This window comes from Trichomycterus rosablanca, chromosome 4 (genome assembly GCF_030014385.1).
Source record: "Trichomycterus rosablanca isolate fTriRos1 chromosome 4, fTriRos1.hap1, whole genome shotgun sequence".
In the NCBI taxonomy this organism is placed as follows: domain Eukaryota; kingdom Metazoa; phylum Chordata; class Actinopteri; order Siluriformes; family Trichomycteridae; genus Trichomycterus; species Trichomycterus rosablanca.
The window spans coordinates 44671267-44743355 of record NC_085991.1 but is presented as its reverse complement, the minus strand read 5'-3'; the positions used below and the strand labels follow the sequence as shown (position 1 = coordinate 44743355).

The 72089-nt window shown below is 39.8% G+C and overlaps 1 protein-coding gene and 1 long non-coding RNA gene across 2 annotated transcripts; one reads left to right on the top strand and one right to left on the bottom strand.

Annotated features, from left to right (window-relative positions):
- Positions 1-34260: 34260 nt before the first annotated feature.
- Positions 34261-68936, top strand: LOC134311953 (Fc receptor-like protein 5). Its single transcript, XM_062993605.1, has 12 exons — positions 34261-34274; positions 35007-35026; positions 35626-35895; positions 51569-51829; positions 59303-59572; positions 60630-60902; positions 64070-64330; positions 64588-64860; positions 65058-65333; positions 65429-65743; positions 68102-68380; positions 68674-68936. The coding sequence occupies exons 1-12, from the start codon at positions 34261-34263 to the stop codon at positions 68934-68936; spliced, it is 2775 nt and encodes a 924-aa protein (XP_062849675.1).
- Positions 47017-47659, bottom strand: LOC134312437 (uncharacterized). Its single transcript, XR_010011549.1, has 3 exons — positions 47618-47659; positions 47279-47322; positions 47017-47105 (listed from the first exon to the last, which is right to left on the bottom strand). It is a non-coding gene; the product is annotated as an uncharacterized LOC134312437 (long non-coding RNA).
- Positions 68937-72089: the final 3153 nt, after the last annotated feature.

Here is a 72089-nt window from a genome sequence, read left to right as displayed (position 1 = left end):
CCTCTTCGCTTAACCCAATGGCGGAAACCCCCCCACCCCCCGCCCGCCCGCCCGCCCGCCCGCCCGCCAGCCACACGATGATGAAATCTGGGTGCAAGCTGTACATCACACTGCACTTAGAGGATGCATGCTAATGCATGCCATGTGATTAGCATCAACTTTCCATCAAGTTTTAAGATGCCAGTTTTGATTAAAGGTTTTTGTTTTGCACACCAGCCACTATGTGTACAGCAATGTAGAACTTGCTTGACTGTGAACAGTGTTAACATATTTGTTACATTATGAAGCACAAAAAAAAAACATGGTGAGATTAAATTTGTCTTCTGCTTGCACCTTTTATTTTTGCACCAAATTGATAAGAACAGAAGAATAAACAAATCTCTCTTTCTCTGTCACTTGTTTTCTTTCACATGCTATGAGAAGAGGAAATGTTGGAGCTTTATTGCACACCATTGCTTTGTCATTCAGTCAGTGATCAGTGGGGCAGGATGGAGATCAGTCCACTCTCTCTGATGTTCTGTGAGTACATGTTCTCTCTGGATCTTTATTAGAGTGATTAGTGGGTATAAAGTTCTGCTTCTAGTCTGAATGAATAAGTGATGAAGTTTTTATGAAATTACAACATTGTACCTCAGAAGCACTGATCAGTGTATCGCTGTATCTGATCTCTTATGTGCAAGGGTATGTTTGTTGTGCAAAATATGCCTTTATTACTTTAAAGTGTGTGTGTGTTCAGAAAGCTTTTGGTATTCAGAAAGCTTTTAAACACGTGTTTTAATTACATGATTTTCAGGTTTAACCAGTGTTTTTGTGCAATGTTTACAACACTATCTAAAAGCAGTTTCAACAAGTAAATGTAAAATATTTACCCTAAGTGGGCAATGTATCCTGGGAGATACAAACTTTAAATAATAATAAATAATCACATATTGAAAAAAAGAATTGTGTTATTTAAACCCTAAAGTATTAAAATAGCAACAAATTAATTGCTGTATTGCACATGTTCAGTACAAAGTACATACTACAGTTTGTGTTTTCGAAACTTTTTCATTTACTTATTTCAAATGCTGTGTTGTTTTTTCTACCTAAACGCTGGGTTGAGGCAATTGGATTAGCTTGCTTGGTTATTTCTCACTCAGATAACCCAACTGTTGGGTTATTTTCTCACCCAAGCACTTGGGTTAGTTACCATGTACTGTTGCCAATGGCTAAAAACCCTTAAGAATTTAAATGTCCATTTGTAACAGTCTGTGTTGCCAGATTGGGCGGATTTTATTTGAAACTGGGGAATTGGCAGGTCACTAATGTTGGACTTTTAATCATGACTTGAAGAGGCAAACTTAATTTTTTAAAGAATTAAACTAAACATAGGGTTTGTAGTATTTTAAACATCTATTTTATTAGCGTTTAAATTATTAAAATAAACTGGAAACACTTACCCCAAATATGCTGCTGCAGCAAATCTCTAAACTGCCGTTTCTGTGCAGTTACAAGGGTTGCCAGATTGCTAGTGTCAAGACGTAATTCAAAATCCTCCAAAATGCAAGGAAACCGCCCAAACATACTCATAAAACATTATACTAACAAACTGCTGATATCTCACAGATCAGTATCCCCCCAGTTTCAAATAAAATCCCAATCTGGCAACACAGACCATTACAAACGTACATTTATATTCTTAAGGGCATTTAGCCATTGGCAACAGGGCATGGTAACTAATCAAAGTGCTGGGTTGAGAAAATAACCCAACAATTGGGTAATTTGAGTGAGAAATAACCCAGCAAGGTTACCCAACTGCCTCAACCCAGCGTTTAGGTAGAAAAAACAACCCAGCAGTTTTTAGAGTGTGATGCTACTGTTCAGTCTGGAGACATGATAATGAAAGCATGGTTACCGTACATGGTTATCACTGACAGCTTGTTCTTTTTAAAGCCATTATTCAGTTTTTACATACAACTAAACAGTAGTACATGTTCTGTTCTGAAGTGCTGTGACATTGCCACATAAAAAGTGTTGTTTTTAAAAAAATAAATAAATAAATAAATAAAAAGGTCTATTTTAGCACATTAAAACTAGGAAAAGATTAAAAAGATAACTCCTTGCAAGGGTAAACTTTTCTGTGTGCATTCATTTAAAGTATAGGAGTTTTGCCATTTGGTCAAGCAAGAAAAAACAAAAAAACAAAAGGGCCATAATGAATTCTTGTGAACCATTATCACTGTTCCTTTAAGAAGGCTGGGGGCGGAGCTACTGAGGAGGACTACATAAGGAGAGAAAAAGGCGGGAAAAAAAGGGGGGACAAAGGAAAGTTTGGTGTGTTTTGGGTTATTCTGGGGATAAATGCCCAAAAGCCTCCAACTGTTATTTTGGGACACCACCATGGCACAAGGAACAAGCAGAGTGGAGAGGATTTAAAGCCTGGAGCTTGGAGCACTTTGTGGAATACGCCGGTGAGATCCAGCTGGTTTTTTGTGTATTTTTTGTATTTTTGGCAATGCATTGTTAAGGACTGTTTTTCCAGAATTTTTTACTTTTGGGACAAGATATATATATATTTTTTTGGACAATTGTTGTATTGGTGAACACTTTGGCTTGTTGGGATTTTGGAGGAGCTGGGGAGGGGGAAATACATGTGTTGTTTAAAGTAGAAATTATATATAGATAATTATATTGTAAGAATGAGGTAATTTTGTCAAACTGCAGTGTATATTTCGAACAAATAAATGTAACACCTAGAATTGAAAAAATATCAAGTTAATTGTTACAGAGTGGTGGCCCGTACGGGGATGTACATTGCAGTAGACTAAGACTAAGAGTAAGCTACATATTATATTTATTGGGGAACAGGCAAACAATGGCTGACAGTATGGATTCTCAGACAGAGGAGGGCCAGGCTGAAAACCCCAGAACCCCTCTAGAATTCAGTTCTAGACCTTTTGTAACATTCAGAGAACCTGTGTCTGAAATATCTTCCCTTTTAAGTGAGATGTATTTAAATGAACAGGAAGACTTTGATAATGTAGGAGAAATAAATATCACAGGTCCAGGTATTATGGATAGTAATGGGGTACAAGATTTTAGGGACTCTATTAAGGGATTACAAGATAAAGTAGACTCCTTAGAGGGAGACTTTAGAGCTTCTCTGGAAAGTGCTGTGAACCGAGAACAAAGTCTTAGAGAATACGTAGATCAGAAGTTTGCTGATGTTGAGCTGTTCCTAAAAAGATCCCTAAAACAATTGGAGCAGGGGGTGGTTGAATGTTTGTTGCATAGAGATGACCAGTGAAAAAAAGAACTTAGCAAATTAAAACGCACCAGCACCCCTACCAGTCATTCCTCCTTTTTATATCCTCCCTCAAATGTTAGTGATATCATGGCTCAAACTGCTGGAAATGTGTCTGGCACCCCTTCTCTCTATGCTAAGCCTCCTGTTCGCCTATAATTCCCAACTTTTGGTGAATCATGGGATACTACTGATGTACTTAATTTTGTTGAGCACTGTGAGAACTTTTTATCACTAAGGCCCATGACTGATGGTGAACTAATAGCCACTTTGTCAACAGTGTTGAGAGGTCCTGCTAGAAGTTGGTGGATGGCGGAAAAGTCAAGAGTTTACAATTGGACTGAATTTAAGAATGCCTTTTTGACAGCTTTTTTACCCACCGACTACCTGACTGAAGTGGAAGAACAGTTGCGGGTAAAAGTCCAGGCCCCGGACCAATGTCTAAGAGACTTTGTTTATGACTATAGGGCATTGTGTCTGAAATGGAAGCCAGAAATGCATGAAAGTGAACTGGTCAGACGTATAATGAATAATTGCAATCCAGCTCTAGTTAGCAGCTTAAGGGGGACAGTACACTCTGTGGAACAACTGGTTAAAGTTGGGTCCATGGTGGAGCGAGACTGGGCGGCCAAAAAAGATTACTGGGCCAGAGTGAACAGCCAAGCCTCCCAGGAAAAAGCCAAAAAGAAACCAGCCAGCAAAAGCTCCTGTAGTTACAGTCTTGAAAACAAGGGAAATTAACATGTGGTTTTAGCGAGAGCAGAGACTCCATCCCTGTTGGTGGTTCCAATCGAAACCCGGGGACTCCAAGGAGAAGCTGTACTGGATACAGGCTGCACCTTCCCACTGATGCAAAAGAGTCTGTGGCAGAAGATAGTCAAGGTTGGAGAAAAACTGAGTACTGGGGATCCCTTGAACTTTGTTTTAGCTGATGGAAAAGCACACAAGGCTGAAGGAAAAGCCCAACTGGCTTACACATGGCATGAAGCTGTATGGAGTTTGGACACCTACATCATGGCAGATGATAACCTAGCTTTTCCACTTATTTTGGGGCTAGATTTTTTAATTAAAACCCGAGTGCAAATCAACTTAGGGGAGCGTCTTTATGGTGTGCAAATTCATGGAAGATGGACCTTCTTTCCCTTTCTAAATCGCACCCCAGGCAACCTGACCTGGTCACCATCAGAAGAACAGAGGAAGAATGTGAATTTGTATGTAGCTATGACTCCTTCTTTACTTCCCTTCTATTCTGATGTAGCTGGTACATCTGAGGCACATGAAGCTCTCCTGAGAACCCATTCTCCAGAGATGCATGAACTGTTCCAAAAATGGCCTAAGGTGTGTTCACCAAAAATAGGAAGGACCTCCATAATCCAGCATTACATACATACACAGGATCAAATTCCAGTTCGATCAAAGGCTTATCGGGTGTCCCCACTGAAAAGGAATATTATTGAGACTCAGATAAAACAGATGCTTGAAGACGATGTCATAGAGCCGTCTCAGTCTGCCTGGGCCTCTCCTGTGGTGTTAGTGAGAAAACCTGATGGATCCTATCGTTTCTGTATTGATTACAGAAGGTTGAACGCTAAGACTCCTCAGGATGCATACCCAATGCCAATAATTCATGATATCCTTGAGTCACTACATAGGGCAGTGTGTTTTAGTACATTGGATCTTCAGTCTGGTTATTGGCAGGTGGCAATGGACCCAGATAGCAAGGCCAAGACTGCAGTCATCACACCCATGGGACTTTATCAATTCAAGGCCATGCCTTTTGGGTTAAAAAACGCAGCAGCAACATTCCAACGCTTGATGGAAAGGGTTTTGGCAGAATTACGAGGCCGCATTTGTTTTGTCTACATTGATGACATCATTGTCTACTCCACCAGTCATGAGCAACACTTAAAAGATCTCAATGCAGTGTTCTCCAAGCTGCATGCAGCGAACCTAACTTTGAACCTGAGAAAATGCTGCTTTTTCAGGAAACAGATCAAATTTCTGGGACACATCGTCTCAGAAAAAGGGGTGGAACTGGACCCCGAAAAGACCATAGCAGTATCTAACTATCCCACCCCCAAATATATCAAGTCATTGCAAAGGTTCTTGGGCCTTGTGGGGTGGTATCACAAATTCATACCTCACTTTGCAGACCTTGCTGCTCCTTTAAACAACCTAAAGCGAAAAGGGGTCAAGTGGGAGTGGACTGACGAATGCCAAAAGAGTTGTGATCAGCTGAAACAGGCTCTGAAAACCCCTCCTGTCCTGGCTCAGCCCGATTTAAAGTTGCCATTTCAGGTGCATACTGATGCCAGTGATGTAGGGTTAGGAGCGGTTCTAACACAACAAACTTCAGAGGGCGAGAATGTAATATCATATGCCTCCAGAGTGCTGCGAGGAGCAGAACACAATTACTCCACCTCAGAAAAGGAGTGCCTGGCTGTAGTTTGGGCTGTGGAAAAATGGCACCATTACCTGGAAGGGTGCAAATTTGAGGTCTATACGGACCATAGTGCTTTATCGTGGGCATTTAATTGCCCCAAAACTGACCCGCTGGACCCTGAGGCTGCAGCAGTTTAACTTTGAGGTACATTACCGAAAAGGATGCATGAACATTGTTCCAGATGCACGGTCTCGCGCAGTGGAGATGGAACAAATTCAAGTGATGGCCTCTTATGTGTCCTCTCATTCAAACTTATGCACCCTAGACCTGCCAACAACTCTGGATGAGATAGCACAGGCACAAACTCAAGACCTGGACGTCAAAGAGATCCGAGCCAAGGAAGCTACAACTAGCAGAGAGATGGGTCGAATTGGATGGGAGGTACTCCAGGATGTCCTTTATAGGACTGTACCCATAAAAGGGGTGGGGTTGAAATATCAACTGGTAGTGCCCAGGGAGTTGACCAATGTTTTCCTGCACTACTTTCACAACAATCCCCTAGGGGCTCACTTGGGCAGACTCAAGACACTGTTGCGGATTTTAGAGGTTGCATGGTGGCCTACGGTTCGGAAAGATGTGTGGCAACATGTCCAACAGTGTACGATTTGTCAACAGTACAAATATGACAATCAGAAACCTGCAGGGTTTTTACAGGCAACTGAAGTGGATGAAGCGGCATATATGCTGGGGTTGGACTTTATGGGTCCATTTCCCAGGAGCAAGAGAGGAAACATTTACCTATTGGTAGTGGTGGATTACTACATCAAGTGGGTGGAGTTATTCCCTCTCCGGGACAGTAAAACCCCTCGCCTTTGCCAGTTGCTACGGGATGAGATCTTTACCAGATGGGGGGTTCCTAAATACCTGGTCTCAGACCGAGGCGCTCAGTTCACCAGTCAGCTCCTCACAGACCTCTGCAAGAAATGGGGAGTCATACAGAAGATGACTACTAGCTATCATCCCCAGACCAATCTCACAGAACGAGTCAACCGAACCCTGAAGACCATGATAGCCGCCTTTGTGGGAGAACATCATGAGGATTGGGATAAGTGGTTGTCGGAATTCCGGTTTGCAATTAACAGCTCCCGCCATGAAACCACTGGGCAGACTCCGGCAGAACTGGCCCTTGGAAGACAATTGAAAGGCCCATTGGAGAGGCTTATTCATCAAGCTCCAGTTCTAGATCCACAACAACCCCAATATTCCTTACTGGAACGACAACATCAGATGGCACAGGAGGTAAGGCAGAGAGTAGGAGTGGCCAAACACAGACAAGCCAGATATTACAATGCCCATAGGAGGCCTGCGCAATTTCTTGTGGGAGATCTGGTCTGGGTAAGGGCACACCCTCAGTCCAAAGCCTCTGACAAATTTTCATCAAAGCTAGCACCTAAGTGGATAGGTCTGGCTAGGGTGATGAAAATACTTGGCCCTGTTAATTATAAAGTTAAATGGCAAGATAACTCAGATAAGGAAGACACTGTAAATGTGGGTAATCTAAAACCTTATTTTGGGGCTTAAGCCGCTCTTGCCTCCAGTATGTTAAAAAAATAATAATAATAAATAAAAAGGTCTATTTTAGCACATTAAAACTAGGAAAAGATTAAAAAAATTACTCCTTGCAAGGGTAAACTTTTCAGTGTGCATTCATTTAAAGTATAGGAGTTTTGCCATTTGGTCAAGCAAGAAAAAACAAAAAAACAAAAGGGCCATAATGAATTCTTGTGAACCATTATCACTGTTCCTTTAAGAAGGCTGGGGGCGGAGCTACTGAGGAGGACTACATAAGGAGGGAAAAAGGCAGGAAAAAAAGGGGGGACAAAGGAAAGTTTGGTGTGTTTTGGGTTATTCTGGGGATAAATGCCCAAAAGCCTCCAACTGTTATTTTGGGACACCACCATGGCACAAGGAACAAGCAGAGTGGAGAGGATTTAAAGCCTGGAGCTTGGAGCACTTTGTGGAATACGCCGGTGAGATCCAGCTGGTTTTTTGTGTATTTTTTGTATTTTTGGCAATGCATTGTTAAGGACTGTTTTTCCAGAATTTTTTACTTTTGGGACAAGATATTATTATTTTTTTTTGGACAATTGTTGTATTGGTGAACACTTTGGCTTGTTGGGATTTTGGAGGAGCTGGGGAGGGGGAAATACATGTGTTGTTTAAAGTAGAAATTATATATAGATAATTATATTGTAAGAATGAGGTAATTTTGTCAAACTGCAGTGTATATTTCGAACAAATAAATGTAACACCTAGAATTAAAAAAATATCAAGTTAATTGTTACAGTGCATGGGGTTCTGCTTGCACACACACACAAATCCTTGTAAATGTCATGAGATGTCTTTTGACCAATTTTATATTCTCTGCATCTTTTTGACATCGCTGGAACTAAAACAAAAAGAATGTACAACATACCCATAAAACAAAGCAGAATGTAATAGAAAGTGTGTTAATGCACAGTGCAACTAGGCTTTAGCAAAATATCAGTGCTTGAGCATTCAATCTGATTTATTTACTTTAGTGTCTCTGTTAACTTAAAAGATAATACCTGCAAGACATTCTCAGCATCAGGGCTCCTGCACACAATTTATATAGCAATAAACTTAAGATAGAAATGTAAAACTAATCTGGTTAAATACTTATTTCTGTTTGATGAAGGTAATTCAGTTACTGTTACTATACATATAACATGTAACAACTTATAACAGCCAGTCTATTATCAACCAAAACATCTGTATGATTAGATAGACCCTGCACATGTATGCGGAGACAAGTTGGCCTGCTGTGGTTTAGCTTCTACTGGCATCTGCAGTAAAAATGATGACAAGGTGCAAATGTGAGATTGAGATTGATTGACCACTGCTACTTATTCCTAAAACTCATTATACTGAGCCAAAAGCAAACATGTTCACACATCAGTTTGTGCTTAATTCTACATGTAATGCATACGTGAGTCTTGATAGTTTTGATACTGAAAATTCAGCAGTTGATGATTTACTGTCATTTCTGCTGATTTTTTATCACATACACATCACCAGCCCACACTGCTTTAGACCGTGATTACTTGTGATTGTTATCAGCAAGACATTAACAAACAAGACTCATGCTTTGTTTCTCAGTGTGCACCGAGACAGCGGTAGAACCTGAAAACATTCAGGTCTGTTTTTTAACATTATTACTGGCCATAAATTGCCCCCATCCTATTTTTGGAATGAGTTGTAGACCTGAAATGCAGAACTGGATGTAGTATAACAAATGAAATAAAGTTGATCTGACAAAAGATATATTGCGTTCATACAGTCTAGTCTAGAGTAATTTACACTAACAATGAAGCTTTTTGTGTTATTATATTTTTTACATACATACTTGTTTGCATTCATCTATTAATCACATTCTTGACTTTAGTTTCATGTTGGTGAATTGATTTATTATGTATTTGTTAGTAAATTTGTGTGCTTAATAATTATTTAATATGATATATGAAGTATTAAAATACAATTTAACTATTCAGATATTGTTGCGGTTTTAATAGATCTATGGACGTTTAGCATTAAATGAGAACACAAATCTATAGTAAATGGCCACAGCTTTCTGTGCATGTTTTATGTACTCAAACCTTACACTTCTGAGCACATTTTACTCTAAAATCCTCTATAATTATAATCTTCTAGATTTAATTGTTTCTGTAACACGTTTAACTCTGCTTCCAGTCCCAGAGGCAGCAAAGCAGCCCCACAACATTATGGTTCTTCCAACATAATTTACTGTAGGTAGCGTTCATGTTTCTTTCTAGTCTTAATTTTACTGTCTATAAACATAACGTTGGTATGCATTACCAAAGAGCATTTTCACGGAAAAGGATTGTGGTTTGTTCAAGCAACTTCAGGCAAAGTTAAGTCCCTCTGTTCTTAATATTCAGGGATGCCAGTAATGTTGACTACAACTGTACAAATTAGATACAAGGTAGCACAAATTGTCAAAATGGTCTCAGGTAGGTAGCTAGGTAGGTTGGTAGGTAGATTAGATTAGGTTGTATAGGACCAACACACAGCCATTAATGTCTAAATAGCTGGCAACATGTGGGGTGTACTCACTTATGTTGCCAGCCATTTAGACATTAATGGCTGTGTGTTGAGTTATTTTCAGAAGACAGTAAATCTACACTGCTATACAAGTTGTACACTGACTACTCTAAGTTATATCCAAGTTTTAGTTCTATAGTGTTGTCCCATTAAAAGATATAATAAAATATTTGCAGAAATGTGAGGGGTGTACTCACTTTTGTGATACACTGTATGTTTGTTGACTAAAGTGATTACCTGCTGTTTCTCAGGCAGAGACGTGGTATATTTTTTAGTGAGTGTTACTGTGTCAAGAGTACAAACAGTGTTAATAATTTTTTTTTCTCAGGTAACATGTCTGTTAAATTAGAAATTTAAATTTTAAATAATAAAATTTCATAACTGTATTTAATTACTGGCAGTAAAAAAGAAGTGTATCTTTGTCTTAACCTCATCTGTCAAGCAACATTTACACAATTACAGCAGTGTCTCTGTATCTTCATCTGTCTTTGTTTATACCGAGACTTTTTTGTGTTTGTTTGTGGTTTGAACATTTTAAAAGGATCTTTATCATTTAGGTGGTGTGATGTAGGTCCTTTCTGCTGACTTGTCAACTTTACTAAATCAAATGTCATCTCCACTCAAAACCTTAAACTTGTTATGGTCAGTGTATCTGAAATCTACTGTAATATTTTTATTGTAGAAATGAATGATTTACATCATCTTCTTTGTTTTCTCTTTTAGTGCTGATTTTACTTGTCCAAGTGGAAAAATCTGAAGGTAATTTTAAAAAATTTACTTTTTATGTTGTGTACATCATTAATTGTATTGAATTAATGTGTGTGATTATTATGCAGAATTGGAGCTTTGTACAATTGCTTGAGGTGCTTATGCTGGTTCCTACTGTGCAGCCTGTTGTATCACACATAATTTTGTGGAAGGTCTTCTCGAAGAGGGAAGAAAAAACATGGATTTAAATGTTCAAAAAGATTATGGTTAGGTGTTCATATTCTTTCTAGCATATGATGTAGTTTCATAGCTTCTCTTAGATGAAATTAGTTGATGAGAGAACTTGACACAGGGGTGTTTTCTATTGTCGGGTCATGTGGGTGGGTGGACTGCTTTACCTCTACATTGGAGATATCATCCTCTGTAATGAATGTAACCTCAACATTAAAATAATAAATCAGTAACAGTAAATAAGTGGTAAAGGCTATTTGGGCAAAAATAACGAAATAAAACTAACTAACGAGGAATCTAAACGTAAACAAAAAGGGAAAGTTGAATAAGCTTAGGAGAGTCATATATACAGTATATGTATACCAATTAGGCATAACATTATGACCACCTTCCTAATATTGTGTTGGTCCCCCTTTTGATCAAACAGCCAGAAAAATTCACTCCCAGAACTCAGAGATCAGTAATACTGTTACACTGACTGTATCAGGTGAGTGTGTTCATCTCTTCTACACACACATATTCACTTCAGCATCACATCACATTATGATCATTGAAATGTAGCCAGTAGATTTGATCAGTGTTATTTTTTCCAGTATTAATTCCAGACGAAGTGGTGCAATCTACAATTTATGACCAAAAATATGTGGACACCACTCCTAATTATGGAGCTCAGTTGGTTTATCAATACCCATTGCTAACAGGTGAAAAAAAGACAATATTATTAATGATATTCATTTAACTTTGTGGCAGCAGTTTGTGGAAGAACCTTACCTGTTTTACAACCCCAAATCAGACAAAGCTGGGACAGTATGAAAAATGCAATTAAAATAAAAACACACACTGTTTCTTACTATTATTATTTATTTTATTTCAATGTAGACAGAATGAACCCAAGATATTTCATGTGCTGTCTGGACATTTTAATTTTACATTTCAAATGATGTAAAATGATTGAATAATTTGTACATGTTTAAGTTTTTGTCATATACTGATAATGAGACTGGTTGTGTTCATCTGTGAGACCCAGACTAGCTGTATTATTAAGAATGTTTTTTTTTTTTTTTTTTACAAAGTGAAAAGGACAGTGATGATTACATAGTTGTATGCAAACGTTTGGGCACCCCTGACCAGTTTTAGTTTTCATTTCATTTATAGAGCTAATTTAGTGCCAAGACTTACCAAATACACAGAACTTATTCTGTTAATATAATACTGTGCCGATACACATCGATGTACACATGCCGATGTACACGATGTACATACATCTCCCCTAAACCGTAGGTGGCGCTGTGGGTGCACGTTACAAGATGTGTCAGACAGGAGAGCGTTATAAACTGTGTTATGTGAACAAAGTTTAACGTGACTTCATGTACTAAAACAATGATCCAGGAACATCAAACTTACCTCACTTATCTCTCTTGTAAAACCATCGGTATGCCCACACGAGTGCGAGTTGGTGTGGTAGAGCAGCCTTTCTCAACCGGGGTGCCGCGGCACCCTGGGGTGCCATCAAAAATATTCTCACGTTACTGATATGAAATAAATTAAAAATAAAATAATAAAATACAAAAAAGTCAACTTATCATGAAAATGTATTCCATTAGCCGCCTCAAACATCAAAATTTGTCTCACATGCCCCTTTCCCCATGCTACAACGTCAACGCGGGTTGCGTGCGTTGCTTATAATGATGGGTCGTTCGCGCATGATCCGATTCTATTGAACGGCTCTTTAAAATGAACAAAAGGAACCGAGTCGCGCCTCTGGGAGCCGTTATAATACATATTTATATTTCTGTGCTGTTCTTATTGGCTGTAATTCAACCATTCCGCTTCCATCAGTAGAGGGAATTAATCAGTCATAATAAATAAGAGCTGTTTATTGTCGAAATTCAAATCACTTTCAGTATCGCGGAAGGAGCAAGCGACACACACACACACACACACATACAAAGAGAGCTCATAACCTCATTAATGTAAATATTAAAATTTTTATTGTTATTATATTGCACAGTTTTTATTATTTTTGCACATGTAACTGTTTTGTATATATTTGTTCTTTTTTTATTGTTCTTTTTATTATTTCTCTCTAACTTGCTTTGGCAATAGGAATGTCCTTATGTCATGCCAATAAAGCTTCTTTTGAGTTTGAGTTCTGTAACCGAGCTACAGAGAAACCATGCAGACAATGAGCAGTGCTAGTGGTAAAATGACAAATAATTGAGAAATAAACTATAAACTTGTTTAATGATGTTAAATCTGATTGGTTCATGACACGTATGTTTTAAAGCAGAAACAAACACAGGCACATCCCTGCACAAGAGAGGATTTTTGTAAAACTTAATGCAGTACAACCACCTGTAGTGTTTTTGTGTGTTAGCAGTCCGAGGGATGCAGAGTGTATGTTTTTTAATACATTTTAGACTGTGGTGACTCGAGATTTTGAATACTTTTAATGGGGTGCCGTGACTGAAAAAAGGTTGAGAAACACTGTGGTAGAGGACCCACTCATATATTGCAGGATCTGTTTTTCGAGACCAGGCTTTGTCACGGCCACAGTATTCTAATATCAAGACATCCAGTTCTTATTTCTGCATTTTTCAGCCCCACACCATGATCTTCTGAATAATGGCTCCAACGGTGCTCACAGGAACATTCAGAAGTTTAGAAATACGTCTGTAACCAATACCATCAGTATGTTTTGCAACAATAAGGTTGCGAAGGTCTTGAGAGAGCTCTTTGCTCTTACCCATCAACAGTTGTGTGACAACTTGGTGATGAAAAACTGTTTTGTAGGCCATCAATTAGGACTAAACCGGCTAATATTCATTTGCACTGATAGGGGCTTTTTAAATATGGACAGATTTCAGCTGGTGTTTTGGCTTTCCATGCCTTTTTGCACCTCCTTTTCTTCATGTGTTCAATACTTTTTTCCTGTGTCATTCCACTTAATTAAACATAACTTAATTTATGGATTCATTTGTTATGATTTCTTTGTATGTGTGGATTATTTGGGTTGTTATCGACATCGATAAAAAGTTCATGTCAATAACCCCATCAGAAATATATTTACTGAGAAAAATGTTAATGCGTTCAATACTTATTTCCCCCGCTGTGTGTGTGTGTGTATATATACAGTGTATATACAGTGTATCACAAAAGTGAGTACACCCCTCACATTTCTGCAGATATTTAAGTATATCTTTTCATGGGACAACACTGACAAAATGACACTTTGACACAATGAAAAGTAGTCTGTGTGCAGCTTATATAACAGTGTAAATTTATTCTTCCCTCAAAATAACTCAATATACAGCCATTAATGTCTAAACCACCGGCAACAAAAGTGAGTACACCCCTAAGAGACTACACCCCTAAATGTCCAAATTGAGCACTGCTTGTCATTTTCCCTCCAAAATGTCATGTGATTTGTTAGTGTTACTAGGTCTCAGGTGTGCATAGGGAGCAGGTGTGTTCAATTTAGTAGTACAGCTCTCACACTCTCTCATACTGGTCACTGAAAGTTCCAACATGGCACCTCATGGCAAAGAACTCTCTGAGGATCTTAAAAGACGAATTGTTGCACTACATGAAGATGGCCAAGGCTACAAGAAGATTGCCAACACCCTGAAACTGAGCTGCAGCACAGTGGCCAAGATCATCCAGCGTTTTAAAAGAGCAGGGTCCACTCAGAACAGACCTCGCGTTGGTCGTCCAAAGAAGCTGAGTGCACGTGCTCAGCGTCACATCCAACTGCTGTCTTTGAAAGATAGGCGCAGGAGTGCTGTCAGCATTGCTGCAGAGATTGAAAAGGTGGGGGGTCAGCCTGTCAGTGCTCAGACCATACGCCGCACACTACATCAAATTGGTCTGCATGGCTGTCACCCCAGAAGGAAGCCTCTTCTGAAGTCTCTACACAAGAAAGCCCCAAACAGTTTGCTGAAGACATGTCAACAAAGGACATGGATTACTGGAACCATGTCCTATGGTCTGATGAGACCAAGATTAATTTGTTTGGTTCAGATGGTCTCAAGCATGTGTGGCGGCAATCAGGTGAGGAGTACAAAGATAAGTGTGTCATGCCTACAGTCAAGCATGGTGGTGGGAATGCCATGGTCTGGGGCTGCATGAGTGCAGCAGGTGTTGGGGAGTTACATTTCATTGAGGGACACATGAACTCCAATATGTACTGTGAAATACTGAGCAGAGCATGATCCCCTCCCTCCGGAAACTGGGTCGCAGGGCAGTGTTCCAGCATGATAATGACCCCAAACACACCTCTAAGACGACCACTGCTTTATTGAAGAGGCTGAGGGTAAAGGTGATGGACTGGCCAAGCATGTCTCCAGACCTAAACCCAATAGAACATCTTTGGGGCATCCTCAAGCGGAAGGTGGAGGAGCGCAAAGTCTCGAATATCCGCCAGCTCCGTGATGTCGTCATGGAGGAGTGGAAAAGCATTCCAGTGGCAACCTGTGAAGCTCTGGTAAACTCCATGCCCAGGAGAGTTAAGGCAGTTCTGGGAAATAATGGTGGCCACACAAAATATTGACACTTCAGGAACTTTCACTAAGGGGTGTACTCACTTTTGTTGCCGGTGGTTTAGACATTAATGGCTGTATATTGAGTTATTTTGAGGGAAGAATAAATTTACACTGTTATATAAGCTGCACACAGACTACTTTTCATTGTGTCAAAGTGTCATTTTGTCAGTGTTGTCCCATGAAAAGATATACTTAAATATTTGCAGAAATGTGAGGGGTGTACTCACTTTTGTGATACACTGTATATATACAGTGTATCACAAAAGTGAGTACACCCCTCACATTTCTGCAAATATTTCATTATATCTTTTCATGGGACAACACTATAGAAATAAAACTTGGATATAACTTAGAGTAGTCAGTGTACAACTTGTATAGCAGTGTAGATTTACTGTCTTCTGAAAATAACTCAACACACAGCCATTAATGTCTAAATGGCTGGCAACATAAGTGAGTACACCCCACAGTGAACATGTCCAAATTGTGCCCAAATGTGTCGTTGTCCCTCCCTGGTGTCATGTGTCAAGGTCCCAGGTGTAAATGGGGAGCAGGGCTGTTAAATTTGGTGTTTTGGGTACAATTCTCTCATACTGGCCACTGGATATTCAACATGGCACCTCATGGCAAAGAACTCTCTGAGGATGTGAGAAATAGAATTGTTGCTCTCCACAAAGATGGCCTGGGCTATAAGAAGATTGCTAACACCCTGAAACTGAGCTACAGCATGGTGGCCAAGGTCATACAGCGGTTTTCCAGGACAGGTTCCACTCGGAACAGGCTTCGCCAGGGTCGACCAAAGAAGTTGAGTCCACGTGTTCGGCGTCATATCCAGAGGTTGGCTTTAAAAAATAGACACATGAGTGCTGCCAGCATTGCTGCAGAGGTTGAAGACGTGGGAGGTCAGCCTGTCAGTGCTCAGACCATACGCCGCACACTGCATCAACTCGGTCTGCATGGTCGTCATCCCAGAAGGAAGCTGACGCACAAGAAAGCCCGAAAACAGTTTGCTGAAGACAAGCAGTCCAAGAACATGGATTACTGGAATGCCCTGTGGTCTGACGAGACCAAGATAAACTTGTTTGGCTCAGATGGTGTCCAGCATGTGTGGCGGTGCCCTGGTGAGAAGTACCAAGACAACTGTATCTTGCCTACAGCCAAGCATGGTGGTGGTAGCATCATGGTCTTGGGCTGCATGAGTGTTGCTGGCACTGGGGAGCTGCAGTTCATTGAGGGAAACATAAATTCCAACATGTACTGTGACATTCTGAAACAGAGCATGATCCCCTCCCTTCGAAAACTGGGCCTCATGGCAGTTTTCCAACAGGATAACGACCCCGAACACAACCTCCAAGATGACAACTGCCTTGCTGAGGAAGCTGAAGGTAAAGGTGATGGACTAAACCCAATTGAGCACCTGTGGCGCATCCTCAAGTGGAAGGTGGAGGAGTTCAAGGTGTCTAACATCCACCAGCTCCGTGATGTCATCATGGAGAAGTGGAAGAGGATTCCAGTAGCGACCTGTGCAGCTCTGGTGAATTTCATGCCCAGGAGGGTTAAGGCAGTGCTGGATAATAATGGTGGTCACACAAAATATTGACACTTTGGGCACAATTTGGACATGTTCACTGTGGGGTGTACTCACTTATGTTGCCAGCCATTTAGACATTAATGGCTGTGTTTTGAGTTATTTTCAGAAGACAGTAAATCTACACTGCTATACAAGTTGTACACTGACTACTCTAAGTTATATCCAAGTTTCATGTCTATAGTGTTTTTCCATGAAAAGATATAATGAAATATTTGCAGAAATGTGAGGGGTGTACTCACTTTTGTGATACACTGTATATATATATATATACAGATCGCGCAATAACATTAGTGGACACAGTATTTAAAAACTCCAGCAGCGCTGCTGTGTCTGATCCACTCATACCAGCACAACACACACTAACACACCACCACCATGTCAGTGTCACTGCAGTGCTGAGAATGATCCACCACCTTAAAAATACCTGCTTTGTGGTGGTCCTGTGGTGATCCCGACCATTGAGGAACAAGGTGACAGCAGGCTCAGGAACTCAGTACTGATGTAGAAATAATTACAAACTTACATCACACTGCAGTTACTCTCTAACACTCACTCTGATCAAACTGATGTGGTATTTTACACAGTTCTCTCCAGAATTACATGATTTGATGTAAACGTGACTCTCTCTGTAGAAGTGATAACTGTGGTAAAGATTTTACATCCTGCACTGTGTGTTTATCTCCTCCAGCAGTGAAGCCTAAACCTAAACTCACATCCAACCTTAATGGAGCAGCACTAACAGGAAACTCAGTGACTCTGTACTGTGAGCTGGATCCACAGTTTGCTGGATGGAAGTTTTACTGGTTTAAACACACACAGAACCATCAGACTGAAACTACAACACACAGCTACACCATCAGCTCAGTTAGTGTTTCTGATGTGGGTCAGTACTGGTGCAGAGCTGGGAGAGGAAACCCAGTCTACTATACACACTACAGTGATGCACTCTGGGTAAATGTTACTGGTGAGTGACATTTATGCCTGCAAATACTAAAGCATTATGTTCACTACATTAATATCACTTAAATATAGTATGTAGTACTACAAATGTATTTGTCCTGTGCGTGCTGGTTTTAATAATAAATAAGTTAATGTTTTTGCAGAGAGTCCTAAAGCTGTGGTGACCATAAAGCCTGATAATCAGGTGTTCAGTGGAGAGACTGTCACTCTCAGATGTAACATACAGATATGATATTTTGTATTTCCTGTGTAACAGAGCGACCACAGCCGGTACTGAATGTATCTGTACAGAACTGGCTGACTGAAGGAGACTTAGTGACTCTAAGCTGTGAGGTTCGAGGCTCCACTACAGGCTGGATATTCAGCTGGTACAAAGTAATGCAATACAAAAACAACTCTATTAGAAGAGAAAACTTAGTTCTCCTCTCAGACAGTAGCAGAGGAGCTGGAGGCTCGTACACTCTCAGTCCTGCTGTTCTCAATCACACAGGGGTTTATGTATGTAGAGCAGAGAGAGGAGAACCAGCCTATTACACACAGTACAGCCAACCACAACCACTGTGGATCACTGGTAAGAAAATCTAACAATAAAAGAGCTCAACTCACTAATTATCCAAAAGTATGTGGACACCTGTCTTATTTATTGACACTCCAAAATTTTGTGCAAATACCTCCCTAAAGAGTGGAGACTGTAGTGGCCACTAACAGGATCGGTACCTACATTTTAATGTCCATGATTTAAAAATAGATTTCTAACAGGCTTATGGTCAAGTGTCCATAAAGTTTTGGTTAGTATTTATAGTAGTAGTATATGATTTTTTTTATTTGTGTTCTGCTTTATGAAAGTAGTTTTCACAGGCCGCTCAGGTGGCACAGCGGTAAAATACGCAAGCACACCAGGGCTGGGATTTCGAATACATCATATCAAATCTCAGCTCTGCCAACTGGCTGGGCTGGGCGGCTACATGAACAATGATTGGCTGTTGTTCACAGGGTGGGAAAGCCGGACCAGGGTACTCGTACAGGCTGATTGATGGCGCCTGCATGTAGTTATAATGCATGTAGAGGAATAATGCTGATCAGGGTATGGCTCTATGAGCACAAGGCTGATCCACATATGAACTCGCCTTGTGCAGGTGAAAAGTCAGTACTACACACATGCTGTAGGGGGTGTGTGTCAGTTGCAAAGCTCCTCAGTCAGCGAGAAGTAGTTTTTATTTTTGTGTTTAAGGTGAATCTGGTTCAGTGTCTCTGATCATCAGTCCCAACAGAACTCAACACTTTTTTGCTGACTCTCTCTTAATGAGCTGTAAAGGACAGAGAAACTCCACTGGATGGAGAGTGAGACGATACAGAGAGAGTAAAGAAGTGTCAGATTGTTTATCAGATTGGGAATCAGTTCCTGCATCCACATGCAACATCAGCTTTCTCCTCATATCTAACACTGGAGTGTACTGGTGTCAGTCTGAATCTGGAGGCAGCAGTAATCCTGTCAACATCACAGTGCGCAGTGAGTCTGTGTGTTTATTGCAAAGTGTGAAGTAAATGCTTAATCAGAGAATATTAATAGGAGAATATGTTCCTGGTTTACTTATAGGAAACATGCATGACCTTAATACTGTACAGCATCACTAATGCACAGTTGTGTTTTTTCTTGAACTGAATATAAGATTTGAGTTTTTCATCCAAATTTAATGGCACATATTAATCTAATATCTTGTATCCCTAAATACTGTACCTATATAATTTATTTAAGAAGGGAAACACAGAGAGTGAAGAAAAAAGTTTCAATTCATTCAAGATTAAATTTTCTATATACACTTAAATTACCTCTTTTACTTTGGTATTATTAAATGTAAATGTTCTTTACACACACAAACCCTTAGTAAATCAGGGTCATAGTGTAATATTACTGTCAATTATGTAATTGTTGTACATTTTTTTTAATCTCTGTTCTAGATAGTAAAGTGATCCTGGAGAGTCCTGTCCATCCTGTGACTGAGGGACATTCTCTGACCTTACACTGTTTAGCTCGTTACTCAAAACTCATAACCCACCATAATCATTTCTATAAAGATGGTTTAGTCCTCAAGAACAAGACAGAAAAGATGATCATCCACAGTGTATCAAAGTCAGATGAGGGTTTCTATCACTGTAAACACCCAGAGAAAGGAGAGTCACCAAAAAGCTGGATCTCAGTACGAGGTAAAAAGTTATTTTATGTTACTTAGTTCATGTTAAATAGAACAGATTTAATGTGCAGTGATTTATTTACATTCACATTTCTTGTTTTTCCAGGTTCTGGATCCAGGGGTTTAATTATAGGAATTGCTGTGGGACTGAGTTTGTTCTTGTTGTTCATCATCTTAATGATTCTGCTGTACCGCTACAAAACCAAGAAAGGTCTGATAATGGATTAGGCTAAATTTTTTGGATACAAAGAATAAAATATAAAATACACTATATGGACAAAAGTTTTGGGACACCCCTTCTAATTTGTAATTCATGTGTTTTAGCTACAACAATAGCTAACCGTTATAATAAAACAGTTCTATAAAGGACATTTAATGCTTTCAACTTTGCAGTAACAGTTTAGGGAGGGCCCTTTACTGTTCCGACGTGACTGTACCCCTGTGCACAAATAAACTCTATAAAAACAAAGCTCGAACGGAGCCTTGACCTCTGCCCATTGAACAGCTATGAAATGACTCTTTTGACCAAATGGGCTTCCCACAGAAGAAATATACAAAAGTGTACAAGATCACACAGAGGTCACTCTATTTCAATAGCCATTGGTTTTTGAAATGTTCAACAAGCTTGTGGTCAGGTGTCCAAATTATTTTGGCCAAAAAGTGTAATTTAAATAACTATTAGTACATTACCAAGTATAACATTTTTGTAAAAATAATAACATGGATTAATTAATAAGTAATCTTATGCTGAAAATCCTGGGTTTAGTCATGTAATTGTAGTATTTATTTTAATAGTTTGTGATTTTTTATGATTGAAAATCAGGATGGTGAGGTCTGATCCCTAACCACATAATATGGCACTACATCATTTATTTCCTATTTCTTTTTATATTTTTACCACATCACAAGTAAAAACTAGCTTACTAGCTGAGAGTATTGTTGTGCTTTACATGTACAAAGCATTCTTCTTGGTACCCAGTCATGTTTCTTAGATCTGTGTTTCTGATTTATGCTCAGAAGTCCTGTTGCTTGTTCCCAAGTCCTAAGCCTGTGTTTTGTGTGTATCGCTCTTCCTGTTTTTATCATTACATGTTTACTAGACTATGATTGTGGATTTGCCTACAATGACTACCTGTGCTAGGAATTATCATCATGTTTCTTCATGAATCTGATAGTAATCCTGGTTCCAGGAATATCTGTTCATCCTACCATCACATTGTTATGCAAATATTCATTTATTTTGTACCAAGTAAACTAAGGTGTTATAATTTTTGACTGAAGATAAAATCTGGTTCTGCAGGAAAGCAGCAGAACACCAGTGAGAGATCAGACCAAAACCAAAGCCATTCCAGAGATGAGGACTCTCAGTCAGGATGCAGACCACGTCAAGACTTTCTTATAAGTATAATTTATTGCAGAACTGTTCTTAATATTATGCTAAAATAATTACTTTAGTTTATTCACATACATTTAATTTGTTCATTCCACTAGCACTATTACCTTTGTGTATAAATCTAGGAATTATAAATGTTCAATCTGTTTTCTGTAGGAACTGAACATATTAATGACGATGTAAAGCCAAAGCCTAACAGTAACACAGGTAGCTTTATTTATGGTCAAATATTTTCAACCTAAATAGGAGACTTAAATGTAAATCAACATGTACATCAACTCTAAATAGTAAATTGCAGAAATCTCTGTAGTTATTAACACACTTCACTCTGTGATCAGATGATGCTGCAGCTGGACCCAGCAATGCCATTTACTCACAGGTCATCAGGAAAAACAAGAAAACAAATAAAGGTAAACTCATATAGTAAATATAACTCATATAAATTTAAGTAGATAGTTCCATTATATATACATATATATATATATATATATTAACACACTCTACTCTGTAATCTGTAATCAGATGATGCTGCAGCTGGACCCAGCAATGCCATTTACGCTCTGGTAGTCGTGAGAACAAATAAAGGTAAACTCATAGCAGCCGCATTAATATGGCGGCCATGTTCTGAACATAGCCTAAAAGATAGGCCCCCTCATCCATTACTTGCTGGGGTATTCAGATATGTCATTTCCCCCTTCGTTTCTGAAATAAAAGAAATTATTTGTGTGAATGGGGCATTGCCCCATTTTGAGCCCATAACAGCCTCCACTTTTCTGGAAAGGCCTTTAACAAGACTTTAGAGTGTACCTGTGGGAATATGTGCCCTTTTATTCAAAGGAGCATTTGTAAGACGAGGTATTGATGTTGGATGTTAGTTTTGGTTAATCTCAAATGTATTTAATAAAGTTTAGGTCAAGTCACTGGAGTTTCCTTCACACCAAACTTAAACCATGTCTTTATGGAACACACAGGGAGAGGCTCCCCTCCCCCTTTCTACTTTCTACATAAAAGTAAAGAACATGTACCGTGGTAAAAACAGTTTTCAAATATTCATTAGTCTGCTTGTTTAACAAAATAGTTCACTCAAACTCTTTTGAACTTAGTGTGAGCAGTGTAAATAGGAATGTTGTTACAGATTACAGGTTACATCTGTATTTGCTTTGTTATTTCACTGCTATTACAGATGAGGATGCTGGATCCAGTGACCTGACTTATGCCGAGCTTGATCTGAAACCAAAGATAAAAGGTAAATAAAAAATGATAACATCAACTGCTTCGAAAACTTGGTGTAACATCATAGATCACATGCTTTCTAATTTACCTGTTTTAATCATTATTTTCATGTACATCATTGTTTCATTATTTTTTAATTTTTCTAAAGGCTAATTCTTTTTTTTTTTTTTTTAAAGAAAACAACGAGGATGAAACTGTGTACTCAGTGCTGATGACCGACTAAGAGGTAATATTTTGATCCAAAAGCAACTTTTAAGATGAATAAAATTAGAAACCTTAATAAATGTAATTTAGTTGCTTACTTGTTTGTTTATCTTGCTTGTTCTTTTTTGAAGTACTGGAGAAGAACCACGTTTTGAGAGAAGACACGAGAGAGAATTTTCTGTCTCGCTTGTTTTTTTTTCTGCTAAAAGATACTTTTGCTTTACTATTGACGCTCAGAACATATTATTACAAATGTTACCAATATTTGTGCACCTTGATTCTGATACTGTTAATCCATGTATGCCATTTCTGTTTGTTCTAAAATATGTGGTATGGCACAGTAAAATGTGAAGGAAAAGGAGAATGCCCCAAACCCTTCTGTACTTGTGCTTGGCACTCCAATCCTCACCTACACCATACTCACTGACTTACACAATACCGACAACGCCACCCAAAAAAAGGAAGGGGGGGGGTCTACCTACATACCAGAAGTACTTCTGCAGCACTGGTGGGTTCTGTGTACAAGTGTGCCTAATAATAGTGCATGCTCACTAGGTAGGTATGTATGTAGGTAGACCCCCCTTCCTTTTTTTTGGATGGCGTTGTCGGTATTGTGTAAGTCAGTGAGTATGGTGTAGGTGAGGATTGGAGTGCACCAAACTAAAGTTTGGCGTAGTTCCAAGCACCAGTAAAGGAGTTTTGGGGGCATTCTCCTTTTCCTTCACTTTTCACCGCGCCATACCACATATTTTAGGACAAACAGGAATTAGCCACCAGCAATAAATAGCAAAATAAATGTATATCCCAACCTATTTATAATTTGCACATCCCCCCTAATTTTACCAGGTGGAGACAGAATTGCTTTATCCACCATCTCCCTCACCGTACCACAATTCTTCTTATTATGGTATTGTTTTGTTGCATTTTACATAATGTCCCGACTTTTCAGGAACTGGGATTTGTACATAAATAAATGTATAGAATCAAATGTAATGTTAAAAAACGTACAGGTGTTTCTAGTAAAGTGGATGAAAAGTACGATTTGATTCAACCTAGAACTGAACTAGGATGGATTTTTGGATTTGGTACAATAAATGTGAGACTAGATAATCAATCCCTGCCTTCTTATTATGTGTCTGAAGTAGTTATCACAGGCTTTATGTATTGCTATTTTTAATACAACTGGTCACCACAGCCTATAGTTTTTGGTATTTTTCTTTCAAAGAAACATCTGATATCGAGCATTTAATAAAAGTGTATTTATCATAAGTGCAGTTATGTATTTTGTAACTATACTGTAACTTTATATACTGTACACCGATCAGCCATAACATTAAAACCACCTCCTTGTTTCTACACTCACTGTCCATTTTATCAGCTCCACTTACCATATAGAAGCATTTTGTAGTTCTACACCCTGCGTTCACCCTGTTCTTCAATGGTCAGGACCACCACAGAGCTGGTATTATTTATGGTGGATCATTCATTAGCACTGCAGTGACAATGACATGGTGGTGGTGTGTTAGTGTGTGTTGTTATATCAGTGGATCAGACACAGCAGTGCTGCTGGAGTTTTTTATAACCGTGTCCACTCACTGTCCATGGTATTAGACACTCCTACCTAGTTGGTCCACCTTGTAGATGTAAAGTCAGAGATGATCGCTCATCTATTGCTGCTGTTTGAGTTGGTCATCTTCTAGATCTTCATCAGTGGTCACAGAACACTGCCCATGGGGTGCTGTTGGCTGGATATATTTTTGGTTGGTGGACTATTCTCAGTCAAGCAGAGGCAGTGAGGTGTTTAAAAACTCCATCAGCATTGCTGTGTCTGATCCACTCATACCAGCACAACACACACTAACACACCACCACATCAGTGTTACTGCAGTGCTGAGAATGATCCAATGATTTGGCTGAACCGACTTCACTCCAGTCTGTGAATCTAATAAATAAAATTAATAAAAATATAGTTATATATTATTAATATATTATTATTAAAATGCAAATGCTTACAGGCTGCTTCAGTACTGCACCACTTAAGTGTCACTGTGGCTGCCTGACTGGGTAAAGTTACCATGGCAATTTGTTGTTGACCATCCCCCTTGAACCCTTGACCCATTAATATACCCATCTGATTGGTAGGTGAGTCCACCCTCCTCTCCCCCATGATCAAGATTCCACTTAGAAAAAAGTGTCAACTTGTCACTGACAAGAGAAGTGTGAGGTGCCAAGAGAATTAAGAGAGAAGGATTTATTTACAGAAGATGAGTGCATATAAGACAAGTGATATTTGGATGCATTTTCATGCAGTAAATCAATTTCAATCAAGATGTCAGTACAAGTGACTCAAGTGACTCAAGTGAACCAGATCACATTACTGAGTGACTCACATTAACCCGGAATCTAGGCCTTTGTGGACTGATAATTTCGGTTTGGTTTTATTTTATACACCTGTTGGCAATAGTCGTGGCTAGGGATGTCCCGATCACGTTTTTTTGTTCCCGATACCGATCCCGATCCCGATTATTAATTTTGATCCCGATCCGATACCGAGTCTCAAACCGATACTTGTATTTTCTAGATATTGTCTAGATAAGAACTGGATAATACTGTTCACACGGTGCACACTTCAAGTACATTACAGTTATTCAAATTAATCCAGTGTACATGTTTAACAACCAAATAACTCTGCAGTGCTGTAGGGAAAAATGCTGCATCCAAGCTATTGGCTTAATGTTTTGTATTTTTACAAAATCAATCAAAATGAGTGAGATAATTACAGTTTTACTTTAAACTTTACATTCGAAGAAAAAAAATCTGTTTAATGCAGTAATACACTAAAAATGAACAGAAATCTGTGTAGCAGCTTAACTTGAATATAAGAAAAAAGTTACTTAAAAGCATTACAGTGAAACCTGAATACCAAAATAAAATGGAAAGGCTCTTTTGTTATGAAGGAAAGCCAGTTTTTAAAGTGCTTGTATTGTGACAGTGGTTTGATGGACGTTTCTATGCGAAGTAAGTGTGTTTTGACCCTTTCAGGCTTCCATAGTGCATGGCATAGCGTGCTTGACTCTAGCTGTCCGCTATTCGGAACCGTAACAGAAGAAGTTAATAAAGTGTTCTGCTCCCGACAATATGTGAATATAGCGTGTATTTATTTCTTTATTAAACGAGTGCATCACTACGTTGTTTTGTAAACCGGAGTGATCCTTGACTCACACACCATATAAACAGTAAAATTCTACAGTAATGAACGCAGCTCTGCTACTACCGCCTCGTGAAATGCTCACAGTGCAGACATTACACTTCACTGTTGGACTTGTTTCACTTTCCAATTTAAATTATTTCCACACAGCGAACATGCTGATGTAAAACAAAAGATCGGGATTACGATCTGCATTAGTAAAGCCGATTCCGATCAGTTAAAAAATGCCTTGATCTTTGAGATCGGATCGGGACATCCCTAGTCGTGGCTAAAACACCTGAAGTAAAAACACACTTTTGGCCATATACTAAATTCTGCTGATGCTGCTTGTATTTCTGGGTTTATTTACATTTTGCACAATAAGAACCTGACTCAGCTGCTTCCAATAATAACATAAACAACTGTCTCCTATGGAAAATGTATGTCACATTATAAAGCACAAAAAATCTGCTTTTAAAATGAAATAAATTGAAATGTTTTGTTTAACAGTGATAACAGTGGTAAACACCCATTTTAGCTCTTCATTTCATTATTTTTCAGACCATTTTATTTTTTAACTGGCATTTTACCAACCATTTTGTCAGTAGTTTAAGGTACTTGACTACTGACTAAACCCCTAGCATCACCAACCTTTCACTGTAAGGCCCTTAACTCATAATTGCATCTATTAAAGCATCTGATAAATGCCCACAATTTATAATTATTACTAATATCAGTTGTATGTTTTGGTTATTAGCCTGCAATATAGAACATACGGTTTATACATTATAATTCTGTAATCACTCTGGTGAGATTAAGTTTGTCTTCTGATGTCACCTTTTATTTTTTGCTACAAATTCCTAAGAAGAGAGGAAGTAACAAAGTCCGATTGTACAAAAGTACAATCTTTAAAGACATCACTCTCTTTTTCTGTCTCTCATTAGTTGTCAGGCTATGACAACAGGAAATGTTGGAGCTTTATCACACACTATTGCTTTGTCATTTAGTCATTCAGTCAGTGATCAGTGGGACAGGATGGAGATCAGTCCACTCTCTCTGATGTTCTGTGAGTACATGTTCTCTCTGGATCTTCATTAGAGTGATTAGTGGGTATAAAGTTCTGCTTCTAGTCTGAATAAATAAGTGATTAAGTTTTTGTGAAATTACAACATTGTACCTCAGAAGCACTGATCAGTGTATCGCTGTCTGATCTCTTATGTGAAGGGATGTGTTTGCTGAGTTGTGTAAAATATGTATGCATTACTTTGAACTATGTGTGTGTGTGTGTTTGTGTTTGTGTTTGTGTTGTGTGTGTGTGTGTGTGTGTGTGTGTGTGTGTGTGTGTGTGTGTGTGTGTGTGTGTGTGTGTGTGTGTGTGTGTGTGTAAAGATGTAAAGCCGTACAAACTGTATGGGCAAGCCGTAGCCTAGTGGTTAAGGTACGGGACTAGTAACCAGAAGGTTGCTGGTTCAAGCCCCACCACTGCCAGGTTGCTACTGTTGGGCCCTTAAGCAAGGCCCTTAACCCTCAATTGCTCAGACTGTATACTGTAACTGTAATGTAAGTCTCTTGGGATAAAGGCATCTGCTAAATGCCGTAAATGTAAATATCTCTAGGGTCCTAGTAACTCTTGTTACTGTCTGAGAGATGTTTGGTATGTTCTCTCTGTCTGTTTTCTTCCACTGTTTATAGATATGCAGGAGTGTTGGTAATTAAATTGACATTAGTTAGGTGTGTGGTGCTGTTTGATGTTTGTGGTTCTGGAGCAAAAAAATTTCTGAAGCTTACTTAGTGTATATTAAGTGATGTGCAGTATGTATGGTGCATAATTAAATAACTAATTATCTAGCTTCCAAATTACATGATTTAGCATGCTTTTAAAATAAATATACATGTTTAATATGCAAGACTATTTAACTATTGGTTAATATTGATATTTTTATTAATTTTTAACATTTTGAGGTGATTCTTTTATTACAATATTGTTTTCAATCATAAAATTATATGAACATATTGTGTAATAATGAATTCTATGCTCAAAGTTTTAAATATGAAGTTAAATTTATTCATAAGATGCTATGTGGTTATTAAATTATCAATCTTTTAATTTAAGCAATTAAAAAAAGACTACAGTTTGGGTTTTCAAAAGTATTCCCTTTTGATGTACATATTTGTTTTGTGGATTTTGGCAAGTTAGTGCGTTTTTGGTGTGATGCTCCTGTTCCATCTGAAGACAGGATAATGAAAGCATGGTTACCGTACATGGTTATCATCACTGACAGCTTGTACTTTTTAATGCAGTTTTTCAGTGTTTTACATAGCATTTAACAGTAGTACACGTTCTGTTCTGAATGACATGAGTTCAGCTTGCAGACACATAAGAAGACAGTGTTTCTTAACAGCTACTTTGCAAATCCTTATAAATTTCATGAGGTGTCTAATGACCAATTTTACCTCCTCTGCATCTCTTTGGCATCACTGAAACTAAAACAAAAAGATTTCACAACAGATCCATATCAACACAAAGCAGAAATTAATAGAAAGTATATGTTAATGCACAGTGCAATTAGGCTGTAGCAATATCAAATATCAGTGCTTAAGCATTTAATTTAATTTATTTATTTACTTTTGTGTCTCTGTTAACTTAAAAGATACAGGATAAGATACCAACGTGGCATTTTCAGTATCAGGGCTCCTGCACAAAATTTCTTAACACATGTAAAATGATTACATAGCTTTCATTCAGCCTCTGAAAGGCATATGGTTATGTCTTCATGAATCATGCTCTGACGTTTCATTTATTTCATTTCATTTTCAGCATTTAGCAGATGCTCTTATCCAGAGCAACTTACAGAAGTGCTTCTATAGTGAACATTTCATTTCTCAAGTTTAGAAAAACAACAGTCAAAGAACACAAATCTGCTAAAACCTGTTAGAACCAAAGTGTTTTTTTTTTTTTTTTTTTTTTTTTTTAAATGGAAAAGAATGGAACAAAATGTTAGTAAATAAGTACAAGTCAGCCTAAGTGTTTAGTAAAAAGGTGGGTTTTTAATCATTTTTTAAGGACAGCAAGAGACTCAGATGTTCGGACAGACAGAGGAAGTTCATTCCACCACTTTGGCGCTAGAACAGAGAACAGCCTTGATGCTTGTCTTCCTTTAGTCCTGGATGGGGGCTCAAGTCGAGCGAGACTAGAGGCTCGGAGGTTGCGTGGTACAGAGCGGGGTTTGATTAGACCCCGAAGGTAGCTTGAAGCTGGTCCATTTTTGGCTTTGTAGGCGAGCGTCAGTGTTTTAAACTGAATGCGTGCAGCTACAGGAAGCCAGTGAAGAGAACGTAGCAGTGGGGTGATGTGGCAGTGTTTGGGTTGGTTAAAAACCAGACGGGCAGCTGCATTTTGAATGAGCTGTAAGGGTTTAATCGTGGACATGGGAGCTCCAGCCAGAAGGGAGTTGCAGTAGTCCAACCGTGAGATTACAAGTGATTGCACCAGAATCTGGGTAGCTTCCCTGGAGAGAAATGGACGAATCTTCCTGATGTTGTACAGGAGGAACCGGCATGATCTTGTCATGTTGGCTATATGAGGAGAGAATGTCAGCTGGTTATCAAGGACAACACCAAGACTTCTTACCTTATCAGATGGTCTGATCTGGGAGTCATCCAGAGAAATTACTAGGTCCTGGGTTGGAGACTGATCTCCAGGAATGAGCAACATCTCTGTCTTGCTGGGATTAAGTTTTAGATGATGAGCCGACATCCATTGTGAGATATCTTGCAGACATGCTGAGATGCGAGCTGAGACTTGCGTGTCTGAAGGAGGAAATGACAGAACGAGCTGAGTGTCATCTGCATAGGAGTGGTAGGAGAAGCCATGGGAGGCTATGACCTTGCCAAGAGAGCGGGTGTAGATAGAGAAAAGAAGTGGGCCAAGTACAGAGCCCTGAGGAACACCGGTTGAGAGAGTGCATGGGGGAGATATGGATCCCCTCCATGACACTTGGTAGGTGTGCCCTTTCAGGTAGGAGGCCATCCATTGCCATGCTGAACCTGTTACTCCAAGGTTGAAGAGAGTGGATAAGAGAATGCTGTGATTCACTGTGTCGAAGGCTGCAGAGAGGTCAAGAATAATAAGGACAGATGACAGTTTGGCTGCTTTGGCTGCATGAAGCTTCTCAGTAACCGCTACAAGAGCTGTTTCCGTAGAATGCGCTGCCTTGAAGCCAGACTGGTATTGATCGTGGAGGTCATTCTGAGTAAGAAAGGCAGATAGTTGGTTATAGACAGCACGTTCAAGAATTTTGGATAGAAAAGAGAGGAGTGAGACAGGTCTGTAGTTGTTGATGTCTGTAGTGTCTAGTGTAGGTTTCTTAAGAAGGGGAATGACCTGAGCTTTCTTAAAAGCAGTAGGGACAACACCTGATGTCAGGGAGTTGTTGATGATGGGTGTGATGAAGGGGATTAGGTCCTGTGAGATGTCTTTGAGGATGGTGGATGGTATAGGGTCGAGTGTGCATGTAGTGGGATTGCTGGATGAGAGGAGCTGTGTAACCTCATCCATGGTGAGTGGGGTGAAGCTGGTGAGTGTGTTGGTGGGTTGAGGGTCAGTTGAAAGTGGGTCAGTCTGAGAGAAGGATTGATTGATTTTGTCGATCTTGCCCTGAAAGAATGTTGAAAAGTCAGTAGCAGAGAGAGGCAGAGGGGGGAGGAGGAGGAGGGTTTAAAAGAGAGGAAAAGATAGCATGAAGCTTACGTGGGTCAGCAGAAGATTGTTCAAGCTTGGCTTTGTAAAAAGATGTTTTTGTAGCAGTCATGTCAGATGAGAACCTGGACAGCAGATCGTGGTAGGAGTGGAGATCACCACTGAGCTTAGATTTCCTCCACTTTCTCTCAGCTGCCCTTAATTCTCTTCTGTTGCTGCGCAGTGCATCTGAAAGCCAAGGAGCAGGGTGAGAAGGTTTTCCTCGTTTGAGGGTAAGAGGACAGAGCTGATCGAGGGATGTTGAAAGAGAAGAGAGTAGAGTATTAGTTGCGGAGTTGAGTGGAAGGGTAGCAAGCATGTCAGGGTTAGGTAGTGAAGTTAGGATGTTGGAGATTAGCAGGGAGGAAGATAAAGAGTGAAGATTGGGGTGTGTTGTAAGGGTGAAAGTGTGGTTGGAGGTAGGAAGAGTTGGGAGACAGAGAGAGAAGGACACAAAGTGATGGTCAGAGAGGTGGAGTGGGGTGACAGTGAGGTCCAGAACAGAAGCTGGACGGCTGAAGACCAGGTCCAGAAGATTGCCTCCTTTGTGTGTCGGAGGGCTGTGGTTAAAGAAGTGGTTATTCTGACATCATGGGTATTAGTTGTAGCTGTGGCTCTTTTAAGGTGTTAAGCTCCTGTAAAGATGCAATAATTAACAGCTGGTAAGCTTTTTTTTATATGAACTACTTCTTGTTCTTTTCTTCAAACATTATAGTATATATTTTACACATTGTGGCCAAACAAGTCTAAAAGAGTAAAGTTATTAAAGAGTTCATTTTTAATAGACCACAACATTTTCCAAAATGCCATATATAGATGTTGTTTTGCAGACTTTGTTGTCAGGTTTGATGCCGATGACGTTACTATGCAGTTTGGACTGTGCAAGCAACACCACATAGTGTCACAATGCACCACCACCCCTGTGTCAGTTAAACCTATTTTTGGTATACTGAATGAGGTTTTTGATTTGCCATTCTTGGTCTTTAAGATCTTGCCCTGATTAACAGTTCAGGGTGTTTTTTTCTCATCATACACAAAGGATGAAATTTGGCATTACAGTTTAATGTATCTCTTGCTAAGTCAGGGATAATTTAGCAATGAACTTAAGGTGGATTTATGCACTAAAGTGGTTGAAATCTTCTCTCTGTTTGATGAAGGTAATTCAGTTTTAGCCTGATCAGACAGACCCTGCACATGAGGAAGTGAAAGATCTAAAAGCAGAGACACGTTGGTGGTTTAGCTTCTATTCTTATTGGCGTCTGCAGTAAAATATGATGATGTCCAAATGTGGAGATGTGGGGGTAACTGACCACTGCTACTTATTTCTTAAAATAAAGATACTGGACTATTTTCCAATTTCCATACTGGACAATGCATCACACCCCTTCCATGACCTCCTAGTCAGACAGCGGAGCACCTTCAGTTCCTTCAGGTATAAGAAGGAATGAAATAGGAAATCGTTTGTAGCAACAGCAATTATGCTGTGTAACTCATCCCCACTGTGCAGGGAACATCATTGCACACTGAGTTAATACCAGGACTATCAGGACAGACTTAATTCTACATGTAATGAACATGTGAGCCTAAGGTTTGATAGTAAATATACAGCAGATTTATGGTTAGTTCTGCTCATTTTTATCATGTACACATCACCAGCCCACGCTGCTTTGGACAGTGATTACTTGTGATTATTATCATTGAAAGATTAACAGATAAGATGGTATATCCTCAGTGTGCACTGAGACTAAGGTAAAACCTAAAAACATTCAGGTCTGTTTTTTAAACATTATTACTGGCCCCAAATTACCTCCATCCATTTTTTTTTTATGTGTTGTAGACCTGAAATGCAGAATTAGAATAGTGAATTTGTGTGCTTATAGAATGTATTTAATATGATATATGAAGTATTAAAATACAATTGATTTAGATGTTGTTGCGGTTTTGCTTATAATAGATCTACGTACGTCTTGCAGTGAAGGAGGATAAAAATATATGATAAATGGCCACAGCTTCCTGTTCATGTTTCATGTTTGAGTTCCTTAAATAGAAGAAACAAGTTCATACACTGCTACAACTTACATTTACTTTAAATGTTATTTCATTGCAGTTAGTATGAACCCAAGATATGTCATGTTTTGTCTGGACAACTTAATTTAATTTGTTAATATATATTCATTCCTGCTTTTCACTCTCCAGCTCTCTTTTGAATGGAACGAAGTCTTTTTTAACCATTCTCATGTACTTTTGGATGTGTGTTTTGGGTCATTATCCTGCTGTTTGACCCATTAGACTTAAACCTAGTTCTCTTACATTTTACTCTAAACTCCTATAAAAGGATAATCCTCTTGATTTCATTGTTACTGTAACATGTTTAAAGCCTCCAGTCCCAGAGGCAGCAAAGCAGCCTCACAACATTATAGATCTTTCACCAAGTTTTACTGTAGGTAGGGTTTATGTTTCTTTCTAGTCTTTATTTTACGGTCTATAAAAATAACGTTGGTATGCATTACCAAAGAGCTTTAGTCTGTCCATAAAACATTTTCTTTTTTTCTTTTATTTTATGCATTTTCTCCCCATTTCCCCCTGATTTAGCCCTCTCAATTTTGTCTTCCGCTGCTACCACAATACTTATCTTGCCCCTGCTCCTTATCTCGCCCCTGCTTTCTGCACAGGTGTCTATTCCGCCAATCAGGGTCCTTACACAGCGTATGAAGACCCACCCACCCACACATAGTCTGGCCCCCATCCTGCAGATATGGTGGCCTATTAGTATGTGCTGCAGGCACTGCCAATTATGCCCACTAGAAGACGCCCAGCCGACCGGAGGCAACACCGAGTTTTGAACCAAGAAGTTGAGAAACTCAGTGCTGGTGTGCAAACGGAATATCCTGCTGTGCCACCTGGGCGCCCATATAAAACATTTTCACAGAAGGATTGTGGTTTGTTTACGCAACTTTTCCCGCTCATTTTTATGTCTGTATTCAATTAGTGGTATACTCCTTGGCCTTCACCCATAGAGTCTTGTTTTTTTTTAGTGTATGGCATATTGTACAGGTTGAAACCACTATTCCATGTGTATGTAACATTTAACTGTTAAAGCTGTGGGTCTTTTGAGATCATCTTGTACCCTTAAGACTTATTGTGCTTGGTGATAATAGCTCAGACAGTTCTCTTGTCTTTCAAACTGGCCTTTTAATCATCAAAGCCACCATTCATAGGCTAATTGAAATCATGTGAGCACTGACAAGGTTTAGACAGGTGAGACAAATTTTTGAATCTATCATAGATTAGTCTGATTTTCAAACAAAACAAATGATGCCATTATTTGTGTCTTACCATCTTTAAAAAAAAATTGTATCCATTTTAACTGCCAGGTTTCTTGTGCCTTTCTGTATCAAACATGAGTTTACATTCAGGGATGCCAGTTGACTACAACTGTACAAATAATTATGTACAAGGTAGCACCAGTTGTCAAAATGAGGAGTCTCAGGTAGGTAGGTAGATTAGATTGGATTGGATAGGATCTATGTGAAAAAATACACAATTAAGTGACAAGTAAAGTGACACGTGTAAACTGTAAGCATAAACAGGTCCATTATTACCAGTGATGTTATCTGTGCAGGTCATTAATAATTGATATTAGTTCACTTCAGCAACAAATATTATTTTATCTGGCAAATACATTAACTGTTGATTTCTTAGTCTTCACATCTTCTTTCTGTGTCCTTCACTAACATCCTGAGTAGGGCTAATTCAGACATGAGATTCCTCAGTTCACAAGTTAAATATCAAACATAGTCATGTACAATTTTGTATCTCCAATTTACCTCACCTGCATGTCTTTGGACTGTGGGAGGAAACCCATGCAGACACGGGGAGAACATGAAAACTCCACACAGAAAGGACCTGGACCGCCCCACCTGGGGATCGAACCCAGGACCTTCTTACAATCTTTGTCTCAACCTCATCTGTCAAGCAATGGGCAACAATTACAGTAGTGTCTCTGTATCTTTATCTGTCTTTGTTTATACTGAGACTGTTTGTGGTTTGAACATTTTAAAATTATCTTTATTATTTAGGTGGTGTGATGCACTTCCTTTCTGCTGACTTGTCAAATTTACTAAATCATTTAATCTCAACTCAAACTAAACATTGTTATGGTCAGTGTGTGTCTGAAATCTATTGTTTTAATATTTTATTTTATCTCTGTTTTCTTTCCTAGTGCTGATTTTACTCGTCCAAGTACACAAATCTGAAGGTAATGTTTAAAAATGACTCTTTAAATTGTGTACATGGTTAAAAATATTGAATTACTGTGTGTTGATTATGATGCAGAATTTAAGATTTGTACAGCTGCTGTGTTTTTAATAAACCTTTACTGAGGTGCTTATACTGGTTCCTACTGTTCAGCCTGTTGTATCACAAATAACTTTGTGGAAGGTCGTTTTGAAGAGGTCGTGGGGAAAAAACATGTCCACATACCTCTAAGCATATAGGCCCTATTTAATTCACGACCATGAAATGAGCATTTTCCTGTGTAATATGCAATTTGCTGTGAAATTCAAAATTAAAGGTTTATTAGCATGTTTAGCGATTTAAAATTTTTTATTTGCTTAGCGTTTAAGTGCCTCATGTTTACAGGTTAATTTGCACTATAAGGTGATTCTAGCAATCCTACAGCAATTTATTTAGCAACCGGTTAGTCAAAATGTCTGAGATTTTGACTCCGATTTTGACTCAGTAGTTTCTACCACTTACATATTATCGACAGTAAATGTGTTGTTAAGTTTATAACATGTAGAACTGGTTTGTAATCACATTTATTTGGTGTAACTGTACAGAGAGACCAAAAGCTGTTCTGAAACTGCTGCCTGATGGACGAATATTCAGTGGAGAAAAAGTCACTTTCACATGTGAAATACAAGACACAAAGAAGGACCGGAAGTACAACTGGTTTAAAGATGATAGTGAACTTTCCTCTGCTGGTGAGAACAGAGAATATTCATTTGTTACTACAGAGCAGGACAGTAGTAGCTACACCTGCAGTGGACAGGGAGAAATTTGCTTTCAGAACTCAGAGATCAGTAATACTGTTACACTGACTGTATCAGGTGAGTGTGTTCATCTCTTCTACACACACATATTCACTTCAGCATCACATCACTACATTCATCACAGATTATGATCATTACTTTAAAATGTAGTCAGTAGATTTTATCACACAGTTATTTTGTCCAGTAATGATTCCAGACACAGTGGTACAATCCACAATATATGGCCAAAATATGTGGACACCACTTCTAATTATGGAGATCATTGGGTTTATCCACACATATTCCTAACAGGTGGCAATAAAACAATAATATGAATTATATTCAATTAACTTTGTCGAGGTTTGTGGAAGACTAAAATCAGAACCCCAAATCAGACAAAGTTGAGACATTAAGTAAAATGCAAATAAAATAAATACACTTATGGTTTCTTATGGTGGTTAGATGTATTAATATATCAAAACATTTACAATCGTCTAGAACAAAGTTAGCACTACTTCTAATTAAGCAAGCTTTATATTGCTATGGCCTTTGTGATTTTTGATTCATTCAAAATTAAGCATCTTTTAGGTGCCCAGGTGGCACAGTGGAATATTCCGCTGAACATCTCAGTTCGAATCTCGGCTCTGCTACCAGTCAGAGGGCACAATTGGCAGTGCCTGCAGCAGACACAAATTGTCCACCCTGTCTGCTGGGTGGGGAAATGACTGGACTAAGTAGGTGGGGTTTTCAAAGGCTGTGCAAGCACCCTGGTTAGCAGACCGAGGCACCTGTGCAGAAAGTGGATGAGCCTCACGTGCGACCAATGCATAAAGAAGGGGTCTGCTAGGACTGTGCATGCGTTGGAGGGTGTGTGAGCAGCAATATACCCTCCTCTGACCCTCCTCTACTACAACCCCAAATCAGAAAAAGTTGGGACAGTATGGAAAATACAAAAAAAAATCTAGTGTTTCTTACTTTGACTTTTATTTCACAGCAGACAGTATGAACCCAAGATATTTAATCTTTCACCTGAACATCCTCATTTAATTTGTTAATATACATCCATTCCTGCATCTCAGACCTGCAACACATTCCAAAAAAGCTAGTTTAGGTCTATCAATGAGATAAAAAAAATAACTTACTAAGCAGTAATGTGATTTCAAACCTGTGATATAAACAGGTGATTGTTATCATGATTTGGAACAAAAGCAGTATTAAGCACTACAATACAGAGTTTTATTCACAAATGGGACTTAAAACCTTACCAAAAGCCGGGGTCTGTCATGGTATGGGGTGTCAGTGCCCCAAATAAAAGGTAATTTACGTTTCTGTGATGGCAGCAATACAGAAAAGTTTACTTAGCAATTGTGAAATAAGATTAGACAGACAATTTGTGGAAATGTAATAAAAAATTTCCTTTTCTACCACAAAACATTAAACATTTTAGAAACAGTTTAGTAATCTTTAATTTGTATATTAAAAAAATAGGAATAAGAAACCAGATTATATGTTTGTTTATATGAGATTAAGAATAACTATATATTAACTACAACCATATTATCATGAAATAATGAATTACACACATCACACAACAACAAAATATACATACAGCTGTGTGCTAACATTAGAGCAGTGGTGGCTCCTGCCAAATCTCTCGGGAGGGGGGGGCCAATTGTTGGCCAAGATGATGGCCAAGGTGACCAGTTCAAAGGGTAAATTAAAGCTTAAATAATTAACATCTTTAGTCTGTCAGTTTGCCCTCACAAATAAGTAAAGCCTTCACACTAACAATTTAATTCAGTCTTCATCGGATAGCATTTTATTTTAGGTGCAGCAGATCCAGAATAAATATTGGCATCGGGGCTGATGTGCAATGAATAAAAAAGTACAATTAGTTTGTTTGTTTGTTTATTAGGGTTTTAACATCATGTTTTACACTTTGGTTACAATTATGACAGGAATGGTATACTATAGTAACTATAGTTACTGAATGACATTTCCCTTAATGACACGATGGAGTTGCTCTTGCAGTGCTCTTAGTATAATGATAAATAATTAAGAACTACGAACTTGTTTAATGATGTTAAATCTGATTCTTTCATGGCGCTCATGTTTTAAAGCAGAAACAAAGACAGGCACATTTCTGCACAAGATGCAGAAGTTTCTAAAACTTAATGCAATGCAACCACAGTACGTCTCTTCCCTGTAGTTTTTTTTTTCTTTTAAAATAAATATTTTTTGTTGTAAAAAATAAAAGTGTTGTTTGAATTAGACCTACATTTTAGGCAAGGTAGCAACATTTTCATGATCGTTCATCATTGATATTAATATCAGGGCTGTCTTGTAGTTTACCCAGTAGCGCCTCCCGAGGAATGAAGAGCCATTTTTTTGAACGGCTCTTTAAAAGAAACAGAGCCAAAAGATCCGGCTCCATTCAAGGAGCCATAATTCCCATCACTACACCAGGTTACGTGTGACGCAAGCACGTAAGTGAGAGCCCTCCCGGAACCCATACAGATTGTATTGCAGTGCCTACAGTTCGAAAAAAAGTGCTTTAATATGAGAGTCTATCAGAGCAATCCGGGCAATTTTCAGACTGAAATCACCCAAAAGGGGCGGTACTGTACGGAACACAACTCGACACTGATTGGACTACGATATTCAGAGGCAAGACAGACTGTCCAGAACAGTCACAGCTAGTTTTACACTGGTTGAATGTGACAGTAAAATTTCTTTCTTTTCCCCCTTTGGTGGTGCGTCACCCGATCGCCCTAAGGAACGAGCCGCCCCTGCATTAGAGGACCCCTGACCTGATTACATCTTTGATTGCCCTTTTCATGTTTAAAATAAATATTTATTTAACCTAAAGGGAGGTGCACTTGCCTAATGATGTATGTGGACTAGAATTATTTCTTTCCTTTTGATTTTAACATAATGAAAAGATTTTACACCAATTACAGGTAATTAAAGGTAAAAAAAATAAGTTTTTACAACTTTTTAGAAATCTTAATTTTTAAGATTTTATATCATAATTTATTAAAATTTTGTTCATAACCACTTTATCCAGATCAGGTTTAGTTTAATTTTACACTGTAACATTTTTAATAAACATTACAGACACAAAGCATCTGTTGAAGATGAGAAATCCTCTGTTTATATTATATAAAAAACTCTGATATCTTTATTATTTCAACAGCAAAACCCAAACCAACTGTGACTGGAGTTCCTCAGAGCTTCATCTACACTGGAGAAGATGTTACTCTGAACTGTGAGCTGCAGGAGCAGCAGTCTACTGAATGGACATTTAACTGGTACAAAATAACTGGGACTCAATCGACACCTGTAACTCCAAACACCAACTCACTCAGTGTGCCGACCACTAATGCAGGAGAAACAGAGTACCAGTGTAAAGCACGCAAGGGAAACTACGGCTCAGAGTTCAGTGATAGTGTCACAATTACAGTTAAAGGTACGAAATGTTTTTTTTTTTACTTTTTCTTACAGCTAAAAAATTAGAAGTACATTTAAGAAACAACAATTCAATTTAAAATATAAAGGGTCACAGGCTAGCATACACCTCCGACAACACACACAGCAGCAGACAACATATTTTTTACCAACCTAATACAAGAAAAGACTGTCAGCTGCCCACAGAAAGCATTTGCCAACGGTTATATTTGCCAAAGATGTTAACTTTTGCACATGTGCAGTTACTATTTTAGCTTTTTTATATTGAAGTTCATCAGATTTGTGTTCTGTTGACAATGACTTAACTGGCTTGTTATTTAGGGTCCCAGAGACCCCAGTACTGTGTGAATAAAATAAAATAGTTTAAAGTTCAAAATTAACTAAATGAACTGAAGCATTCACTGTAAAAAAAGCGTAAAAAACTATTTTTCTGGCAGCAGGGGCGCCAGAAAATGCCTGTAAAAAACAGGAAAAAACTGTAAAATTAAAAACAGAGATAAACTGTAAAAAAACGGTAATTATATTTACCATAATTAACATCTATCACTGTAATTTTACAGGAAATTGTCCTATAATTTCATGAAATCTTCTACTTTCAACATATATTGTTAGAACAGTGTCATACACCTCTAAAAAAACAGAATAATTATCTTTATAAATGATAAAGAAAAGTTTAAGTACAGATAATTACTACTGTTATCACAAAAAATAGCATATAAAACAAAACAAAAAAAACCATGTAATTTTACTTAGCAAAAGTCCAAGTTAACTGTCAGAGGTATTGCAAAAAAAATTAAATCTGTTAAATTGTCTTTTTGTATTATTTAAATACAATAATAAATTGTCAAAATAAAAGCATTTTCTTTCTCTAAAACATAAGTTAACTGTACTTTTAAATTGTTATTCTTCATTTAAAAAAATATACAAAATACAAACATTTTAAGTAGGTTAAGATTTGTCTGCATAATACTTACTGTGATATTTTGCAGCTGTTACATGTTATATAGAACTTTAGAACATATATAGAACTTTAAAAATGCAGTAAAAATAGATTTTGTTAATTTCAGCTTCAAAATGGATCAAGATCCACCACAATTCAGCTATTTTTGACCCAAATAATTTTCACACAAATGAACAGTAAGTGTAGAAACAAGGAGGTTTTAATGTAATGGCTGATCAGTGTAAGAATCAGATGTCTAACACAATACAGCATACAATAAGTGCAATCAGAATTCATTTCAATGGAAAATGTTTAACAAAGCAGCACACAGTTAAGTGAAATGTCTACAAAACATGGGCATGAAACACTTATAAATCTGAATTATGTACAAAACACAGTGCCAACATTGAAGTTTTCAGAAAGTGCAACCACAGTGGGATTCGATAAACAGTACGTCACAAGTGTAATACTCAGTATGGACTACATCTCACTGAACAGCTTTATATTTAGTAATTGAGCTTTATGAGACAGTTTGTTAGCATCTAGTTCAAGAAACAGTTTTTGGAGTACATCAAAAGTGTATCTGAATGTAGGAGGGTAACTCAAGTTCTAAATCATAAGGTTATAAATATATAAGGCATAAATCAGCCCGAACTGCAAAGGCAAGGAACACACTGCCCAGGTCTTCTTGTTAGGATCCGCCAGCACTTACCGTTTATTTCCAGCGTTTTGTTTTATTCCGGTTTGTATTTTGTTTTTCTCCGTTTTCTTTAGTTTCCCCGATCGCTTTTGTTCTTGGTGGTGGTTCGCGTTTGTTTTCCCGTTTTGCTCCCTTCTCCCCCTAGCGGCCTGGAGCGGTACTGTTTTCGGAGGTTGCTGCGGTACCAGCCAATAGATCGCTGGAGGGCGGACCCCTCACACACCTGCGCCTCATTTCTCATCTCATCAACTCCTGCATTTAAACGCCGGCTTTTCCTTCACTCCTCGCCAGATTGTCTGCTTGCCATACGGTACACAGACGGCCGTTCGTTGTGTCCTTAAGACCGTGAGTCTACTTCTTTTACCTGCTCCGCTTAAACGTATTTTGTTTTTCATCGCCTCCTAGACCTTCCCCCCGTTCCTGCGTTCCTGCCGTTCCTGGTTCTCCTGTGTTCCTGCCGTTCCTGGTTTTCCTGTGTTCCTGCCGTTCCTGGTTTTCCTGCCGTTCCGCCGTTCCTGGTTCCCCTGTGTTCCTGCCGTTCCTGGTCATCCTGCATTCCTGCCGTTCTTGGTTCTCCTGCGTTCCTGCCATTCCTGGTCATCCTGCATTCCGGTTCATCACTCCTGGTCATCAGTCCGCCCTGCAGTTCCCCGGCGCTTCCAGTACCGCTCCTGCCGCTCCCCTCTCGTTTTCTGTTATCTTTTTGGTTGTTTGTTTTGGTCGTTATTTATTATTTGTTTAAATAAATATCGTATTTTCACTTCTGGGTTTTGTTGTTTGTGCACTCGCCTTTGGGTTCCCCCCTAGTCCTTGGTGGGTTATTAACTAACCCTAACAGTACAATCTGGCCACCATGGAACCCACGGGTGCACAAACGGGTGGGGACCTGACCGTTGAGGAGATCCTTACCCGCCATAACCAGATGCTGGGGACACTCAGCCAGCAGCTCGCTGGCTTGACCCAGCAAGTAGTACGTCTAATACCTCCTAACCCTGTACCTCTTGCTCCTCCCCAGGTTCCGGTCGTACCTCCGACGGGTCCCGTGGTTCCAGGGTCCTCCGTGGAAACACCTGTCCCCAACCCCGAGCCCTTCTGTGGAGACCTGGAGAGGTGCAGAGGGTTTTTGTTCCAATGCGAATCCATTTTCCGTCAGCGTCCCACTACCTTTGCCACCGAGGCCAGTAAGGTGGCCTTTATTATTGGTCACCTGAGAGGCAGGGCCCTGACCTGGGCCGAAGCGGTACAGTCACAGACGGACCCTCGAGAGGGCTCATTTGTTGACTTCCTCGCCCGGTTCAGGACAGTGTTTGACCACCCGGATTATTCGGGGAGTGCCTCTTCCCGACTATTTTCCCTGCGCCAAGGTTCCCGGTCCGTGGCTGATTATTCTATTGAGTTCTGGACCTTGGCCGCCGACTCGGGGTGGAACGACGAGGCCCTCCGGGAGGCTTTCCGGCAGGGTCTCATCGACTCCCTGAGGGATGAGTTGGCGGCAAGGGACGAGAGCCCCGACCTCCACTCCCTGGTAGCTCTGGCCATCCGCTTGGATAACCGCCTCCGCGGCCGCCGCCATGAAAGGGCGGCCAGAACCGGGTCCAGGCTACCTTCCCCTTTGACCTGTTCGAGCCCCTCAGAGCCCTCAGGTGCCTCCAGTGTTGCCCCTATACCCTTAGTACCAATGCCTGAACCCATGCAGCTGGGGCGTGCCCGGTTAACCCCCCAGGAGCGGGCTAACCGCTTCAGGGCCGGGCAATGCCTTTATTGTGGTCAGGCAGGCCATATTCTCCGGGTATGCCCTGTCCGGCCAAAAGAGGGCGCCCGTCAGTAGCCGTGGGGGTACTGGCGGGCGACTCTCAGCTATCCCCCCTCCCACAACTATCCCAATCCTCCCAGCAACGCCACCTCCGCATGCAGGCAACCCTTTGTTGCCATGGCTGCTCGGTCCCTCTCCAGGTCTTAGTGGACTCGGGTGCGGAGGACAACCTGTTGGACGAAGGGCTGGCAAGTCAGCTGGGGGGGACCCTGGAGCCCCTGGACCCTCCTATCACTGCGCGAGCCCTGGATGGACGGATCATTGCCCGGGTGACCCACCGTACCGCGCCTTTGTCACTGCTCCTCTCAGGAAACCACTGGGAGACCCTCTCCTTCATAGTTATCAAAGCTCCTCAGACCCCCCTGGTCCTAGGCTACCCCTGGTTGGCACGTCACAACCCCCACATCGACTGGGCTCGTGGACGAGTTGTGGCTTGGAGCGACTTTTGCCACGCCAACTGTCTGGTCTCCGCCATCCCTCAGCCGGGGAACGGGACAAGCACCACCCCCTCTGCAGCATCCCCTGACCTGTCCAAGGTGCCCCGGGAGTACCACTTCCTCCGCGAGGTGTTCAGCAAGTACCGGGCCCAGTCTCTACCCCCCCACCGACCCTACGATTGTGCCATCGACTTGCTGCCTGGTGCCCCACTGCCTACCAGTCGGCTCTATAACCTCTCTCGTGCTGAGAGGAGCACGATGGAGAGCTACATCTCGGAGTCTCTGGCCGCCGGAATCATCCGCCCCTCATCATCTCCCTTAGGAGCTGGTTTCTTTTTTGTCGAAAAGAAGGATAAGACCCTGCGGCCATGCATCGACTACCGGGGCCTCAACCAGATCACGGTCAAGAACCGGTATCCCCTGCCGTTGATGTCGTCGGCCTTTGAACCCCTGCACAGTGCTACCATCTTCACAAAGTTGGACCTGCGTAACGCGTATCACCTGGTGCGGATCCGAGAAGGCGACGAGTGGAAGACGGCGTTCAACACCCCGCTCGGCCACTTCGAGTACCTCGTGATGCCCTTCGGGCTTTGTAACGCCCCAGCAGTCTTCCAAGCCTTGGCCAACGATGTGCTCAGAGACTTCCTCAACCGGTTCGTGTTCGTCTACCTTGACGACATCTTGATTTTTTCCAAGTCCCGGGAAGAACACGGAGCGCATGTCCGGAGGGTCCTCTCTCGGTTATTGGAGAACAGATTGTTCGTCAAGGTCGAGAAGTGCGAGTTCCACGTCGACTCTGTGGAATTCCTCGGGGTCGTTCTGGAGAGCGGCCAGGTTAGAGCCGACCCACACAAGATCCGAGCGGTCACAGAGTGGCCTACCCCTACCACTCGGAAAGAGCTCCAATGCTTCCTGGGTTTCGCTAACTTCTACCGACGATTCATCCGAAACTACAGCCACGTGGCAGCACCCCTCACTCGCCTCACCTCGACTAAAATTTCCTTCACCTGGCCCCGGGAGGCAGAGGAAGCTTTTCTCCGGCTCAAGACCTTGTTCACTTCCGCCCCCATCCTCATCCAGCCCGACCCCGACAAGTCGTTCGTGGTGGAGGTGGATGCATCCGATACTGGGGTAGGGGCTGTGCTCTCCCAGCGGGCGAGTCCCGAGAACCCTCTGCACCCTTGTGCTTTTTTTTCACGTCGCCTTTCTTCAGCTGAGGCCAATTACGATGTCGGGGACCGTGAGCTACTGGCAGTGAAACTGGCCTTGGAGGAGTGGAGGCACTGGCTGGAGGGGGCCGCTCAGCCCTTTGTCGTCTGGACGGATCACAAGAATTTGTCTTACGTCCAGACGGCAAAGAGGCTGAACGCCAGGCAAGCCAGATGGGCACTATTCTTCGCCCGGTTTGATTTTACTTTGACCTACCGGCCTGGATCCCGGAACATCAAACCGGACGCCCTCTCTCGCCAGTTTGCCCCGAAGGAAGCCCTCACCTCTTCCGAGACTATCCTCCCGCCGAGTCGACTTGTTGGGCTCCTCACTTGGGACGTTCGTCGTCTAGTCACCGAAGCCCAGGCCCAGGAACCAGACCCCAGGACAGGAACCCAAACCCGTCTCTTCGTCCCGGCCACAGCTCGCTCGCCGGTCCTTCAATGGGCCCATGCGTCCCGCGTCGCCTGCCATCCCGGGACTAGTCGTACCTTATCCTTCCTAAAGAGGCATTTCTGGTGGCCATCCTTGGAGAAGGATGTTAGGGAATTTGTGGCGGCCTGTACCATCTGCGCACGCAACAAAGCATCCCATCAATCTCCTGCGGGGCTACTTCAGCCTCTCCCTATCCCGAGTCGCCCATGGTCCCATATTGCCTTGGACTTCGTCACGGGCCTTCTGGATTCCAACGGGAACACAGTCATCCTCACCATCGTTGACCGGTTTTCCAAGGCCGTACATTTTGCTGCTCTGCCGAAGCTCCCCACAGCCTTCCAAACAGCAGAACTTTTAGTTAATCTAGTTTTTCGCGTTCATGGAATACCATTGGACATTGTGTCAGACCGAGGACCCCAATTCACCTCCCAGGTTTGGAAGGCCTTCTGCAGGGCACTGGGCGCCACAGTCAGTTTGTCCTCCGGCTTCCACCCACAGTCCAACGGTCAGGCGGAGAGGACCAACCAGGGCCTGGAGTCGGCCTTACGGTGCATGGCTGCTCGCAACCCCAAGGCCTGGAGCTCCCACCTGGCCTGGGTCGAGTATGCCCACAACTCCCTGGTGTCATCTGCCACAGGATTGTCCCCCTTCGAGGCCTCCTTAGGCTACCAGCCACCACTGTTCCCCGAACAAGAAGCCGATGTGGCAGTCCCCTCTGTTGGGCACCACCTTCGCAGGTGCCGAAGACTCTGGCGCTCCACCAGGACCACCCTCCTGCGCACTCGGGACGCCAACCAGCAGTCGGCCGATCGTCGTAGAAGACCGGCCCCCCCCTATGCTCCTGGTCAAGCTGTCTGGTTGTCCACCCTTCACATCCCCTTACGTGTTGAGTCTCGGAAACTCTCCCCCCGCTACATCGGCCCCTACACCGTCGAGAAGATCATCAACCCCACGTCGGTACGACTGAAACTCCCCCGCCACATGCGGATCCACCCCACATTCCACGTCTCCCAGCTCAAGCCCGTGGTTTCCTCACCCTTGAACCCTCCGACCGAACCCCCACCACCCCCCCGGCTCATCGATGGGCATCCGGCATACACGGTTCGCCGGTTGCTGGATGTCCGTAGACGTGGTCGGGGCCTCCAATACCTGGTAGATTGGGAGGGTTATGGGCCTGAGGAGCGGTCGTGGGTTCCCCGGGTTGCCATCCTTGACTCCAACCTGGTCCGCGAGTTCCACCGTCTACATCCTGATAGACCCGGTAGGCCACCTAGAGGTGGCCGTTGAGGGGGGGGTACTGTTAGGATCCGCCAGCACTTACCGTTTATTTCCAGCGTTTTGTTTTATTCCGGTTTGTATTTTGTTTTTCTCCGTTTTCTTTAGTTTCCCCGATCGCTTTTGTTCTTGGTGGTGGTTCGCGTTTGTTTTCCCGTTTTGCTCCCTTCTCCCCCTAGCGGCCTGGAGCGGTACTGTTTTCGGAGGTTGCTGCGGTACCAGCCAATAGATCGCTGGAGGGCGGACCCCTCACACACCTGCGCCTCATTTCTCATCTCATCAACTCCTGCATTTAAACGCCGGCTTTTCCTTCACTCCTCGCCAGATTGTCTGCTTGCCATACGGTACACAGACGGCCGTTCGTTGTGTCCTTAAGACCGTGAGTCTACTTCTTTTACCTGCTCCGCTTAAACGTATTTTGTTTTTCATCGCCTCCTAGACCTTCCCCCCGTTCCTGCGTTCCTGCCGTTCCTGGTTCTCCTGTGTTCCTGCCGTTCCTGGTTTTCCTGTGTTCCTGCCGTTCCTGGTTTTCCTGCCGTTCCGCCGTTCCTGGTTCCCCTGTGTTCCTGCCGTTCCTGGTCATCCTGCATTCCTGCCGTTCTTGGTTCTCCTGCGTTCCTGCCATTCCTGGTCATCCTGCATTCCGGTTCATCACTCCTGGTCATCAGTCCGCCCTGCAGTTCCCCGGCGCTTCCAGTACCGCTCCTGCCGCTCCCCTCTCGTTTTCTGTTATCTTTTTGGTTGTTTGTTTTGGTCGTTATTTATTATTTGTTTAAATAAATATCGTATTTTCACTTCTGGGTTTTGTTGTTTGTGCACTCGCCTTTGGGTTCCCCCCTAGTCCTTGGTGGGTTATTAACTAACCCTAACACTTCTAGAACCACACCACTGTCTAATACCACTCCAGTATTGGCAGGGGGGTCCCATGGCTTCAGCTCCCTCAACTCTAGTCACATAGATCCCAAGAACAGTCTCCTCAATCACCCGTTCAGTTGCAGCCATATCACCATCCTGCAATGGAACAGAGGGGGAAAATCACTTTCTTAAACTTAACAGTACACAAATTTCCATTTAGGACTTAACATATCTGACATCTCACTTCAACCTATATTTTAACTCAGACGTACATTGGCCCGAAAAGATGGGGTGGTTGCTGTAACAACTCAGAGGAAACTTGTGCTTACCTTCACCCTCCTAGCGCTGATGGTATTGCGTGATTGGAGGAATCCTAAATTGCAGATGAAATTGGATACTATTAAAATGATATATAAATAAAAAAATACTAAAGAAAACTAAAGGAAATCAAAATCAGCAAGACAAATATTTATAAAGAAATTACCAGCTTAAATAAGAAAATAGACATAAAATACATAAAACAAAAAAGTAAGTAAAAGAACCAAACAGGATAAATAATAAGAATTTCCACATTTTTTCTTCTTCACTTAATCTAAACTTAACTCAGTGTTCAGTCAAAAGTAGCTCAATATTCTTCAATTTAGCATAAAATGTAGAAAATAAATTACCAGTAAAAGGTCAGTCCAACTGCAACTACACATTTCCAACCATCTGTAAACAGAAGATACAAGACATCAGTTATTTTGTTGAAAATAACTAAAATATTATTTCTATATTAAAGACTTTAACATTACAAATTCATTGATTATCCAATACTGTTCACATGTGTGTGCTTTCCAGGACAACAGTCACAAAACTCAGGTTTGTAATGATACTAACGTTACAGAATCACTTTGTTTTGGTTTGTGAAGAACGTGAGCGCCAAACGAAAAACATGCCGGTCCCCTCAGGCTCGTGACGCCTGCTCACATCTAGGTTGTGTCCATGTCTTTTAATGCACTGGCACCGCAAATATTACACATCTTTTATTTTCTACCTTCTTCTAATATACTTCCGCATGAAGTAATTTAAGCCATTTTTACCTTTCGGGAAAGAATCTTACTGCCACAAGTTGAGAATACTGGCTGTCGAACTTGACTAGCTTAGCACTAGCTAGCACCACGGCAGTGCAACGTTATCACACATAGCGCAACCGGACTTAATATACAGTCAGCCAATGGCAGTCTATTAAAATCTGCCTCAAGAATTTAATATGATTCACAGAAACCCTGGAAAGATGTTAATAAATAAATCACTATAAGCAAGTCCGCCGTTAGCGTTAGCATTAGCACGCGCGAATTAGCGTTAGCATTTTTAAACAAATAAAACATGCACAACAATAAAACTTTAATATTACTCAACTAAAGAGCTATATTAAACAATATAATAAGATAAACATCATGATTAGCATGCAATTAGACATATGGAAAAAAAATTTGTAAAGCTTCACATTACCTGAGATGCCATTGAAACACAATGTGCCTTCACGATGGCTGCGTCCGGAATCGCATACTTCCATACTCAATAGTACGCGAAATGAGGACGCGAGAGCGGTTAGTATGTCCGAATACATAGTATAAATAAAGAGGTACGCGAGAAGTACCCGGATGACCTACTTATTGGGCAGCCATGTTTGAGTATGCAAGCGATGCACACTTGCGGTCCGTTAATGTATCCCATAATGCAACTGGAGCTGCGTAGGCGTTCGAAGCGTAATAAGAAACAAGAAAGATAGCGGTCCTCTGTTTACAAGTGTAAGTAAGATAAATAAAATAAAACATTTTAAAGACGAATTCATAACAAAAACACGATAAATATCCAAAAGTTTGGCGAGTGGGGTTTGTAATGAGTCTGTAACCATGGTGATATTACGTCATCACGTCCCACGTCATCACTTGACGTTGGAAAGATGGCGGATGTAGTGCGTAGCGGTGTTGTGTGCATACTGCACACTTCTGTACTGGAAGTATGTACTTTTTTTACCGGCAGAGTAGTGCATACTTCCTCCAATCTAGTACATACTCTCTAAGTATGCGATTCCGGACGCAGCCGATGTATTGCGTAATCCCCGGTGCGTCATATCCGGTTTCATCTGATAAACTTATTGCATTAAGTAGTTCCAGGGAAATAAAGCAACTAAGTAAAGTTGAGTCCACTAGAAAACATCGAATGTTATGAATGGTTCATTTATTTGAGTTAAATAAACACAATGCAGTCATGTTTAAATCTAAAATGTACTTGATTTGTGTCACACCAGCACATATTCTTTATGCAAAACCAACAGGCACTCAAAAGTGTGTACCTGGTAGGTTAGAGCATCATTTTATATCTGTGGTGCTCTGGTTGGAATGTGCACCCAACATGTTGCACAGATGGACTGTAATACCTTTTTCTGTGTATTGGGGAATGTGGGGATGGGTAAATTATGCTTGATTTAAATATTATAAATGTGAGAATAAATCACAGTTAATAACATTTTAAATTTGACTGTGGTTTTACACAGTTTGTATAAATGCACTTATTTAACAATTCAATCTTTAAATTAATACAAATGCATAAATAAAGTAACAGTTAAAATCTGTTTAAATTGTATTTTTGCCTGTCTCATAAGGTAGGCAATACCTTTGTTTTTCCAATTTATGTATATAAAGTAGTGGTTAAGAAATGCAAAATTACAAATTATTTCTTTCTTTGCTCACATATTTTCTTGCAATTATACATTTTTAAATGCATTATTAACAGTGTTTTTATGTATTTGACAGTGATATATCGGCATAACAAAAGGTTTCTTTTTGAAAATTACAGAAGATTCTGCTATTTTGGTCAATGAAGATTACTTTATTTTTACAGATAGTTTTGTTAAAAGTGTCATCTAAAAACTGTTAAAAAACAGATTTTTTTGGTAAATCACATGACACTTTTCAATATACAGTTTATTCTTGTAATTTTACAAAAAAATTCTGTCTTTTATAAATACAGGGAAAAACTGTAAAAATGTACTGGGAAAATCTGTAAAAAAATGTTTATTTTTTACAGTGTACGTTGGTGTGTGTGATAGGGGATTCTATCCTCCTGCCTTGCTGGAACTGCAGTTTTTCGACACATCTTTTCTGTTTTCCAAGAGCTGGCCTTGTCATGGATGGCTACAGTAGCCTGTCACATCACAATGACCAGTTCTTATTTCTACACTTTCCCTTTTCTATTCACGTTCTCCATTGTGGACTGAGACTGTTAGTGTGTCTTTATTTTTGTACTTTGTTTCTACAACCCCATTTAGAAAAAGTTGGTATAGTGTGTAGAATACAATTACAAAAACACAGATGGATACAGTGTATCCATCCCTGGATTTTATTTACATCCATGATTCTATTTTTAAGTTGTATATAGAAACACATAACATTTTATTTAGGTTACATTAGCATTCAGAGTCAGTATGGATTAATTCAGACCCCTTGTTCCAGCCCACAGTGAATTATTTTCAAAACAGCTTCATGACATTTTCCACTTCAAAGTAGCCAAAATGTAGTCAAGTCAAATATATTGTATGTGTGGAACAAGAAACAAGACAGTTTCCTTTCTTTATTCTTTGTCCTTGTGACCAGCAACAGGTTTTACTAGAACCTTTAAGAGTTGATTTTGGAGCAGGAGCTTCTTCCTTGCACAGCAGAAACTAAGCTCATCTAAGCACATCTGGACAGAGCCACCTGTGTTTCAGCAGGTTCTAAATAATAGCAGAACTGTTTTGGTGGTTCTTGGATTACATTTGATCATCCAGACAAGTTTATATAAATATATACTGTATATACACTGCCTGACCAAAAAAAGGTCACACACTCTAATATTTGGCTGGACCGCCTTTAGCTTTGATTACGGCACGCATTCGCTGTGGCATCGTTTCCACAAGCTTCTGCAATGTCACAACATTTATTTCTGTCCAGAGTTGCATTAATTTCTCTCCAAGATCTTGTATTGATGATGGGAGATTTGGACCACTGTGCAAAGTCTTCTCCAGCACATCGATTTTCAGACTGAAATCACTCAAAACTCGACGCTGATTGGACTACGATATTCAGAGGCAAGACAGACTGTCCAGAACAGTCACAGCTAGTTTTACACTGGTTGAATGTGATAGTAAAATTTCTTTCTTTTCGCCCTTTGGTGGTGCGTCACCCGATCGCCCTAAGGAACGAGCCGCCCCTGCATTAGGGGACCCCTGACCTGATTACATCTTTGATTGCCCTTTTCACGTTTAAAATAAATATTTATTTAACCTAAAGGGAGGTGCACTTGCCTAATGATGTATGTGGACTAGAATTATTTCTTTCCTTTTGTCCAAACACCAAAACAGTGTTTGTCCCTAGAGTTTTTACAACTTTTTTAGAAATCTTATTTTTTAAGATTTTATCTCATAATTTATTAAAATTTTGTTCATAACCTCTTTATCCAGATCAGGGTTTAGTTTAATTTTAAACTGTAAAATTTTTTATAAACATTACAGACACAAAGCATCTGTTGAAGATGAGAAATCCTCTGTTTATATTGTAAAAGAAAAATAACTGATATTTTTATTATTTTAACAGCAAAACCCAAACCAACTGTGACTGGAGCTCCTCAGAGCTTCATCTACACTGGAGAAGCTGTTACTCTGTACTGTGAACTGCAGGTGCAGCAGTCTACTGAATGGACATTTCTCTGGTACAAAAATAAGTTACCTCTAACTTCAAACACCAACTCACTCAGTGTGCCGACCACTAATGCAGGAGAAACAGAGTACCAGTGTATAGCACGCAGGAGAAACTACGACTCAGAGTTCAGTGATAGAATCACAATTACAGTTAAAGGTACGACATGCTTTTTACTTTTTCATTACAGCTAAAAAGTTAGAAGTGCATTTAAGAAACAACAATTCAATTTAAAATAATATAATGGGTCACAGGCTAGCACACACCTCCGACAACACACACAGCAGCAGACAACATATTTTTACCAACCTAATACAAGCTGCCCACAGAAAGCATTTGCAAACTGTTATATTTGTCTTGCAAACTGTTATACTATTTTAGCTTTTTTATATTTAAGTTCATCAGATTTTATTTATTTACCTTTGTCCTTGTGTTCTGTTGACAATGACTTTACTGGCTTGTTATTTAGGGTCCCAGAGATCCCAGTGTTGTGTGGATAAAATAAAATAGTTCAAAGTTCAAAATTAAATAAATGAACCAAAGCGTATGTTGGTGTGTGTGATAGGGGATTCTATCTTCCTGCCTTGCTGGAACTGCAGTTTTTCGACACATCTTTTCTGTTTTCCAAGAGCTGGTCTTGTCATGGATGGCTACAGTAGCCTGTCATATGACAATGACCAGTTCTTATTTCTACACTTTCCCTTTTCTATTCACTTTCTCAATTGTGGGCTGAGACTGTTACTGTGTCTTTATTTTTGTATTTTGTTTCTACAACCCCATTTAGAAAAAGTTGGTATAGTATGAAAAATACAATTACAAAAACACAGTGTTTATTACATTGATTTTATATCCATCCCCACATTTTATTTACATCCATGATTCTATTTTTAAGTTGTATATAGAAACACATAACATTTTATTTAAGTTACATTAGCATTCAGAGTCAGTATGGATTAAATCAGACCTCTTGTTCCAGCCCACAGTGGGCTCCTACAGGTCCATTGCTGAATTATTTTCAAAACAGCTTTATGAAATTTTCCACTTCAAAGTAGCCAAAATGTAGTCAAGTCAAATATATTGTATGTGTGGAACAAGAAACAAGACAGTTTTCTTTCTTTATTCTTTCTCCTTGTGACCACCAACAGGTTTTACTAGAACCTTTAAGAGTTGATTTTGGAGCAGGAACTTCCTCCTTGCACAGCAGAAACTAAGCTCATCTAAGCACATCTGGACAGAGCCACCTGTGTTTCAGCAGCTTCTAAATAATAGCAGAACTGTTTTGGTGGTTCTTGGATTACATTTGATCAGACAAGTTTATATAAATATATATATATATATATATATACAGTATATATATACAGTGTATCACAAAAGTGAGTACACCCCTCACATTTCTGCAGATATTTAAGTATATCTTTTCATGGGACAACACTGACAAAATGACACTTTGACACAATGAAAAGTAGTCTGTGTGCAGCTTATATAACAGTGTAAATTTATTCTTCCCTCAAAATAACTCAATATACAGCCATTAATGTCTAAACCACCGGCAACAAAAGTGAGTACACCCCTTAGTGAAAGTTCCTGAAGTGTCAATATTTTGTGTGGCCACCATTATTTCCCAGAACTGCCTTAACTCTCCTGGGCATGGCGTTTACCAGAGCTTCACAGGTTGCCACTGGAAGGCTTTTCCACTCCTCCATGACGACATCACGGAGCTGGCGGATATTCGAGACTTTGCGCTCCTCCACCTTCCGCTTGAGGATGCCCCAAAGATGTTCTATTGGGTTTAGGTCTGGAGACATGCTTGGCCAGTCCATCACCTTTACCTTCAGCCTCTTCAATAAAGCAGTGGTCGTCTTAGAGGTGTGTTTGGGGTCATTATCATGCTGGAACACTGCCCTGCGACCCAGTTTCCGGAGGGAGGGGATCATGCTCTGCTTCAGTATTTCACAGTACATATTGGAGTTCATGTGTCCCTCAATGAAATGTCACTCCCCAACACCTGCTGCACTCATGCAGCCCCAGACCATGGCATTCCCACCACCATGCTTGACTGTAGGCATGACACACTTATCTTTGTACTCCTCACCTGATTGCCGCCACACATGCTTGAGACCATCTGAACCAAACAAATTAATCTTGGTCTCATCAGACCATAGGACATGGTTCCAGTAATCCATGTCCTTTGTTGACATGTCTTCAGCAAACTGTTTGCGGGCTTTCTTGTGTAGAGACTTCAGAAGAGGCTTCCTTCTGGGGTGACAGCCATGCAGACCAATTTGATGTAGTGTGCGGCGTATGGTCTGAGCACTGACAGGCTGACCCCCCACCTTTTCAATCTCTGCAGCAATGCTGACAGCACTCCTGCGCCTATCTTTCAAAGACAGTAGTTGGATGTGACGCTGAGCACGTGCACTCAGCTTCTTTGGACGACCAACGCGAGGTCTGTTCTGAGTGGACCCTGCTCTTTTAAAACGCTGGATGATCTTGGCCACTGTGCTGCAGCTCAGTTTCAGGGTGTTGGCAATCTTCTTGTAGCCTTGGCCATCTTCATGTAGCGCAACAATTCGTCTTTTAAGATCCTCAGAGAGTTCTTTGCCATGAGGTGCCATGTTGGAACTTTCAGTGACCAGTATGAGAGAGTGTGAGAGCTGTACTACTAAATTGAACACACCTGCTCCCTATGCACACCTGAGACCTAGTAACACTAACAAATCACATGACATTTTGGAGGGAAAATGACAAGCAGTGCTCAATTTGGACATTTAGGGGTGTAGTCTCTTAGGGGTGTACTCACTTTTGTTGCCGGTGGTTTAGACATTAATGGCTGTATTTTGAGTTATTTTGAGGGAAGAATAAATTTACACTGTTATATAAGCTGCACACAGACTACTTTTCATTGTGTCAAAGTGTCATTTTGTCAGTGTTGTCCCATGAAAAGATATACTTAAATATCTGCAGAAATGTGAGGGGTGTACTCACTTTTGTGATACACTGTATATATATGTACCGATCAGCCATAACATTAAAACCACCTCCTTGTTTTTACACTCACTGTTTATTTTATCAGCTTCACTTACCTTATAGAAGCACTTTGTAGTTCTACAATTACTGACTGTAGTCCATCTGTTTCTCTACATGCTTTGTTAGCCCCCTTTCATGCTGTTCTTCAGTGGTCAGGACCACCACTGAGTAGGTATTATTTGGGTAGTGGATCATTCTCAGCACTGCAGTGACACTGACATGGTGGTGGTGTGTTAGTGTGTGTTGTGCTGGTATGAGTGGATAAGACACAGCGATGCTGATTTTAAATATCGTGTCCACTCACTTTCCACTCTATTGGACACTATCAGTGTGTGTGTGTGTGTGTGTGTGTGTGTGTATATATATATATATATATATATATATATATAAGAATCAGCTGAAAAAAGTGTCCTCCAGGGAAAGCAATAGCCTTCTAAGGCAAAATAGTAAGAGGTCAAAATTTAAGAATAAACACCGGCCAATTACCTTATCAAGTGTAAACAGTTAGTCCAGGTCTTCCTTAAACAGCCCCAGAGTCAGGTGCAGTGCGTTAGTGCTCATCAGCACTGCAGCACCTCTGGGATTCGTCGTCTGTTTGGGGGAGACAATTGGCCGATAGAAGCTTCCTGTCGCAAAACATTTATGTGTCTGTGTGTCTCACAAAATGAATGAAGAACCATGTAGGAAAGTTAAATCTTAAATGTAAAGATAGTACAATTGCCATTGAAATTATTTAACCCCCTCACCTTAAAATGTATTGTAGTGGTGTGTATAGAATTGAATGAAAATCTACAGCAAAAAGAAGAAAAAAGTTATAGATACAAACAATTTTGATAATATCCGTTGACATAATTTAAAGTTTAAATGTTAGCCTTACAGCAGATATAATGACACATGTCTTACAAAGTTCCAGCTTTTATTTGTCAGTCCATAGAATATTATCCAAAAGTTTTGGGGGTCAACAGATGTTTTGTTGCCATTTTTGGCAATAATTTGCATTCTTTTTGGTCCTTTTTGCACCTCTAACTTAGATGCAATTTTTTCAATAGCTTTGTTGCACATTTGTATTTGCATCTTTTTAGAACGTGGCCTTGTGTGCTGCTTTTTTAGACCCTCTAGCCTGTGTCACATTGCTAAAAAGATTTAATTTAAGTGATGTTTTTCAACAGCTCTAACAGTAAACATGTCTGGGTGTTGGTAGTGAAATTGAAGCCAAATGTCAATTGAATTTGGTTAACTGCTTGATTTAGTAGCTAATGTGACACATTGTATATAGGGTCAGGAAGGGCTGAACAGCATTTCTCCTTAAAAAAATACACTCATCATTTAAAAACCTGGTGTGTTTACTTGGGTTCTTGTTATTTAATAATAAGAGATGTCTGATGTGTGACAAATATTAGCTGTCAAGTCTCACACAACACAGTTCATAATCTAATTATGTGCATGCGAAATAACTGTAAGCAGTCTGAAAATCAAAGCTTTTAGATTTACACTGTAAAAGTCATTGACTTTGTGAGCTAAGATTTCAGAAATCAAACATAAGAGAACTGGAGACAGATTATGATGATCACTAATTGTAGTGCTTTTCTCTTCAAGGTCTTACTTTGGTTTCTTATATCAACAATATAATGTGCTAAGATCTAATGATTAAAACAGTTCAGTCAACATAAAGAGGTTTATTTATTGCACTGCCTAGCAAAGGTTAAAATTAGGAAAATTAAGTCAAAAAGTAAGCTAAAAGTGTACTTAAACTGTACAAACTTATTTTAGGTGTACTGATGGTTTTTAATGATATGACCAAATCTGCAGCATCAAAATATATATATAAATAAATAAATAAATATAAATCATGGTTGGTACGATTCATTGGACGAGAGGCAGGAAACACCCTGGACAGGTCGCCAGTCTGTCACAGGCAGAGGCGATTTAACCTGTCTGTGGGCCCAGGGGCTACGGCTGCTTGTGGGCCCCCACGTAGAGTTTTCATAAAATCAGTACACAATGCAAAACAACAGAGTACAGTGGCGTAACTAAGAGCTCATGGGCCCCAGTGCAAAAAACATTTTGGGCCCTCCTCTATATAATGTCTAGTAACGTTAAGCAGGTTACACAGATTCCCCAAATCCCTTGCTGTACACTCACTGTGTATTGTGATTACATGTATGCTGATATGTCATTGTCTTTTAGTTATTTTTAATAACTTTACCGCTAGCATTAGCCACTTGCTACCGTAGAGGGTCGGCTCACCTAGCCGCTGTCCGGTGGGGATGCTGCGGGTCTTGTGCTGTGCGGTGGTGGAGGTGGGGGAATAAAGGCACACGACAGGGTAGAGTCACTTTAACTTCAATGAGCGTTACAGCACTTTAGACCGCCTAGTTCCAGAACCCCAACTTCCACGCTGGGACCATACGGTGAGACTCATACAAAACTAACTGCAGAACGTCCGAACACACGTGTATAAACCTGGTGTTGCATACTGATTGGCTGAGCTAAATGTCACTCACATACTAGCTCTAACGTTCATGTTGCTTAACTGAAACCACCAATCAGAATTACAACAGCTCGTTTATCTGGCCAATCAACAGTCAGAAATATGAATAACGTGTAAATGATTTACAAAATCATTGGTTTGTAAGCTTCCCCATTCTTATTAACCAAAATAACTAACAAAATAAATAAAAAATAAAACAGCCAATCCGGGGCCCTCAATTATTCGGGGCCCCTGGGCTGAAGCCCAGGTAAGCCCATGCATTAAATCGCCCCTGGTCACAGGGCAAACACATGCAAGCTCCAATTAATCTGTATGTGTGGGAATGTGGGAGGAAACCAGAGAAAACCCACAAGGACAGGCATACCCCACACAGAAAGGACCCAGGGGAATCGAACCCAGGACCTTCTTGCTGTGAGGCGACAGTGCTGTCACAACAACAACTTTACTTAAAAGACTTAATGGATCTTCACAGCTCTTTTATTTAAAACGTGTTCTTAGTAGAACATTTTCATAACAGGTCCCTACTGGATCACTTACTGGTTTCTCCAGGAACTAAACTCCAAATCGTTTTTTTGATTAAGATGTTTTTTTTTTCATTTTACAGATGTGTTACAAAATAAAACATGAAACAATCAATGTAATGCTATGTACCACAAACATATTATTATTAGCAGGTAAATTAGTATGCTCCATGCTTTTATCTCCAGTAGGGTGGACTATTGTAATGGTCTCTTAACTGAACTTCCCAAAAAGACCATTAAACAGTTACAGCTCATTCAGAACGCTGCTGCTAGAGTTTTAACTAAGACGAAGAGAACTGAGCACATCACTCCAGTTCTAAAATCTCTACACTGGCTTCCGGTTAGTTACAGAATAGAATTTAAAGTGCTGCTACTGGTCTATAAATCACTGAATGGGTTCGGCCCAGAATACATCTCAGAAATGTTTAGAGAATATAAACCCAGTAGATCTCTTAGATCCATGGACTTAGGTCAGCTAGTTGAGCCCAGAGTCCAAACTAAACACGGTGAAGCAGCATTTAGCTGTTGGGCTGCATATAACTGGAACAGACTGCCAGGAGATATTAGATGTTCCTTAAATGTAGAAATTTTTAAATCCAGGTTAAAAACTTTTCTTTTTTCTTGTGCCTATGATTGAGCTCAAAATTTTTGCTATTAGATAGATAGATAGATAGATAGATAGATAGATAGATAGATAGATAGATAGATAGATAGATAGATAGATAGATAGATAGATAGATAGATAGATATCCTTTATTTGTCATATATACATATACAGATGTACAGTACAATGAAATTCTTTCTTCGCATATCCCAGCTGGTGTTGGAAGCTGGGGTCAGAGCGCAGGGTCAGCCAACTTACGGCGCCCCTGGAGCAGACAGGGTTAAGGGCCTTGCTCAAGGACCCAACAGTGGCTACATAGCAGAGCCAGGATTTGAACCGCCAATCTTCCGGTTGATAGCCCAAAGCCCTACCCACAAGGCTACCACAGGCCCCGTTATTACCCTCATTTTACCATATTTCTTTTAGTTTTTCATGCTCTTAATAATTCTTTTTATAGAGTAGTGTACATTCTAAATTGTAGGGTATATTTTACTATATTTTCTTTTAGTTTTCATGTTTTAATTGCTTATCTCTCTTGTTTTAATTTCGTATTTCCCAAATTGTAGGGTATATTTTACAATATTTTCTTTTAATTTTTCATGTTCTAAATTTTTTATCTCTCTTGTTTGAATTTCATGCTCTCTTAATTGTAACTAAATGTTTGCAAGAAGTCTTTCTGAGGTTCTAGATCTCAGGAATGTTTTAATGCTTTTAATTAACTTTTTTTCCTTATGTTAAGCACTTTGAATTGCCACTGTGTATGAAAGGTGCTATACAAATAAACTTGCCTTGCCTTGCCTTGCCTAGTAAGACCTAACACTAACCTAACCAGCTTGGTAAGTCACTGTATTTTATAAAGTATTAAAACCATGGAGACGTGATTTTTACTTAGCAATTGTGAAATGAGACTAGAAAGAACATTTTGTGTTGTGCCACTGGCAGGTGCACTTGCCATAAAAAACCCTCTGATATTTTTATTATTTCAACAGCAAAACCCAAACCAACTGTGATTGGAGTTCCTCAGAGCTTCATCTACACTGGAGACGTTGTTACTCTGAACTGTGAGCTGCAGGAGCAGCAGTCTACTGAATGGACATTTATCTGGTACATAAATCAGTTACATCTAACACCAGTAACTACAAACACCAACCCACTCAGTGTGCAAACCACTAATGCAGGAGCAACAGAGTACCAGTGTATAGCACGCAAGGAAAACTACTACTCAGAGATCAGTAATACAGTCACAATTACAGTTAAAGGTACGACATGTTTTTTTTTCTTCTTACAGCTAAAAAGTTAGAAGTGCATTGAAGAAACAAAACTTCATTTTAAACATAAAACAACATGAAATTAAACTGATATTTAATGATTGAATGATTTATATATTTTTAAAGTTTTTGTCATGTACTGACACAGACTAAAATCTGATTGTGTTCATCTGTGTGATCCAGACTAGCTGTGTTATGTGAAGATGACAGTGATGATGACATAGTTGTGTGTCAACATAACATTTGGACACCCATGACATTTTTATGTGGTTTTGCTTGTTTGTTTTTAATTACCTGTTGCTCTTGCTGTTCTTTCTGTATGCAAGTCATTACACTAGTCATAAAGGGTCACATGCTAGCATACACCTTCGACAACACACACAGCAGCAGACAACATATTTTTACCAACCTAATACAAGAAAAGACTGTCAGCTGCCCATGCACAGAAAGCATTTGCCAACTGTTGTATCTGCCAAATGTGTTAACAAAGTCTCTACACATGTACAGTTACTATTTTAGCTTTTTTATATTTAAGTTTAGTTATATAAACTTATTATTTTGTTGACAATTACTTTTCTGGCTTGTTCTTTGTGGTCACAGAGACCCCCGTGTTGTGTAGATAAAATAAAACTACATTAATTTACATTACATTAAGTTTAAAATTAACGAAATGAACTATAGTTGGTGTGATGGGGGATCCACTTATGCCTTGCTGGAACTGAAGTGTTGCATCAGAAATGGTGTCTGACGTAAAAACTGTGCCAAATTATTTCTTCCTTTTTGATTTTAACATAATGAAAAGATTATACCAATACAGTGTGTCTCTTAAAAGTTTTTTTCAACTTAAAAATTTTTTTTTTTAATGATTTTATATCATAATTTATTAATATTTAATACCCACTTTATCCAGATCAGAGTTTTTTCTAATTTTACACTGTAACATTTTTAATAAACATTACAGACACAAAACATCTGTTGAAGATGAGAAATCCTCTTTTTATTGTGTAAAATAAGTTTTAAAGTTCTGATATCTTTGTTATTTCAACAGCAAAACCCAAACCAACTGTGACTGGAGTTTCTCAGAGCTTCATCTACACTGGAGACGTTGTTACTCTGAACTGTGAGCTGCAGGAGCAGCAGTCTACTGGATGGACATTTACCTGGTACAAAATAACTGGGATTCGTCAGACACCTGTAACTCCAAACACCAACCTACTCAGTGTAAAGACCACTAATGCAGGAAAAACAGATTACCAGTGTATAGCACGCAGGAGAAACTACTACTCAGAGTTCAGTGATAGAATCACAATTACAGTTAAAGGTACGACATGTTTTTTAAGTTGTATATACATAACATTTTATTTAAGTTACATTAGCATTTAGAGTCAGTATGGATTCATTCAGACCCGTTGTTCCAGCCCACAGTGGGCTCCTACAGGTCCATTGCTGAATTATTTTCAAAACAGCTTTTCACTTTAAAGTAGCCAAAATGTAGTCAAGTCAAATATATTGTATGTGTGGAACAAGAAACAAGACAGTTTTCTTTCTTTATTCTTTGTCCTTGTGACCACCAACAGGTTTTACTAGAACTTTTAAGAGTTGATTTTGGAGCAGGAACTTCTTCCTTGCACAGCAGAAACTAAGCTCATCTAAGCACATCTGGACAGTGCCACCTGTGTTTCATCATCATTTCTAAATAATATATAAAACTCTGATATCTTTACTATTTTAACATCTAAACCCAAACCATCTGCATCTGTGTGATCCAGACTAGCTGTATTATCAAGAAGTTATTTTTACAAAGTAAAGATGACAGTGATGATTACATAGTTGTATGTCAACGTAACATAAACCATGACATTTATGTGGTTTTGTTTTTTTGTTTGTTCATTGCTAATTTATTTTCAAAATAGCCTTATTTTTTTAGCCAAAAATGTGTAGAGCACTTATTTAATTTAGGTGACGTAATGTAGGTGAAATAAGAACAAAACTTGCTATTCAGCCACCTTTGGATTTTCTTGAATTCTGCATTTAGCAGATTAAAACTGAAGGCAGGTCACTGACTATTTCAGTGTTTAAGTCTTAGTTTGTGTAATTATCAAAATATTCTGTAACCAGGAGTTTAAGCACACAGCTAAAAGAACTGGTGATTAGTTTTATTTTTATTACATTTGGGCTTGTCATAATTGGGCTTGTGCTAATTTAACTGTTTTCGGTACATGGTACATGGTACATGTTAGCTGGTATGGTAGTAGGTTGTGTCTCCTTAGCTCATTGGTTTGAATTGTCTGGTGCTTATGAAGCAAAAACTGTAATGACATTATCGTGGTAACTGCTAAATAAGTAGTGCGTCTAAATAATTTGCCTGATAAGTTTGATATCTTATTAGAATCCTCTCTAGGAAGCTGCCTAGGTAGGCAGTAGCCAGCAAGGAAGCTCACTACGTTTTAAGACCCTATATACTGTATATTGTGGCTTTGTTGTAAGACTGCAGGTGCTAGACTGACCTGTCTGCAGTGCTAACATGTCTTCCATTAAAAGTGTGAGGCGTATTATGAAGAGTAACATACAATTAAGATCTCTAATATTTGATCAGCTTAGGTGGTAAATCAAGTAAGAATGGGAAAACAAACTACATTCACCACAATAGCAGTTGGTGACCTCAGTTCCCAAACGTTTACAGAACATTGTATAAACGTACAGTGTATCACAAAAGTGAGTACACCCCTCACATTTCTGCAGATATTTAAGTATATCTTTTCATGGGACAACACTGACAAAATGACACTTTGACACAATGAAAAGTAGTCTGTGTGCAGCTTATATAACAGTGTCAATTTATTCTTCCCTCAAAATAACTCAATATACAGCCATTAATGTCTAAACCACTGGCAACAAAAGTGAGTACACCCCTAAGAGACTACACCCCTAAATGTCCAAATTGAGCACTGCTTGTCATTTTCCCTCCAAAATGTCATGTGACTCGTTAGTGTTACTAGGTCTCAGGTGTGCATAGGGAGCAGGTGTGTTCAATTTAGTAGTACAGCTCTCACACTCTCTCATACTGGTCACTGAAAGTTCCAACATGGCACCTCATGGCAAAGAACTCTCTGAGGATCTTAAAAGACGAATTGTTGCGCTACATGAAGATGGCCAAGGCTACAAGAAGATTGCCAACACCCTGAAACTGAGCTGCAGCACAGTGGCCAAGATCATGCAGCGTTTTAAAAGAGCAGGGTCCACTCAGAACAGACCTCGCGTTGGTCGTCCAAAGAAGCTGAGTGCACGTGCTCAGCGTCACATCCAACTGCTGTCTTTGAAAGATAGGCGCAGGAGTGCTGTCAGCATTGCTGCAGAGATTGAAAAGGTGGGGGGTCAGCCTGTCAGTGCTCAGACCATACGCCGCACACTACATCAAATTGGTCTGCATGGCTGTCACCCCAGAAGGAAGCCTCTTCTGAGTCTCTACACAAGAAAGCCCGCAAACAGTTTGCTGAAGACATGTCAACAAAGGACATGGATTACTGGAACCATGTCCTATGGTCTGATGAGACCAAGATTAATTTGTTTGGTTCAGATGGTCTCAAGCATGTGTGGCGGCAATCAGGTGAGGAGTACAAAGATAAGTGTGTCATGCCTACAGTCAAGCATGGTGGTGGGAATGCCATGGTCTGGGGCTGCATGAGTGCAGCAGGTGTTGGGGAGTTACATTTCATTGAGGGACACATGAACTCCAATATGTACTGTGAAATACTGAAGCAGAGCATGATCCCCTCCCTCCGGAAACTGGGTCGCAGGGCAGTGTTCCAGCATGATAATGACCCCAAACACACCTCTAAGACGACCACTGCTTTATTGAAGAGGCTGAGGGTAAAGGTGATGGACTGGCCAAGCATGTCTCCAGACCTAAACCCAATAGAACATCTTTGGGGCATCCTCAAGCGGAAGGTGGAGGAGCGCAAAGTCTCGAATATCCGCCAGCTTCGTGATGTCGTCATGGAGGAGTGGAAAAGCATTCCAGTGGCAACCTGTGAAGCTCTGGTAAACTCCATGCCCAGGAGAGTTAAGGCAGTTCTGGGAAATAATGGTGGCCACACAAAATATTGACACTTCAGGAACTTTCACTAAGGGGTGTACTCACTTTTGTTGCCGGTGGTTTAGACATTAATGGCTGTATATTGAGTTATTTTGAGGGAAGAATAAATTTACACTGTTATATAAGCTGCACACAGACTACTTTTAATTGTGTCAAAGTGTCATTTTGTCAGTGTTGTCCCATGAAAAGATATACTTAAATATCTGCAGAAATGTGAGGGGTGTACTCACTTTTGTGATACACTGTATATGTATTTACAAAAACTCTGAACTTGGTTAGTTGAGAAATATTTTGTCATCCTGTATTACAAAGTTATTTACTCTATTTACACATTAAAGGACATTCATCAAATGGTTTAATCTTTAACTGAGGTTAATCTGTTTTTTTCATAGAGAGACCAAAACCTTCAGTGGACATTAAGCCTGATAATCTGGTGTTCACTGGAGAAACTGTCACTCTGAGATGTGATATACAGGATGGAGGCGTCTCTCCCTGGCAGTACAGCTGGTATAAAGATGGTTCTGATGTCAGTAGTAATCAGGAGTACAGAATCAGTGGTGTTGGTGTGACCCATGCAGGAAGTTACACCTGTAAAGGAAGATCAGGCTCACGTTCTACACACATCAGTGATGCTGTTATACTGACTGTATCAGGTAAGTGTGATCATCTCCATAATATCATTAACATCAGCATCGATTCAGCAGGAACTCAGTACTGATGTAGAAATGATTACAAACTTACAACATCACACTGCAGTTACTCTCTAACACTCACTCTAATCAAACTGATGTGGTATTTTACACAGTTCTCTCCAGAATTACATGATTTGATGTAGACGTGCCTCTCTGTAGAAGTGATAACTGTGGTAAAGATTTCACATCCTGCACTGTGTGTTTATCTTCTCCTGCAGTGAAGCCTAAACCTAAACTCACATCCAGCCTTAATGGAGCAGCACTAACAGGAAACTCAGTGACTCTGTACTGTGAGCTGGATCCACAGTCTGCTGGATGGAAGTTTTACTGGTTTAAAGACACACAGAACCATCAGACTAAATCTACAACACACAGCTACATCATCAGATCAGTTAGTGTTTCTGATGTGGGTCAGTACCAGTGCAGAGCTAGGAGAGGAAACCCAGTCTACTATACACACTACAGTGATGCACTCTGGGTAAATGTTACTGGTGAGTGATATTCATGCCTGCAAATATTAAAGCATTATGGTTCCTACATTATTCTATATTACAACCCAAAATCAGAAAAAGTTGGGACAGCATGAAAAATGCAAATAATAAAAAAACAGTTTCTTACATTTACTTTGACGTTTATCAGCGTGTATGTGTGTGTTGGTTTTTATAATAAATTTTAAATATTTTTGCAGAGAGTTCTAAAGCTGTGGTGACCATAAAATCTGATAATCAGGTATGTAGTGGAGAAACTGTCACTCTCAGATGTGACATACAGAGAGGAGGAAATGCTGAGTGGACATACAGCTGGTATAAGAATAATAACAACATGTATCCATCCAGAACAACACAGGAGTTCAGTATCAGTTCTGTTATTAAGTCTCATGGGGGTAAATACACCTGCAGAGGTGAGAGGAAAAGTGACTCCCAGAAATCGGAGATCAGTGATACTGTTATACTGACTGTATCAGGTGAGTGATTGTTTTGATTTTTTTTTTATTGCAAAAAGGTTAATATTGAGAAAATAAATCACAAATATGATATATTTGTATTTCCTGTGTAACAGAGCGACCACAGCCAGTACTGAATGTACCTGTACAGAACTGGCTGACTGAAGGAGACTCAGTGACTCTAAGCTGTGAGGTTAAAGGTTCCACTACAGGCTGGATATTCAGCTGGTACAAAGTGATTCAATACAGCAGCAGCTTCATTAGAAGAGAAGACTTAGTTCTCCTCTCAGACAGCAGCAGAAAAGCTGGAGGCTCGTACACTCTCAGTCCTGCTGTTCTCAATCACACAGGGGTTTATGTATGTAGAGCAGAGAGAGGAGAACCAGCCTATCACACACAGTACAGCCAACCACAACCACTGTGGATCACTGGTAAGAACATCTAACAATAAAAGAGCTCAGTTAAAGTGTATGTGGACACCTGTTTTATTTATTGAGTTTAGCAGTTTCAGCCACAGCCATTGCTAACATTGCTAGAAAATCAATTATATAAAATAAATCATATGCCTTTTAACATTGTGGCAACAGTTTGTGGAAGGCCTTGTCCTGTTCCTGTGTAATTGTGTCCCTGTGTACAGAGCAAGGTTCAGACATTATCTTTGGTTCGATGTTGCAGTGAAAGAACTCCAGTTGCTCTGACCTCAGAATGAATTGGAACATTGATTGTGAAACAGAATTTTTTATTTTACATTAATGTCTGGACTCATAAATGCTTTTTTGACTAAATAAGCACAAATTCCCACAGACACACTTCAAAATTTGTGCAACTCTCTTCCTAAAAAGTGGAGCCAAGTGTCCACAAACTTTTGTTAGCTGGTGTATGTGCATCTTAATTAAAATCAGAGTTTTTATTTACTTAATAATATGTACACTTATCAAGCACTTTATTAGGAACCTGTCTTGAATGTGAGTTCATTTGCCATTTTTTTAGCTACACCTGCTATGTAGATGCACTGTGTGGGTATACACTGAACAGCCATAACATCAAAACCACCTCCTTATTTCTACTCACTGTCCACTTTATCAGCTCCACTTACCATATAGAAGCACTTTGTTGTTCTACAATTACTGACTGTAGTCCATCTGTTTCTCTGCATGCTTTGTTAATCCACTTTCATGCTGTTCTTCAATGGTCAGGACCCCCACAGGACCACTACAGAGTAGGTATTATTTAGGTGGTGGATCATTTTCAGCACTGCAGTGACACTGACATGGTGGTGTGTTAGTGTGTGTTGTGCTGGTATGAGTGGATCAGACACAGCAGCACTGCTGGAGTTTTTAAATACTGTGTCCACTCACTGTCCACTCTATTAGACACTCCTACCTAGTTGGTCCACCTTGTAGATGTAAAGTCAGAGACGATCGCTCATCTATTGCTGCTGTTTGAGTTGGTCATCTTCTAGACCTTCATCAGTGGTAACGCTGCCCATGGGGCATTGTTGGCTGGATGTTTTTGGTTGGTGGACTATTCTCAGTCCAGCAGGGACAGTGAGGTGTTTAAAAATCCCATCAGCGCTACTGTGTTTGATCCACTCATACCAGCACAACACACACTAACACACCACCACCATGTCAGTGTCACTGCAGTGCTGAGAATGATCCACCACCTAAATAACACCTACTCTGTAGTGGTCCTGTGGGGGTCCTGACCATTGAAGAACAGCATGAAAGGGGGCAATTAAAGCATGTAGAGAAACAGATGGACTACAGTCAGTAATTGTAGAACTACAAAGTGCTTTTATATGGTAAGTGGAGCTGATAAAATGGACAGTGAGTGTAGAAACAAGGAGGGGGTTTTAATGTTATGGCTGATCATTTACTGACTGTAGTCTGTCCATTGCTATGTATAATCCATCAGTGGAAATGGATCCCAACAGACCAGATGTTGTTTGAGTGGTGTACTGTTCTCAGCACTGCAATGAAACAAACAATGTAGTGAAACGTAAGTGTGTGTTGTACTGATATAAATGTATCAAGTGCAGCAGTGTTGTTGGGATTTTTAAACATGTAATTGTAAATACAGCTAGAAAAGTGAAGCTCCAACTAAAAATATAAAGCCAACAGCATCATGAGATCAAAAAGTGTCTATTGATGAAAGATTAAAAGAGGATTAACATGAATTGTGCGAATCTTCTGTAATGAGTAACTACTGTTCCTGTCATGAATGTAACCAAAGTGTAAAACGACGTTAAAATCCTAATAAAACAAACAAACAAAACATGCATTGTGCATGAAAAATAATAACATGAAGTCTTAACATATTATGTGTTCCTAATAAAAAGGCAAGTAGGTGTCAACAGTTAATGAAAATCCTAACAGCACTGCTGTATCAATATGGTAGGTGTAGCTTATGAAATTGCCAATGAATGTATGTTTAGAAGAAGAAGAAGAAGAACCTTTATTTGTCATTATACTTGCATACAACAAAATTTAGTTTGATACTCTCCAAAAAATAAAAAGACATAAACATATGGATATTTACACAGGATAACCAGTACAATTTAAAGTATGGATTTCAAGATAAATACAATAAATTATGGGTGAATATGAATATATAAAGTGACTGTATAAAAATGATGATTTTATGTTTATGACTACAGCTTTGTTACTAACTGCAGAGTTTGTTGTTTTATGTATTATTATATTTAATATCCAGAGCTGAGAATGTTAAAAGTACTAAAATATTCAGTTTTCTGCTTTATCAAAGTAGTTTTTATTTTTGTGTTTAAGGTGAATCTGGTCCAGTGTCACTGATCATCAGTCACAACAGAACTCAACACTTTGATGCTGAATCTCTCTCACTGAGCTGTAAAGGACAGAGAGACTCTACTAGATGGAAAGTGAAACAATACAGTGAGAGTAAAGAAGTGTCAGATTGTTTATCACCTTGGGGATTAGCTTTTGGATCTACATGCAGCATCAGCTATCTCCATACATCTAACACTGTTGTGTACTGGTGTCAGTCTGAATCTGGAGACAGCAGTAATCCTGTCAACATCACAGTGCACGGTGAGTCTGTATGTGGTGTGTTTATTGCCAAGCATGAAGTAAATGCTCAATCAGAGAATATTTACAGCAGAGAAAACTATTTAAGATTTTTCCTGGTTTACGCTCATATTAAACATGTGTGACCTAAATACAGCATCACTAATGTGCAATTGTGTTTTTTCTTAGGATAAATGTAAGATTTGAGTCTGACACCCCAATTTAAAGTCACATATTAATCTAATATCTTTTCCCCTAAATACCTGTACTGTATAATTAAGAAGATACAATAATGTAATTGCTTTTCTCTGTTCTAGATGGTGATGTGATCCTGGACAGTCCTGTCCATCCTGTGACTGAGGGACATTCTCTGACCTTACGCTGTTTATATGGCAAAATAAGGCCTGTAAACCTCCAAGCTGATTTCTATAAAGATGATTCAGTCCTCAAGAACCAGACAGAAAAGATGATCATCCACAGTGTATCAAAGTCAGATGAGGGTTTCTATCACTGTAAACACCCAGAGAAAGGAGAGTCACCAAAAAGCTGGATCTCAGTACGAGGTACAAAAACATCCTAATATTAAATAACAGATTTTATGTATTCAGGTTAGCTTTTTCATGTAATGTGTATAATAAAATTAAGTCTATGAATAGTGTAGTATCTGTATGTATTTGAAGTGTTAATTTAGTGTGTGTCTAATTTAGTGTTAAGTCGATCACGTTCAGAAGACCTGCTGTGGGTGCTCAGGCTGATGACAGTGTCTCTGTTTGTGCTGTCCACCATCATTCTGGTGAACATATATTACAGAACTCAAGGTAAGGACCCACAGTGTTCCTGGTCATCATTTATTTTAAAATAAACATACTTTCTGCATCAGATAAATTTATTTATTAATCATATAATGACAGAATTACATTTAATACTATAGATTTCATTAAAATGATTATTGATGTGTATTTTACAGCTAAACCTGATGAAACAGAGATGGAACAGAGAATATGAAGTAATTGAAGCTGAAGCTTCTTGCTGAGTGATAAATGGGTGATGAAGCTTCTTCTTATGAATTAGAATTCATATTGAATTAAGAGCCGATAAATTAGTAAAACGTTTCATATGTTTGTGGACGTGATCTGTTAGGAAATGCAGGATTAGTGATACACGACTGTGATGCAGTTCGAATTAAAACGTCAAATAATGACCTACATGCTTTCTAATTCCACATACTGTACATGAATTATATTAAGAATACAAACTCCATATACAGAGAAATTGGGACATGTACAAAGAAATGACTTTTAATGTATTGGCTGAGCAACTTGTACTTGTGGAATTTTCACAAAAGTTGGGACAGGGACAAAATAAGAGTGAGTTTACAGTTTACAGAATATTTAGGTTACATCATTTTGAAACATTCAACAATAAACAGGTGAATTGATAATGGGGGGGGGGTATCATGATCGGGTATAAAAGGAGTATCAAATAGCTCAGTCTTTATAAGCAGAGATGTGTTGTGGCTCACCATTTTGTGCCAGACATTGTGAAAAAAAGAACATTTCTCATTACAAGACAATATTTAGGGAATCTGGAAAAGTCTGTATAGTTCAAGTCCAGAAACCGCTGGTGAATGTGCTTGACCTCAGTGGTCCATATACAGTTTGTTCCAGTGCTGTATTTTTAAATAACTTGTTCTTTATTTTCTTCATTATATAATTTGATTGTATGATTATTCAGTAATTGTAATAATACCTGTTTGTTTGGGTAGCCAGTCCATCACAATGCACACACACACACACACACATTCACTGTCGCCTCAGAGCAAGAAGGTCCTGGGTTCAATCCCCAGGTGGGGCGGTCCGGGTCCTCTCTGTGTGGAGTTTGCATGTTCTCCCCGTGTCCATGTGGGTTTCCTCTGGGAGCTCCGGTTTCCTCCTACAGTCTAAAGACATGCAAGTGAGGTAAACTGGAGACACTAAATTGTCCATGACTGTGTTTGATATAACCTGGAGAACTGATGAATCTTGTGTAACGAGTAACTACCAAAGTGTAAAACATGACAATAAAATCATACGTAGGGAAATTTAGTAGCTCCAGTTGGCCTGACTGCATGTGCTTGTACTGTGGGAGGAAACCGGAGCACCCGGAGGAAACCCTCACAGACACGATCAGAACTCCTCACAAAAAGGACCTGGACCACGAATCAAAGGTGACAGAGCTACCCACTAAGCCACTGTTCATTATTGTTATTATTATTCTTCTATTGTTTAATGTTGCTGCTGTTCTTCTTCTTCTTATTATTATTATTATTATTATTGTTTGTTGTTGCTGCTGTTCTTATTCTTCTTCTTTTTATTATTATTATTATTATTATTATTACTGGAAACACTGGTTTCCTCTCACTTTTCAATAATATACAGAAGGTGGCTACTCTAAATTTCTACTAGGTGTGAGTGAAGGTACGAGTGTGTGCTGCCCTGTGATGGATCAGCACCGCGTTCCTGACCTGCTCCCAATGTTTCTGGGTTGCACCAAATTCACCAAATACTTTTATCAGAATAATGCAGCTATTAAAATAAATAAATCCACTCCACATTATATTTGTCTATTTTATATGATACTTTTATTAAATATATTTTCATTGTTGCTAATCTTTAATGTATTTGCTTTTGTATATTAATAAAGTTACAGTTTTCTAAATACTGTGTTTACTGTGTTTACTCTGAATAGAGCGTGTACAGTAAAAGTCTTGATTTAACCATTCAGAACCTGGAAGCTCATTTCAGTTCCACATGTTTATAAAGTGTTATTAATAAATGCTGTACAAAAAACAAACACATCAGTGTGGAGATGACATGCTTGCAAATATGTCCCTGCACACACACACACACACACACACACACACACACACACACACATCCAGCTGTTTGAGCAACAGTATACACCCCCCCCCCACCAAATACATGCTTGCACCTGTGTAAGAAAAAGTATTCAATTACATGCTTGCACACACACAATCACATATATGAGCAAAAGTATTTACACCCCCTAGTAATTCACCCTAGTAACCACCTACAACATGATAGCAAGCGCCCTAGCAACCAACTAGTAACAGCTCAGTAACCCAAGTATACCTTGGAAACCACCTAGATACCTTTTAGCAACTGCATAACTACACCTTAACATTCAACCTGTTACCACAGCAATTAATATACCTTAGCAACTACCTAGCAGCACCTTAGCAACCCCCAGCATAACAATCACCTGATATACCTTGGCAATAGTGTAGCAAAACCTTCGCAACCACCAGCAACATTCAGCAACCATTTGGAATCTTGTTAGTAACTGCCTAGTAACTCTAACAACAACTTGTTAACATAGCAACCATCTACCTACACCTTAGTAACCACCTAAGAAAACTTTGACACCCAATGTGTACAGTGTGGCAACCAACTAGCAACACATTAGCATTTGCCAAGTATGCCACACAATCACCTAAGCAAAAGTATTCATACGTTCACTGAATACATGCTTTCACACACACACACACACACACACACAATTACCAAAAGTATTTACATTTTTGTGGAAATATTGTGGAAATCAAGCTTACCTGACATATTGCACGTCACATTAGAAGTGGGATTCGGTGGCAGAACTAGGTGATCTCTGTAATTAGACTGATTAAACTGTGTGTAAAGTTTGTTAATTGTTACAGTTGTGGTCGGTTCATACA

Bases quoted from the DNA above. Each gene is read 5' to 3' on its own strand.
- LOC134311953 (XM_062993605.1), top strand. The intron at 64,331-64,587 runs GTAAGTGTGATC...CTTCTCCTGCAG, and splicing joins TGTTATACTGACTGTATCAG to TGAAGCCTAAACCTAAACTC. The intron at 68,381-68,673 runs GTGAGTCTGTAT...TCTCTGTTCTAG, and splicing joins TGTCAACATCACAGTGCACG to ATGGTGATGTGATCCTGGAC.